The sequence below is a fragment of the Anolis carolinensis genome, chromosome 1 (assembly GCF_035594765.1).
Source record: "Anolis carolinensis isolate JA03-04 chromosome 1, rAnoCar3.1.pri, whole genome shotgun sequence".
In the NCBI taxonomy this organism is placed as follows: Eukaryota; Metazoa; Chordata; class Lepidosauria; order Squamata; family Dactyloidae; genus Anolis; species Anolis carolinensis.
This window is the reverse complement of record NC_085841.1, coordinates 43,291,654-43,363,742: the sequence shown is the minus strand read 5'-3', so window position 1 is coordinate 43,363,742 and position 72,089 is coordinate 43,291,654. Positions and strand designations below refer to the sequence as shown.

General features: G+C 40.5%; 3 protein-coding genes across 4 annotated transcripts; 1 reads left to right on the top strand and 2 right to left on the bottom strand.

Moving 5' to 3' along the window:
* Positions 1-13,446: 13,446 nt before the first annotated feature.
* On the bottom strand, positions 13,447-22,929 carry LOC134297015 (uncharacterized). The gene is made up of 2 exons (XM_062973441.1): positions 17,030-22,929; positions 13,447-13,818 (listed from the first exon to the last, which is right to left on the bottom strand). Exons 1-2 carry the CDS (start codon positions 18,644-18,646, stop codon positions 13,735-13,737), a joined length of 1,701 nt encoding a protein of 566 aa, XP_062829511.1. The 5' UTR covers positions 18,647-22,929; the 3' UTR covers positions 13,447-13,734.
* A 6,829-nt stretch (positions 22,930-29,758) lies between these two features.
* Positions 29,759-49,411, bottom strand: supt7l (SPT7 like, STAGA complex subunit gamma). 2 transcript variants are annotated; one of them, XM_062973427.1, is made up of 5 exons: positions 49,272-49,411; positions 45,498-46,143; positions 38,369-38,693; positions 35,356-35,593; positions 29,759-31,123 (listed from the first exon to the last, which is right to left on the bottom strand). In XM_062973427.1, exons 2-5 carry the CDS (start codon positions 45,908-45,910, stop codon positions 30,858-30,860), a joined length of 1,242 nt encoding a protein of 413 aa, XP_062829497.1. In that variant the 5' UTR covers positions 45,911-46,143; positions 49,272-49,411; the 3' UTR covers positions 29,759-30,857. The 2 variants fall into 2 exon arrangements, with proteins under 2 accessions (XP_062829497.1, XP_062829501.1); XM_062973431.1 differs by having other exon boundaries at positions 45,498-46,140; positions 49,272-49,410.
* Positions 49,371-70,769, top strand: slc4a1ap (solute carrier family 4 member 1 adaptor protein). The gene is made up of 14 exons (XM_003217398.4): positions 49,371-49,937; positions 53,833-54,022; positions 56,022-56,144; positions 58,280-58,340; positions 61,659-61,798; positions 62,249-62,409; positions 63,713-63,782; positions 64,591-64,780; positions 65,344-65,455; positions 66,006-66,240; positions 67,727-67,816; positions 68,491-68,546; positions 69,890-69,959; positions 70,473-70,769. The coding sequence occupies exons 1-14, from the start codon at positions 49,371-49,373 to the stop codon at positions 70,520-70,522; spliced, it is 2,115 nt and encodes a 704-aa protein (XP_003217446.1). The 3' UTR covers positions 70,523-70,769.
* The last annotated feature ends 1,320 nt before the right edge of the window (positions 70,770-72,089 follow it).

Here is a 72,089-nt window from a genome sequence, read left to right as displayed (position 1 = left end):
GTTGAAGGGAGATGTTGACAAGCTGGAAAACGTCCAGAGGAGGGCAACTAAAATGATCAAAGGTCTGGAGAACAAGCCCTATGAGGAGCGGCTTAAAGAGCTGGGCATGTTTAGCCTGCAGAAGAGAAGGCTGAGAGGAGACATGATAGCTATGTATAAATATGTGAGGGGAAGTCATAGGGAGGAGGGAGCAAGCTTGTTTTCTGCTGCCCTGCAGACTAGGACACGGAACAACGGCTTCAAACTACAGGAAAGGAGATTCCACCTGAACATCAGGAAGAACTTCCTCACTGTGAGAGCTGTTCGACAGTGGAACTCTCTCCCCGGGGCCGTGGTGGAGGCTCCTTCTTTGGAGGCTTTTAAGCAGAGGCTGGATGGCCATCTGTCGGGGGTGCTTTGAATGCGATTTCCTGCTTCTTAGCAGGGGGTTGGACTGGATGGCCCATGTGGTCTCTTCCAACTCTACTATTCTATGATTCTATGATTCTATGGAACATGACTGTAAATACAAATAAAGTTGTATTTGTTGCATGGTATTGTGCCTTGCCCAAGGATGGATTGGATTCTCGAAAGCAGGGTTCAAATCCCTGTTCACCCATGAAAATGTGCAGAATGATCCTTGGCAAGTCACACACTCTTAGCCTTAGAGGAAGGCACTGGCAAATTCCTCTGAAGTAATCCTGGTGAGAAAACCCCACAAGGTTGCTATAAGTTGAAAACAAAGGCACACTAACAACAGTTATTCATACAACTTCAAACAAAAAGAAGTTGTTGCTTTGTTTATTTTCACATTCATATGCCTCTACACTACAAAACCCATGCTTTTTGCATAGATTGCTTCATCCTTTATAAAACTCCTCTATCCTCCTATTGTAGCCAGGATATGAATAAAGGTAATCTTGCATGGTTGAGCTGATAGCTGCCTTTCAGTGATTCTCAGATTCCTTTCTGGATGTGTAACAGTCCATGACCAAGAACTGTGTTAATCAACCAGTTTTCACATCATGCGCTTCAAGATACAGGTCTTCCTGCTTCAGTGACTAATAAATAATCTCACTCTATACTTTGTTTGTAGAACTGTGTATCTCAACAAATTCCACTAGAGTGAAGACACAACACATTCACATAGAATGCTTTCAGGTGGAGGATTGTTCTCCTCAAATACACCCATTGCACAGGCATACTAATTCAATAAACCTGAAATCTAAAAGCTAATGGTCAAGGTGATAATCCTATATCTCTCCCACTTCCCACTCATCACCCATAGATAGCCCTCCCTAAATAACTGGGAGAATGGGGGAGCAGAGAAGCATCCCCATAGTCAGATGTAGACCAATGCCATCTTCTACCAAGGTCTCAGCAGAAAATCTTATTGGTCAACCTTTGACTATGAGGCATGTTTCTCAGATTCCTTGCCCTCTCCACCGGCCACAAAATGGACTATCACAGCAAAAGCATGAACCCTATGGTAGCTTTGGTCAATCCGGAGGACTAAACAAAAGATACACAGACATCACTAACAGGATGTAGGCTTGAGTCTGTGAAAAACGCAGTGCTGACTCCCAGTAGTCATAAAGTTGGAATGGATTACTATGGCCATCTAATCCTATTCTCTGTCATGCAGGACTACACAACTAAAGCACACCTAAAATATGGATATCCTCATTTTGCTTGTTAACTTCCTTCAAAGCAGTCAATTTCATTGTTAAACAGTTCTTACTGTAAAAAAAAATCTTCCTAATATATGTATATGTGTAGTTTCTTTTCTTGTAATTTGAATTTATTGGTTTATGTCTCTGGAGCAACAGAAAACAAATTTTCTCTATGCCATACCTTCACATATGTAAATGAGGACATTATCTCACCTCCCAGCCTTCCCTTTTTCAAGCTAAACACACAGAACTTCCTAAGTCAGTGGTAGCAAACCTATGGCATGCATGCCAGAAGGGTCATGCACTACCCTCTTTCCTGGAACCAGGAATCCCACCCCTTGCTTACACGCTCACCATCTCGCCCTCCCCCCCCCCCCCCCGCTCACCTGCTCACTTGCCCATCCATCACCTGCTCGCCCGCCCTCCTGCTTGCTCATCCACTTGCTCCCCCCCCCCTCCCCGGTCACTCACTTCCCCCACTCCCTTCTGGCTCAACCCCCCCCCCCCCATTACCCAACTCCCACCCCACATTTTGGGCAATACATCTCTCAAAGGTTCACAATTACTGTCCTAAGTCATTCCGCTTAGGAATTAGTTTTCAGACCTTCAATAATTGTGGTGTCTGGACATGTTCTAGCTTGTCAATATCTTTCTTGAACTGTGGTGTCCTGGCCTTTGTGTTGAGGTTGTTAGAAGACTACAAGCTTAATGTGGGTCAGCAATGTGATACAGTGGACAAAAAGGGAAAAGGCAGGAAGGAAGGAATCCTTCTTAGGAAGGAATCAGTTATACATGGATCCATATGCAGCAGCAGATTGTGTTTGCTAAGCTTCTACATTAAATATGGACTTTTCAAAATATTTCCTATCTATACACTTAGTGTGCCACATGGTACAAGTGGAACCTTGCATCTTGATAATGAAAGTGGATCTTCATCACAGGAGAAGGGGGAGGTAAAGGAATGTCCAAAACTTCTTCTCATGCCCACAGGCTTGATAAAATTTATAGGAGGCAATTGCACCTGCTAGTAACAAAACTTCAGTATTAGATCAGTGGCAAAGCCACCAAACAAAACTTTATGGTACCAAACAGTGATAGTTTACTAGTTTGTAGTTTGGTGAGGCACCAGCATTCTTTGGCAGAGAAGGCTAAAACTTTGTAAAACTACAACTCACATGCTTCTACAGCATTGAGCCATAGTTAAGGTGGTGTCAAACTGCATTAATTCTACAGTGTAGATTATCCCAACACTACTCTTTGCATGAAATCTGGTTATTCTTTGGCAAGAACAGGAATTGTGTTGACGCTGAACTGCAACATCCAACAGTCTACACAACAAGTAATACTCATCATGGCTGTTGAGAATTGTAGTGCAATAATTTCTGGACAGTAATTTCTGGAAGACTAGACAGTTTTCAGTCTTAGCCACTTTGAGTTTCCTTTGTGGAGAGAAAAGGTGGAATATAGATAATCATAATAATAGCAATAACAACAATAACAATAATATTCACAAGATGGGTTTTTTGTAATATTGTAGTGTCCAAGAGCAAGCTAAGAATGATATTGGTGTTAACCATTGGGTAGGCATCTCCCTTTAGGATTGCTTGTGAGGATCAACATGCACTTTTTACTCATGTGTTGCAGTGATGCTTAAAACTTGAAAAGATCCACAACCATTTCAAAATAATTCAAAATGATAGGAAGCTGTTTGAAGAAATTCCTTAAAATTCAGACTACATTCAATAGAGGACACAAAAGACTTGCACAATTTAAACAAATTGCAATGTGTTTAAGGGAACGAGGAAAAAATTAGGCTGGATCTACTCTACCATATAATCCAGTCTCAGAATGCAGATTAACTGATTTGAACTAGATTATATGAGTCTACACTGCCATAGAACCTAGTTCAATGTAGTTAATCTGCATTCAGAAACTAGATTATATGGCAGTGTGGATGGGGCTTTAGATTGGAATAGGTTGCAGCAGGGGCAATGAAATAGCTATACCCCTTCTTGCAGATTGTCTGAAAATAATTGTTTCTGTCACGAAAACATCTTAAATTTATAAATAACAGCAACAAAAAATGCAAGGGCAAATAATCCCATACTGTTTGCATTTTAGGCAATGAAAACACTGTATTTTAAAAAAAAATTGAACAAGTTACTTCTTCTACTGTATTTGAAGTTTCACATTTTATTGTCACGTTCAACTTTCCAGGTTCAGATTTGTTAAAAGTAATCTTGGTTAAGAAAACACATTCATCAGTTAGACACTAGAAAGAGCTGAAGGGACAAGGCCAATGTATGTGTCAGATTTTGATGCACTACCTAGTCACCTCAAGGTGATTTCATTGTAGGAGGTCTTCATTGTGAACATTTATCTCAAATGTAAGCTCCATGAGAGAAGATCTGGTTGTTGTTGAGTGATGGGTGAACTCCCTTTGGCTTGGTTTAGAATAAGCTCCATTAAGATCCAGATTTTTTTATTAAAAAAAAAAGAGGTACTTGTTTTTTTCCCCCATCATTCATAGAAACAATGCCAAATGCACATGTTTGAATGAATTGCCCTCTGGAAATTATAACATTCAACAGAAATGTTCTTCAAAAATTGCACACCAAGAAACAAGAGGGTGCTCTATATTGAAACAGAGGATAGAAAGAAAACATAGAAAATGGAAAACAAATAGAAATTTGCCACTTCATCACATAACTTAAATTCTACTGAGTTCTACACTTAAAATCTGGTATTCCACTGGGTTCACCACATTCATTTTGGTTAAAGTGCAGTTTTTGAGTCTTTTAAACATTGAGGGAAGCATTTTTTCCGAAGTATCAGGAAGTGGTGAGGAAATGGATTTTTCTCAAAACTCCTGATGTTTTGTCAAATTTCTAACAAAGTAACACTTATTGCTCTCAGGTTAGTATCACCCAATTTATTGGAGGAGAAATTGGGGGAGGAGTCAAAAATAAACCTTTTGGGGCAATTTCTGGCATTTCCTTTTGCTCCCCAAGCAGGAAGGTTTGGTTGTCAGCTACCTCATAACGCTTCTATTTTGCAAAAAAAAAAAAAAAAGTCTTTTAGGGTACCTTTATTCTTTCCTTCCATGATTTGCCAATGTCCTGTTGGGAGGGCCAGTGCTGTTGCCTTTCCAAATGGGATTCCCTCCCATCCCTTTTCTCTCTCTCCCTCCCTGATGTTAGGAATTGTGGGAGTTGAAGTACAATAGAGTCTCACTTATCCAACCTTCACTTATCTAACATTCTGTATTATCCAACGCAGTCTGACTTTTAGTAGTCAATGTTTTTGTAGTCAATGTTTTCCATATATTGTGATGTTTTGGTGCTAAATTCATAAATACAGTCATTACTACATAACATTACCGTGTATTGAACTGCTTTTTCTGTCAATTTGTTGTAAAACATGATGTTTTAGTGCTTAATTTGTAAAATCATAATCTAATTTGACATTTAATAGGCTTTTCCTTAATCCCTTCTTATTATCCAAAATTTTCACTTATCCAACGTTCTGCCAACCCGTTTGTGTTGGATAAAGAAAACTGTACTGTACCAAAAAGCATTTCCATGGTGGGTGGGGCCAAATGTCGGCAGTGTGGAAACCTTTTCATTGAAAAATACTCAAGACAACTGAGTGCACTAAACAGTGTGATCCTAAGGTAGGGAAAACTGCATTTTATTATGAAATGGAGTTAGACTGAACCCTCTTCTTCTGAACACTTCCCAGTATAATCTGATGAAGTCCATAGTCGACATGTCAAGCAGCCTTGTCACAAAGTTTTATACTGATCAGTGAGGTTTCCAACTAGCACAGTGGTTCTCAACCTGTGGACCCCAGATGTTTTGGCTTTCAACTCCCAGAAATCCTAACAGCTGGTAAACTGGCTGGGATTTTTGAAAGTTGTAAGCCAAAATACCTGGGAACCCACAGGTTGGGAACCACTGAACTAGCATGTCACTGAGATATTATTTGCAGAAAAAATGTATATTTCTATAAAGGAGATTTTTCCATACTAAATAGAGTTTCACAGCAATCGACACAAGTCTGAGATAATTTGATCCAGAGTAAAAAATTTCCATAAAGGAGTCTTAGCTGTTTTACATTCTGAGCCAGATAATAGCTTCTCAAAGAAAGGATAAGTATAATGAACTGGGCTGAAAGTTCCTAAAACAGGTAATTCTGCAAGCTGTCAATATCTTCTGGGCCTTGCTTGAAGAAGTCCCTTCTCTATCTCACCGTCATTAAAGGCAGATTTGTTGAACATGCAAGAGGCACCCTTCTTTAGTGGCTGAGCCCTATTCTTTGGAGCTCCTTGCTTGAGGGAAGATATGCCATAGATGTGGGCGAAACGTCAGGAGAGATTGCTTCTGGAACATGGCCATACAGCCCGAAAACACACAACAACCCTAATTAATCACTCTTTCAATTCCATCTAATAAATTAAATTTTAAACGTAATGTTCCAAGCACTGAGTTACAATAAATAGTTTGTTTAGTATTGCTATTTGTGTATAATATCTAGATGTGTCGATTTGGTAAACAATTGAGACTCAACCCCAGAATCTTCCCTGTACTAATGTGGGGCATCAACACAGAAAAGGAAAGCTCTGGAAGAAAAGAGTATCTTTCACAATTGTACTATCCACTCAAAAGGGATTAAGAAGCTACTGAGGTAATTGAATTGCTTTCTATCAGGATTATCCTAGAATCTCTTATTCTTTTCGTTATTAAGTACCAGAGCTGCTTGTTGTTAATGCTGTTGTTGTGTCCCTTCAAGTCATTTCTAATTTATGGCAACCCTAAGAGAAATGGATCATGAGATTTTCTTGGCAAAACTGAGTGTGTCATTTGGTCAAGGTAATTCAAGGAGATTCTAAGACTGAAGAAAGCTTCACATCTTGGTCTCCAGAAGAGTAGTTCAATGCTCAAAAAACTATACTAATCTGTCAGTCCTACCAAAACTACTACCCAGGTTTTCATATCAACCCTCATGCTGTAATGTGTTTATTTTAAAATAAAAACACAACACTCTTCATTTTGACAGTGAAGAAATGCCCTTGGGATACGACATTATCCTTCTTTGTACCCGCCTGAATTTTAAGATTAATGCCAGAAGCAAAACCATGGCACAGAAGAAATTAATTTCACAAATGACTCAACTTTCACAATATGCCAACGTTTATTGAAAATTCCATCCTGCAATCCTAGAAAACCTTTACAAATCAAAGATAAAATGCAAGAAGTGGGCAAAAATGGGCAAGATGCAACGTGCCAGCTGGAGCATGACTGAATTACAGATTTTGCAGGTAAGCAACGCATCAATATATTTTCTTCCCTAGCTTCCTTCCAGATCACAATAACAATGAGGAAGCAATTCAGGGGGCTTGTTTCCACAACCTTTCATAAGGAAAGTTAGTGTGAATGACAAACATTATTTCCACAGCTCCATTCCCTTATTGAATAACTGCCTAATACAGAGCAACAGCAGCAAATATATATATATATAATCCTGTTCCCTCTTCTTACTCCCTTGGGAAGCTGACTAACCTTAAGTTCAGATACACTGCCCGTTGTCCTGCTTATCCAACTGAGAAGACAATTTGTTTGTTCACACTGTAATGAAAGAAAGTTATGTCCTCAGGTGCAGGCAATGAAATTTCAAGGGCTGCCATCATGACCTCTCCTTGCCTAAAGGACCCACCAATAGGCTCCATGCTGTGTGCTCGGCTGGAGTTGTGGAAGCCAAATATGGAGAATGCTAGAGATGTCGAGAAACAATCATCTCTCTGCCTTCTTTACTGTGCCCCTAGCAAGGACTTCTGCATTTTCTTTTTGCATCACTATGCTGACATATTTCTCTTTGGCAGTCCTCTCCCATTTTGTCATCATTCAGCTTTTATTGTAGAATTATGGTTTGGACCCCCACTGTGTGGGCAGGATTTCCCAAGCCAGAAAGCAAGAAATAAAAGAGTTCTGTGGTGTTATAAAATACTCTTCAAAACAGATGGGAGTGTGACGTTATTCACCTTTCTATTTCTATCCTTATAGAACTGTTTTCAAAATGGAGACATGTCTATGATTAGTAATCAGGTCTGATTAACGATGCATCCCAAATGTACATGGAGCTGATACATATTTCTCCAGGACAGGTATGTCTATTGATGGATGCCTTAAGCAACGGAGACTACTGAAAAACAGGCCTTTTATACGAAATGTTCTTACTGGAGCAGTTCATTTGTCACGTGATATTATTGGCACCAAATAAAAAATCCCTTCACCCTAGACTAGTGGTGTTAAACTTCTGACCCTCTAGGTATTTTTTTTCTTCAGGTCCCAGAATTCCAGATTATTGGAAAAGTTGGCTAGGGTTGCTGAGTGTTGGAAGTCCAAACATCTGGATATTTGACATCTCTGCTCTATACTTTTGCCATTTTAAAAATCTATTTCATAATCCCCAATAGGTCACAATGGAAACTGGGACCAGTGTGGCCAAGCATCATCAGAATGTAGTTAAGGTAGCAAAAGTGGTTAATGAAGAAGATATTCTGCCTCCCTCCTCTTGTCGTCAAACACAGCATCCCCCCAACCCAATGATGTATAGTTCTCCAGGGGGCACATAGTTTTCCTTCCTTTGTCCACCAAACCTCTGACACACCAGCAAAGGACATGATTGGCAGGCACACTTACAGCCACAACTCTCCCTTAAAAGCCCATTTTCATTTTTATATCTTTTTATTTATTAAAGGTACACAGATATGCGCGGACCTGCACTCCAGCAGCGAACCTCTCACAGAGACCCTATCCTTTTTCAATCCTTTAATAAAATGTCTTTCCTTGCAACTCTTTGCCTGTCTTGAATATTTTACTCTCTTCTTTATTTTTATATTTATTAAGTATATATTAATACTATGATTTCTGCCTGAGTCAGCCACAGGGGTAATTGCCTCTTTGCTGAGCCTGCAGAGGAATTTACTCGACATCTGAGGTTGGGCAAAATCCCTAGACAAAGGTAACAATCAAGGTCTATTATGTACACATGTGGATCAGCAGGCAGTTTCTGCTTTCAATCTGATATTGTCAGCTGATACTAGTCCAGCTGATTGTTTGAGCCAGGCTGAGAGATGCGGAAACAGGGACTCAAAATATGTAGACTGATTTGAATTCCTTTATTTGACTTCCAAGACTTGATTACAGAAGATCATCACCTTTTGTCTCAAGAGCCCTCACCCCTGCTTTTCCCAGGAAACTTCCTCATCACCAAGGTCTAAAACAATTAAACCTATCAATCATTTACACTTCCTGATATGGACAATGGACTTTCCGGGGCTCACTTCCCTTAGAGAGAGCCCCCCCCACACACACACACACAACAGTTGATTGGCTCTCCCCAAGCCAGCCACTGTCATCTCCTCTGCTCTGGCAAGAGGCCACTATAGCTAGAAATGTAATCCAATAATATGAACTATAAAACAGTAATTAAACCAAAATATAATCCATGTGTTACCAACACACATACATTCATAGAAAGTAAAACTCATGTTCAGAGTTTGTGAGTCCAATGCCCACCAGAGTTCATGTTCCACATGGAGGACTGTATAAGTCACTAATTGTGAGTCCAAATTTGAACATCCAAGTAAGTGAATCCTTTTATGAAATCCAATGTTTTAAACAAGTCCAAGGTTAGTCACCATCCACAACCGGTTTCGACTGTGTAGTCTTCCTCAGGTGGTGGTTATGCAGGTATGGAGAACCTAAAGTAGTCAATTCCGTTGTTCAAGTATTTAATTTCAATGTGTCATTATCAATGATGGAGTGGACCTACAAGGAATACATACGAGTGGCTAGAAACACTTGTACAGGATAAAAATTACAAATTACAAAGTAGAGTAAAAGCATTGAAGACAGGAGCATGTATACTCACTAGGCTTGAGCAAATTTTTCGTTAGTTCGTTAAATTCGTTTAAAATTCATTTCATAATTACTTTTGAATTGATATTGAACCATCTGCTCACTGCCTTACAAATATTACGAATTTGAATAATAAAAGTACCTTTTTTTCGTTTGTTTCTGATGTCTTCGGATGTAGCTGTAGCCCCTCTGAGAGGAGAAGCCATGTTGGCATGCCTCTCAGCCAATCGGAGCGGAAGAGGGAGGGAGGGAGAGGCATGGCCATCGATCTGCTAGCATTTTAAAAATGCCATTGAGACGTGGCCCCGTAGAAGCCTTCCGCATTGCTCTCTTCCCTTCTCTCTCTCCCCTCCCTGCTTCTCTCTCTGAGAGAGAGAGAGAGAGAGAGAGAGAGAGAGAGAGAGAGAGAGAGAGAGAGAGAGAAGCAGGGAGGGAGGGAAGAGAAGAGAGAAGAGACATGCCTGCCTGCGCTTGGCCTTCTCTCCTCTGGAGCCGCGTGTTTGGTTTTGCTTCTTTCCAGACTTTCCAGCCACTGGCTTAAAGGGGAATACCAGAACCAGGCTTGCCTTCCTAAACGGAATCCTTAGAGCCAGAGGATATCCCTTTAAGAGATATCTCCACTGAGGAGATCTCCCGGAAAGGATTATGGCACCAGCTCAATTGCAACAGATTCAGTGCCATGTAATCATGTGAGCTGTAGTTTTACAAAGTCCCTAGCCTTCCCTGCAGAAGAGAGCCAGTACCATGCCAAACTACAACTCCCAGTTTTCTGTCAAATTGTTTTGGATTTCAACTCCTACAATTCCTAACTCCAGACATGGGCAAAGTTTGCCCTTGCCTGGTATAGAAGCATTCTATTCTTCTTCTCCAGACATGCCAACAGTATTAAGTGATAAAATCTTGGGCATTTTTTCCTTTTATGCTAAAAGTTCATAGGTTGTTCAGCAACAGCCTACTGGCTGGGTTGCTATGAGTTTTCCGGGCTCTATGGCCATGTGCCAGAAGCATTCTCTCCTGACGTTTCACATCTGTGGCAGACATACTCAGAGGTTTTGACATCTGTGCGAAGCTAGGCAAGTGGGGTTTATATATCTGTGGAAGGTCCAGGGTGGGAGAAAGAACTCTTGTCTGTGGGAGGCAAGTGTGAATGTTGCAATTGGTCACCTTGATTAGCATTGAATAGCCTTGCAGCTTCAAAGCCTGGCTGCTTCCTACCTGGGGGAATCCTTTGTTGGGAGGTATTAGCTGGCCCTGATTGTTTCCTGTCTGGAATTCCCATTTTCTGGGTGTTGTTCTTTTACTGTCCTGATTTTAGCTTTTCTGTAGCTAAAAATGCATATAAAATTGATTCTATAGGGAGGATAAATGATTGGATTTCAACTCCTACAGCTTAGCTTTCTCTGCCAATAATGGTACCATACCAAACTAAAGCTCCCAAGATTCTGTAGCAGTGAGCCATCTTGGATATTGTAAGGGATTTATTATTATTATTATTATTATTATTATTATTATTATTATTATTATTATTATCATTATCATTTTTATTAGACCTTGCTCCCAGGAAGGTGCCTTCGCTGTGGCTCCCAACTTATCTATCTACCTTTCCACATATTCTCCACATTGTGTGTATGTGTATGTATATTATATATACATGAGCCCTGATGGCAAAGTGTGTTAAAGCACTGAGCTGCTGAACTTGCAGACCGAAAGGTCCCAGGTTCAAATCCCGGGAGCAGAGTGAGTGCCCGCTGTTAGCTCCAGCTTCTGCCAACCTAGCAGCTTTAAACATGCCAATGTGAGTAGATCAATAGGTACCGCTCTGGCGGGAAGGTAATAGCACTCCATGTAGTCATGCCGGCCACATGACCTTGGAGGTGTCTATGGACAACACTGGCTCTTGGGCTTAGAAATGGAGATGAGCACCAACCCCCAGAGTCAGACATGACTGAACTTAACGTCAAGGGATACCTTTACCTTTACCTATACACACACACACACACACACACACACACACACACATGCAGGGACTATATACAGTATATATCACACACACACCAATTTAACAAAGTTTCAGCCACAAAAACAAAGTTTCTGAAGTAGAACAATGACTTTCACAGTAAAGACAACCCAATTTAACAGGAAATAAGACTTTCAAACCAGGAACAGATTTCTGCAATTATTAAAAAATGGTTTATTATAAAAGCTATGAAAATTCGCCAAAAATCAGAGGATAAGGGAAACGTTCCAAATTTTGGTGAGCTATCAGTGTTAAATGTGTTCTACCACTGTACCAAGTTTGAAGAAGATCACTCAAAAAATGAGGGCGGGAGAGTCCTGTAAAATCTCCCCTCGTGCTGTTTTTTTTGCCACTGCGCATGCGCGTCCGCCATTAACGAATTACTTTTGAAACTAACGAATTTTCGTTAATTTCGAATTTTTGGAGGGCAAAATTCGGAAATGACATCAGAAACGAAACGCTGGCGCCCCCTACTTTTGAAACGAGTTTAGAATCAATTTTTTCATGGATCGCTCAAGCCTAATACTCACATAAACTCTCCTACATAAACTCTCCTATAGAGGTGCCCTGCTACTGGTTTGATTCCTTAGGCAAGCACAGGAGAAGCAGGTAGAACTCACTGTATATAGGGAGAATTTTAAAGGGGCCCAGTATGGATATAGGTGTGGATATGTATCAGCCATTTGAAAGAAGTTTTACATAAAAAGAACCTATTTGAACTTCACCAAAGGTATACCCCAAGCTCACAGAAAACATTGAAATGAAATAGAATCATTGAGACCCTTAGGGTGAACTGTTTTAAGAGTGAATATCCAGAAGGCTTCCCGTTGTTGTAGTTTGGTGCATAAATCTGTGTTTGAGGAAGAAGTAACTACCTCTAGGACTAGAACCCTGAATGATTCAGGACTATGGTTCATGTCATTGAAATGTTTATACAGGCTGGAGTCAATGACCTGATTCCTAATCTTACTCTTGTGTTCTGTTACACGGAGTTTAATTTGTCTACTGGTCTGGCTGACATACATCAAGGAACAGGGACAAGTAATAAGGTAAATGACTCCTTTGGTGATGCATGTTGCAGGTGATGAACTATCTTAGTATGAGGATTCTGAAACAACTTAGTATGAGTAAATTGGGGACATATGGCACAATGCTGGCAAGGAAAATTTCTTACCAAATTAGGTCTAATTTTCATACTTTGAGTGTCATGGTCAATATTTGAGTGTACCAACATGTCTTTCAAGTTCTGTGTTCTTTTATGTGCCACAATGGGGGGCCCTTCACATCCCAGTATATCATGAACAAGAAGCCAGTATTTTTTCACTGTTTGAATAACCTGTCTGGAAAAATTGGTTAATGTCAAGGGCCAGACCAATCTATTGTCTGTGGACACAGATTTGTCTGCCAACAGGGTGGTGCTTGAGACTTTGGATGCCCTGATGATGGCATTATCAACAATGTGTCCTGGATAACCCTTGGATAAAAATTGCTTTTTAACCGATGTTAAATGTTGTTCAAAATCTTGTTGTGATGTGCAATTACGTTTAATTCTCAATATTTGAGAATAAGGTAGATTATTTTTAAGGATGGTGAATAGGAAGTTTGAATAACTTTCAACTGTAGAAAGCTTCATGTCATTGTACTGCATGCTATACTTGTACATTTTGGCATCAGCCATACTTACATTCTTTCTGGATGGATGTGGCTGGTGAGTGGGTTCTTCAATCGGGAACTTCAGGTTTTCGCATAAAAGCTTGCTGGGCACGGACTCTCCATATCCATGACCCTAGTCTAAATTTGACCTCACTCTCTGTCCTGCTCACTTCAAAGGATCAGTCTGAACGCAGATCAGAGATGGCTGCTCTCAAATCCAATCTTTATTGAAGAACACATGACTTTGGAAAAGTCAGGAATGACCCAATGTTTACATACAACTATTTTTATAACTTTTGATGCTACGTAACACCACACGTAAATATCATCATCAAGTCCCACCCCCAATATCACATTACTACCATTTTCACACACTAGACCAATTATAATTGTTTATACTTTCGGCCCCAAGTTCCCAGGCATATTCTATCTTCTTCTGCCAGGTGCTCCTGGGATTGTTTATGTTATGACTCCCAGTTACAGGGCTGAATTACCAAAGCCCTGTAACTGGGTTCCATGACATGGTGCCCTCCTTTTCTTCGTCCTCCTCTTCGGTTCTTCTTTCATCACAAGCCTGAAACAAAACAATAATTCTATGTGTCCATTTTGTCCAAAGTACCCATATATTTTTTCAGTAAGCTACGATGGAATACAGGGTGTATTTTCCCTAAACTTTTTGGCAATGCCAACTGGAAAGTCACCTCGTTGATAACACCCTGTATTCTAAATGGTCCAATATATTTAGGGCCCAATTTTTTCGAAGGTAGCCCCAGTTTGATGTTTTGGGTACTTAGCCACACTAAATCTCCTTTCTCCAATTTATCACCTTCCACCCTCTTTCTGTCTGCGAATACTTTATACTTTTTATGTGCTTCTTTTAAGGATGCAGTCACTTGACTCCAGCATTCCATCATTTGCGCTTTCCATTTCCCTGCCTCTGTTCCCTCATTCTCTGTCCATCTCGGCAGCTGGGGCAGAGGCTGTATTTCATACCCGTAAACTACTTCAAAGGGGGTTTTATTTGTTGCTGAATGTATAGTCGAATTAAAAGCTAGTTCTGCAAAAGCCAACCACCGAGACCAGTCATTTTGTCTCATGTTAGAGTACATTCGAAGGAACTGCCCAAGTGTCTGCTGAGTACGTTCTACCGCCCCATTTGTCATGGGGTGAAAAGCAGAACTTAAACTCCTTTCTGCTCCTAGCATTTCCAGGAATTTTTCCCAAAATTTTGCTGTGAATTGTACTCCTCTGTCACTGACCACTCTACTGGGACATCCATGCAGTTTGTAAATGTGGTTTATGTACAATTCAGCTAGTTTCTCGGCTGATGGTAGTTTCGTCAGTGCTATAAAGTGGGCCTGTTTAGAAAACAGGTCCAATACTGTCCAAATATAACGATGTCCTTTGCTAACCGGTAGTTCCCCCACAAAGTCCATAGCTACACATTCCCAAGGTCTGGTAGGTTCTGCTACTGTTTGTAATAATCCCATTGGCTTCCCTCCTCTCGATTTATTTCTGGCACAATCATCACATTGAACAACATAATCTTTTATGTCCTTCCTCATCCCTGGCCACCAGCAATGTTTTGCTATTGCTTTTGTTGTTTTTGTAATTCCTGTATGACCAGCGCTCTGGTTGTTGTGAAAACGATGCAAAATCTTGATCCTTAATGTTGCTGGGATATACAGTTTCTTGTTCACAAACCAAAATCCCCCCTTCTGCTCCCCCTGTTCTGCATTGGATGCGATCCACTGGTCTCCTTCATAAGACTGTTTCAGCTCGTTTCCCCAATTATCTTTTCCGTCGAGTTCAACCATAGCAGTGTTCTCCTTTTGGGTTTGTGCTCTTGTTCTGACAGCTAAACCCCATTGTTTGTCAGAGAATATTGTTCCCTCTTTTGCTGTGGGTATTCCTTCGTGTTGAGGCATGCGTGAAAGAGCATCTGCCAAGACATTCTGCTTCCCCTGAAAAAACTTTAATTGGAAATCGAACCTGCTGAAGTATTGTGCCCATCTAATCTGTTTGGGGGACAATTTTCGAGGGGACTTTAAATACTGGAGGTTCTTATGGTCAGACCAAATTTCAAATGGGATTCCGCTTCCTTCGAGAAAGTGTCGCCAGCATTCTAAGGCTTTTAATATGGCTAGTGCCTCTTTTTCCCATATCGGCCAACATTTTTCAGTTTCGCTGAACTTCCGGGACAAATATCCACAGGGTTTTAAGTTCCCATTTTGATCCTTTTGCAATAGTACTGCCCCATACGCACAGTCTGAGGCATCGCAATGGATTATGAAAGGGCTCCTGATATCGGGGTGTTTTAGAATGGGTCCTTCTGTGAAGCATTCTTTTAGGGTTTCAAATGCCTTTTGGCATTCTGGCGTCCAACTTAGTTTGGCGCCAGGAGCTTTTACTTTTGCTGTCTCTCCTTTCCCTTTTGTTTTTAAAAGTTCAGTAAGGGGTGCAGTTATTTGCGCGAAGCCTTTTATGAAGGATCTATAAAAATTTGCAAACCCCAGAAACGATTGCAATTGCCTCCTTGTTTGAGGCACTCCCCATTCTTTTACATCTGATACTTTAGCTGGATCCATAGCTAACCCTTCTGGAGATATCCGATACCCCAGAAAGTCAATTTGAGTTTTATTAAATTCACATTTGGACAGTTTTGCGTACAGCTTTGCTTCTCTTAGTCTCTGCAAAACTTCCCGGACCAATTTCACGTGCTTTTCCTTATCTTCAGTCACAATCAAGATATCATCAAGAAATATGAATACCCCTCTGTACAACAATGGGTGCAGTATTTCATTTATAAGCTGCATAAAGCACCCGCCTCCATTTTTTAAACCGAAAGGTAAAATTTTATATTCAAAATGGCCGAATGCGCAGGAAAATGCAGTTTTCCAAGTATCTTCCGGTTTGATCCTTAATTTATGATATGCTTCAATTAAATCAAGTTTAGTAAATATGCTCCCTTTTTTCAATACGGTAATTAAATCCTTTACTAAGGGCATAGGGTATTTATTGTCCTTAGTAATTGCATTTAAATTTCGATAATCAATGCACAATCTTAGGGAGTTGTCTTTCTTTCTCCTGAATAACACTGGGGCCCCGAGAGGAGAATTGGATGGCTTAATGAAGCCCCGCGCCAGGTTTTTATCAATGTATTTCCTCAATTCCTCCTTCTCCTGCACAGACATGGGATACACTTTTGGTTTTGGTAAGTTTGCTCCGGGGGTTATTTCAATTTCTACTTCTATATTCCTTTTGGGAGGTAATTTACTTGCCTCTTTCTGATTGAACACATCCACAAAGTCTCTGTATTCAGGTGGCAATAGCAGTGGGTCTATTTCACCTTCTTCATCTCCCTCGTCCTCCTCTTCTGCAATCTTGCTTATCTCCCATTGCGTCTGCTGTTCTTTAAATGCTAGGCTCTTTCCTCTCCAATCTACTTCGGGATTTGCCTGTTCGAGCCATGGTATCCCTAATATTACGTGGTATGTGGCAATAGGGGCTATCACAAAGGATATTCTTCCTTCCCATTTGCCTATTTTACATGGGACCTCCCGTATTTCCTTTGTAGATACTTCCCCAGTAGCCACTGATCCGTCTAGCTGCGAAAACGCAATTGGGGAGTCAAGCGCCATCTGCTGGCATTTCAACGCTCCTGCTAACTCTGGAGTTATAATATTCCTGGAACAACCACAATCCACAAATGCCTTGCAGGTGGCCCGATTCTCTAGCCCCGATAGGCAGATTGGCACTACTATCATGCGTTTGTCCCGACTCACCAATTTTTCTGGAGATTCTGGGGCTTGCACCTCCTCCTCCGCACGCCTCCCGGTTGCTGGCTTGGGCTTTGAGGGTTTTGGCGGCTCCCCCTTCCGTGCCCAGCATTCTGCTGCTCGATGGCCCGTCTTCCCACATACAAAGCATCCCGGTTTAGGTTTGTTGTCGTCTCCTCTGGAGGGAATCCCCGGCCTCCCTCCGGGTCTTTCCTGCTTCCTCGTTTCTCCTCGACCTCTCGCCACCGGTCTTTGCTGGCCGCCGCTGCTCCTGAAGCGCTTTACTTGGGCCAGGGTGGATTCAACGCGCCCCGCTAGTTGAATCCATCCCTGGAGCGTTTCGGGGTCATCTCTGTGCGCTGCCCAGCTGAAAATCTCGGGGCGTAGTCCCTCTTTAAATAATTCCACTTTGGTCACTTCAGACCACTCTGGTACCCTTTCCGCGAGGTGGAGGAATTCTTCTGCGTACTCGGGCACCGTTTTGTCCCTCTGCTTTATTCCTCTAAGCTGGTCTCGAGCTCTCAATTGCTCTAGCCGGTCTCTGAACCGGTTTTCCAGTGCGGCGAGGAAGCGGGGCACTGACCTCAGGCATGGGTCCTGTCTGGCATGTAGTTGCACATACCAGCTGGCCGCTCCTCTCTTTAGTGTGTTGCCGATGGCCCGAACCCTGCTTGCTTCGGAGGGGAATGTGTGTGCATTGTCTTCCATGTATCCCCTGATGCTAATTAGAAAAAAGTTCAGTTCGGCTGATTCCCCTCCGTATTCTAGCTTGAGATCTTCCCTTCTTGGCATCCATTCAGCGGCCCGTTGATGCTGTCTGGGAGGCATGGGGAAGGGTTGCATCGGGTTTCCTTGGATCACGCCGCGCCCCACTCCGGTGGTCATTCTGCGCGGCTCCCGAAATCCTGCCGCCGCTGTCGGCCCTTCCCCCCATCCGCATACTGGCCTCGCTGTAGCCCCCGCATCTCGCCTTTCCCCGTCGTACGGCACATCCTCCTCCTCTTCCTGGATCTCCTGCTCCTCTCCGCCTTCGTCAGCTAATCCACTGGACCCGATCCCTGGCCCCAGTGGTCTTTCTACTCCGACGCCCATTCGGGGGGTTGGGAGCTCTGTTGGGGTTGGCGGCCTCAGAGTTCCCAGAGCTTGCTGGCGCTCCACTTCGCGCGCCATTCTGTCCCGGAACTCCAGCTCTTGCCAATATTCCTCGTCTCCCTCGTCCCTTGCCGCCGCGGGACTCTGCGTTGAAGCTCGCTGTCCCCTCTGGCTCCAATCGCCTCCTTTGCTTGGCTCTCTCTCGGCGCCATATCGGATGTGCTCTTTTTGGAGATTCTCTTCCAATATTGGCACTATTCTCCCCACGGTATCCGACAGCCTGGATAAATGAGTTTCCAGGATGGATAACCGCTGGGCCACGGTCTCCGGCATGCTTCCTCCAGATCCCCAACTGGTTTCTGCCGCCGCCGGAACGCCTCTTCCCCCTCTGGGAATCCTCTGGGTCACGCCGTCTGGCTTGGGGTACCCCGTAGAGGAAGCTATGGCTTGCAATGTCTCTTCTGCCAACGGCAGAGCTCCCAGCGGAGGCCCCTTTGCTCCGTCATGGCTTTGATCTCCTTCCCTGCTCATTATCACTTCACTGCAAATTTGCAGGAGGGTGAGAACTGGATTCCTGACTTAATTGTCCTGCTCACTTCAAAGGATCAGTCTGAACGCAGATCAGAGATGGCTGCTCTCAAATCCAATCTTTATTGAAGAACACATGACTTTGGAAAAGTCAGGAATGACCCAATGTTTACATACAACTATTTTTATAACTTTTGATGCTACGTAACACCACACGTAAATATCATCATCAAGTCCCACCCCCAATATCACATTACTACCATTTTCACACACTAGACCAATTATAATTGTTTATACTTTCGGCCCCAAGTTCCCAGGCATATTCTATCTTCTTCTGCCAGGTGCTCCTGGGATTGTTTATGTTATGACTCCCAGTTACAGGGCTGAATTACCAAAGCCCTGTAACTGGGTTCCATGACACTCTCTTTGCCCTTGCTGAGACATACAACAAGTTATACAGAGTTAAAATAAAAGTTGAAGTAAGACAAGCATTGAGGAGAGAAATGGCAGGAGGAGGGAGGAACCAGGGCATTTTAAAAGCAGCTGGAAAATTGGGAATCAAAGGATTAAGTAAAACTTCCTGCAAAGCTGGGACAATTACAAGGTATTGTCATAAACAAAGCTGCTGCTTAAAAGCAAATTCCAAACAAACTCACTGAAATAAGTAAACTAGCCAATGTCAACAGTCCAGGGTCAGAAAAACCAATTACCAGAGTCCTTAAAAACAGCAGAATATCCAAAACTCTGGTCCTGGGTCAGAAACAGGAAGTTCAAACAAGCAATGATGCCAGAGCCAAAAGTCAGATTACCAGAAGTTGAATCCAGAAGTTCTTGCTGGGCAGAGAGAAGGAGGAGGAAGTAAGAGAGAAGAGGATTTTGTGACTTCATCCACTTTTCATTCTGTTGCCACTTACTACTGGAATACGGACTAATCCCCTCCAAAGAAATGCAGTTATTCACAAGGGACAAAAAGATTTGCCACTGATGTTAGAAAGTATTCAGTTAAATAAATTATCCATCAAGGATCACACACCCCTTTTCAATACTAGTTTGAATGAAACCTATTGCCTCCTCAACAAATTCCCCACACTATCTGCATGCCGACACATATGGTGTGTACTCCAGGAGCCCATAAGCATTATGCTAGAAGGTCATTCCAGAAAACTTTCATAAGCATTCCCCACTCCATTCCAATGCAGAAATCATTTGGGTTTTTGTGAACCACATAACTGGTGTCATGCAACCCCCTATGGAGTTTGAATTTGTGCATCTCAAAACACCAACCCTCTGTGCTTTTGAAAAGAGTTTGAATAGGAGATTGTATTAAGCCATAAGGACCTGCTGTTTAAAGAAGCAGTGTTTTCAAAATCCCATTAGGCATTTTTAAACTCACGGGCGCACACACCTAATACATTTCTTTGGTTTCCAGTTATAATGATATGAATTCAACCTAATGATTTTCAGTCTAAATTACCATTCTTTGTAGTAATCTAAAATGCTTATTCCAATCCATGGATTGAACTTGGAGCTTTGTGGTTAAATATAACCCCAAACAATGAAATACAGCATATAAAGTAGTTTATGCTCATATTCAAAGCTAAATTTCTCAATTATAAATTCACACTGAACTCCATGTATTTTGATTCCACTAAGTGCAAGCTCCAATCTAGTTATAAACCACAGCAAAAGTTAAAAAAAAACTTCACTCCAAAAGGTATAAAGACAAAGTGCACCAATTCTAACCCACCATATTCAAAAGAATAGCAATGTTTGTTTCAGCTTCATATATTGGGAGATTGTAAAATCAAAAGACTGAATAGACCCCTGATGTTACATTGCTTTTTTTTTCTTTTGGGCAGACTGTAGGCTCAGGCAGTAAGTTACATTAGAACTAATTTACATTAGACATGTACCAATGCATATATACACTCATATATATGTATAATATATTCATTTCACATTGCTTACTGATGTGCAATCATGCTCTGCAAATATACACTGCATGCAGAAACATAATAATGGCATCAGAATCTCCATTGCATCAAGAAGAGATTTTGTTATCTTGATCTGTGAGTCATGATTTCTAAGAAATATAGGACTTTTTAAAATAATGTAAATAAAAAATTTATGGAGGTACAGAACTCCTGACAAGAGGTTCAGTCACCAGACCACATAGTGGTGGGGTGTTACTGTCACATGACCAAAAGACATACAATACCTGGAGTGATCATCCAGTAAGCTCTTGGAAATATGTAATTGCACAAATGCTGCAGGATGGTAGTTTCATGTAGCCAATAATATGAAACTATTGTAGGGTATTCTGAGTCCTATTTCCAATTGTGGCAAGCTTTAAAAAGAAGTTTTGTGGTACTGAGTGGAGTTAGGCTAGGAAGGAGGAGGTTCTAAAAGGGGGGAAAATAGTTTCTCTTCCTGTTCTTACCTTCTTCAGAGTATTTCCTATTTAATACAATACTAAAGAGATTACCTTAAAAAAGGAAAATTGCAGTGTGTTTGGATTGATTCAGTCAAGGGCATCTTGGCCCTGAGTTTGGAAGACCAGAACTGGGTTTCTTGGCAGTTTTGCATGATGGGGTTGCCATATATTACAGCCAACTTCACAGCAAACAATAACAGGGTTGTCCACCGCTCTTCATAACATCTCCACCTGGTGTGGTACTCTATGGTCCTCCAGATATTGCTGAATTGAAATTCCTCATGACTGACCATACTGAATGTGCAATCCAATACCATCTGGAGGCTCACAGTATTCATGTTGTCCAAAATCTCAGGGTTTACCCAGCATGCCAAGCTCTGATCAATTCTAATAATGACACGCAAGGTGGAGGGAAGAGTCAGAGATCACTTTAAACTTCGGTTAACCAAAGCAGGATGTCAGGGAAATTTTTACCAAATCTGACATGCCTCACATTCTCAGAAATGGGCATTTTATAGACATTGGTAAACAACAGACATTGCTTTGATTCATACAAATTATGATCCGTAGTTTCACTGGTTCAAGGTATATTCATTGTTGTCATATTTACAGCTTGTGATTGCTATTCAGTATGGTGGAAAACTTAATAAAGTTTTTTTTATTGTAATGATCTTCAGTCTGTCTTCTGTTTCTGTGCCAACCCCTTTCTGCCAAAGGGGTGTTTCTGAAACGGCTGGGAAGGGGCAAGTTCCTTGATGGGGAAATAGATACAAGTCCTGGGGTGATTGGCTTGAATTTCTTTTGGGGAGAATTCATTGTGTCTCTATGGGATTGAAATTTTACTTGAGTGAATCCCCATTCCAAAGTTCTAAGGGTGAGGCTGAAGTGGAAATTCTGGCATTTTGAGCACATTGTGAGGAGGTGGGGGGAAAGGAGACATTGGCAATGCCGCTTTGTGGAGGGGGAGGGGTCCTGTTTCCGAAGCTAGCCAGGAAATTGGAGGTCACACCTGACTCTTTTTTTGGGTCTGTTTTGCATAATATTCACACACCCTTGTTCCACAAGTGATTGCTAATATGCAGTGTTCCATGGCTCCTGCCCATGCTGCTACTAGTTTTCTCATTGGATGGTAAGTTCATAATCACGTGGCAATGGGTCTACCAACATTAGGGAGCAACCACCAGTATGGCAGAGAAGATAACTGGGGACACTGTCCACACAGCTGAGAACTAGGTCTGTTTCATACAATACAAAAAACACAATTTAAACATTACCTTTGAACACTACACTTTAAAACATCAGCAGATCAAAACCAAATCACATTCTTCCTTAAACTAAGGCTTTCAAGAGCAGAGGCTTCCATTGCTCAAGACATATAAGAACTTAATGATTTGGAATGTCAAAGTGTGATCTTATGGTATGGTCATTCAACTTTGTTAGTAAGGCTGCTCATTGTGCCAGAAAAGCCTTCCCTTGGTGGAATCACTTGGCACCTGACCCTACTATTATTTTTCCAAAATATTTCACCTTTTTCCTATCAGTGGCAATTCATTGTCAAGTAGCTCTTAAAGAAAGTTCATCAATCTGACTAATAATAAAGCAGCTTTCTGACTCTATAGGGTGTTGCCATAGCAACAAATGACACCAGTGCTAATCTCCTATCTAACCTCCCTTAAAAACAAAAAAGTAATTAAAAAATAAAGACATGCATTGCACACATAGCCATAAAATACCCAACATTTGCTGCCATTTGTTCAAAAATGTGCGATCAGCTCCACACTGTGGCCAAAGAAGAAAACTCCACCTTAATACCAATACACAGAAGCGGAAAGTAGAACTTTCTCTACATTGTTAATAATTCCCCCCCCCCCCCCCCGAGCTCAGATCAACATTTATCTTCAGTGCACAAAGACCTGTCCAGGTAATAAGGCAATCAATGTACATTTGTTCCTCATTTATTGCAAGGAACTGGATCGGTGTTTCCCATGGTGGAATCACATTTGCACAGCAATGAAATCACATTTTTAAGCACTGGTAAAATGTCATTTTTGCCTCACACAGTATGCTGTGCCTCTGGAAATTGCCTGGTATAACATAGTGGTGCAGGATTCATAAGGCGTGATCTCTGCACCACTGCCAAGTGCATGTGTATGTGGAGTTCTGTTCTCATATGCACACACACACCCCGTCCCATCGCTCCATATTTTTCCCTCGGCAATGGTAAGCAGCAGGAACTGACCCAGAGCCTTATCCTAATTGTGATAAATTGCAGTGAGAACCATATTTGTTTTCTTTGTTTTTAACTATGTGTGCTTTGTCCTCCAAGACTGAAGCCTTTTTCTTGTGTGTATGGAAGGGGGGCACCTAATTATCTCAAGTAAATACATAATCCTCTGAAGCGAAATATATACCTTTGATGTTATTCACCTTCAAGTTGACCTTGACTTATGACCACCCTATCCTAAAGCACATCTACACTCACTCTATAATGCAACTTGGATCCAGTTTGGAAGGAATCAGTTTCACTCCATAGGTGATTAGACAGCCATGCCTGCAACTGGTTTAAAGCCTGTGATTACGCAGAGCACTAAACCCAGTACTTCAGCAGGGATTGATGTCTACAATACACTTTGCATTTTCTGAAGCCAATTTCACCCTGGACCTCAGGTATACTTGGATCTGCCGCAGTACAATTTATGGTTTAACTCAGACTTTCATGTGATTCTTTTAATGTGTTATATTCCTTGTAATGCATGCTGCAGTGTACATTGATAGTGTGCATTTTGTGCCTGTTGTGGTTTCAAGTTGTCTTGAACCCGCATTATATTATAATTACAGACTCAGCCCGAGTGTCTTCTATTTATTCAGAAAAGGTTGCTTTCCTCTAAAGTTGAAAGAGTGTGACTTGCCCAAGCTGAATGGGGGAATCAAACCTGGGACTTCCAGGAATAAGTAATACAGGTATACCTCAGCAAAGTAGATACATTTCTGGACATTACTTCTTTAATAGAAAAATTGTTACCAGAGGCAGAACTAACACGGGATGAATAGGGAGAAGTTACTAGGGTTGGGCTCAAATCCTGTTTCATCTGTTTCTTTCATGGTTTTGTACCGTTTTGTCCATTTGGATCGCACAGAATGGTACAACCCCATGGGAACAAAAGAAACAGTGGAACGAAAGGCAGAGGGGAATGGTAGCCTTTGGTCAGCTTATTTTTGTCTCTTGGCTGCGCTCGTAGGCTCATAGGCTCGGCTCGTAGGGCCTGCAGTCGAGCACTGAACACTCGATGCTCATAGGCCCAGCTCACAGGGCTTACGAGCATTGAGCCCTCGACACTCCCCTATAGGCCCTATGAGGCAGGCCTAGGAGAAATCAAGCGATCAATGCTTATAGGTCCTGGCTGCCAGGCCTACAGTCAAGCACTCGACAGTAGGCTCGGCAGCCAGGGCCTATGAGCCATCGAGTACTCGATGATTGAAGGCCCTGACTGCCAGGACTACCATCGAGTACTCAACGGTAAGCCCAGCAGCCAGGGCCTACAATTGAGTGCTCATAGGCCCAGCTCACAGGGCCTGGCGCTTTGCCGCCCAAGGCCTGAACATGTTTTGGTTTTTTCAGACCTTGGACGGAACAGCCCATTAATATAGGTTAAAGGGTAAAGTTTTTCCCCTGACATTAAGTCCAGTCATGTCTGACTCTGGGGGTTGGTGCTCATCTCCATTTCTAAGCTGAAGAGCCGGCGTTGTCCGTAGACACCTCCAAGGTCATGTGGCCAGCATGACTGCATGGAGTGCCGTTACCTTCCTGCTGGAGCAGTACCTATTGATCTACTCACATTGGAATATTTTCGTACTGCTAGGTTGGCAGAAGCTGGAGTTAATTTACGTAAGCAGTGGATGGAAATGGGACCATACAAATGGAACAAACAGAAACTGTAAGTCATTCTATACAGATGCACAAGCCTAGAAGTTATTATACTGGCAGGCTCAATATAATGGTTTCCTCAAAAGTTGGGGAAGCTATTTGGTGTTTGCCTGTTTTCACATTAAAAGATGTAAACGAATCTAACAATGTCACTGAGACTACTGGGGATTAAGAAAATTCAAATGCAAATTTTGTTTGACAGAGTGTATCCACAAAAGCACATATAGTGCTTCCCAAACTTAGATCCTCCAGTTGTCATAGATTTCAGTTCCCAGAAGCCCCAAACAGCTTGGCTAATAGTCGGAAATTCTGGGATTTGAAGTCCAAAACATTTGGAAGACCACAGTTTAGGAAACACTGTACTAGATGGAGTGTTGTGTGGTTTCTGGGCATTCTAGCAGCATTTTCTCCAGATGTTTCACCTCTATCTGTGGCTGGCATCTTCAGAGGATCCAAAGGATCCGTACAGCCCGGAAACCATGCAACAACCCAGTGGTTCTGGATGTGAAAACCTTCGACTGTACTATATTCTCCCAGTTACTCTCAAAGGTGCTGTGTGCATGTCTTCAAGTCGCCTGTTCACTTTTGGTGATCCCATGGCTATCATTGTTTTCTTAGGCAAGGAATACCCAGAGGTAGTTTTGCACATTCTGTCCTCTGAAATTTAGCTTACATTGCCTATCCAAGCTCTAAGCAGGGCTAGCCCTGCTCAACTTTCAAGCTCAGATGGGATCTGGACTTCTGGCTATTTATATACTGTTAAGTGTACTTCTGGATTTCTGTTTTGTTGCTTTCCTTAAAATCTGCACAGAGATTTAAAATTTTCCAGTATAGATAAAACCATTATGCCTTCATTCATCCATGTGTTTAGGTTTCTCTGCCGCACTTACTAGCTGTTCTTTCCAGCTAGCCAGACTAAATACTTCAGGTATACACTTAAATATAGCAAAACATTCAAACTCTATTGATTCTACAGTGTAGCAGAAGTATACGTGGGAGAAGCAATATTGATTTCCCTATTCTGGAGAACTGTTTATGCAGAAAGACTAGAAATGTGTTAGCCTAGCTAGCATGCACATTGTTTTTGAAGCATAGTAAAGTAGATTTCCACCTCCCTCTCTCCTAAGTGCTGCTTCTGACATTCACATGCTTCATCTTACTTTTGTATTTGTAGATAGAAGTTTTTTAAATGCCTTGTAATATTACATTTTTTTCCACTGAGTAAAAGGGACATTTTTCAAGCCTGATTTATCAACTCATGGGGGAATGGAGTTAAGGGCCAGACTTAAAAGTGCCTTCAAAACAGAGTTTACTGAAACAAAAGGAAAAGGACGCAGGAATACTTAAATGCAGTTCCACTGGTCAAAACTCAAAAACCCAAACCAGACCTGGTCCAAAAGGTAAACAGAAATGTAATCCAGATTAACTGGATGCAAAGAGCAACAAGTCAAACAAGCACTCTAAGGCAAAGCAAAAAGGCACAGTACACAAATGGTTAACTAAGGGATTTCCAAGAAGAGAGGTGTCATCAGCCGAAGTCCAAGGTCGAAGCAGGAGGAATCCAAAACAGCGTTGCTCCAGTGTCCGCAGAAGCAGCATCTTTAGCCAAACCGGTCCAGGTCCAAACTGCAGATCCGAGTCCAACGCCAAACATGAAACAAGCAGCAGCAAGACTACAAGAAACTTTCCCAATACACAACACCCAGCACACGAACACACATTAACACCTTGCCTTCTGCAAAGACTCCTCATTCCTGAACCCACTTTTATCTACAAATCACCATCAGAAGATGAATTGACCACTGCCCCATCACCATCCCCCGCAGCTGCTCCCAGCTCTTCATGTGAATTCCTTTGACTCTCCCTCCAATTCCTCCATCTCCTGTCAAGACTTAGATCCCCCCAAGAATCAGTTGGATCCCCTGATTGCCAGTCTTCACTTCCAGAGAACCCCATAAAGGTATCACTAGTTGTTGGTGCCTCACAAATAGCTGGCACTTCTCTTATCTTAGTCCAATCCATGATGTCTCCTTCTTCTCCTTCACTCATTGACCCATCATCCCCAGAGAATCCCTCAAACGACTCCTCATCTGTAGATGCTGTAAGTATGTCCCGGATCCTCTTTCTCTGCTGCTTATCATCAGATTCCTGCTCCCAAGTAACCCTTTTTCCCCTTCTGGCACCCATACTACTGTTTGTAACGTTACTCACAGGCTCTACTACAACATTAATAGTATACATAGGTAGAAAATCACAAAAGAGCGATATTTTTATAGGCCAACCAAAATGCAGAAAATATCATGCAAAATTTCAAGCTTCTACTGGATTCTTATTTTGCTTTAAGGCCAACACAGCTACCCCTGAATACATTTCCTAGGTGGGAAACTTTGCTAATTCAGTACTGGAAAATGTGGGTATTTCTAAAATGCAAAACAAATAAAAATGTCTCTGTAGCTCTTGTGTTAGACAAACATAGCTATAGCCCCAAAAGGTTGCGGAATGCGAGTTCTGCAGGGTTTGGAAACAGTGGTATCGCTAATAATAGCATAGACTATAGACCCTAATAGCCAAACGATTGAAACACAGGAAGAGCCCTCCAGGATTATCTAGCAATGCAACATGTTCTTTCTCACAATCGTAATTGGATTTTCTGGGAATCCTACAAGCAGGACTTTAAGGCAGTTATCCCCCTGGTTATGTTCTTCCCCAATTATGGTATGACACTACTAACAAGAAAGAGCAAAGAGAAAAAACAATTACAGGAGAAAATTAAGGAAGGAAGTGCAAAGGCAGGTTTATAGTTAACATTAAGAAAATAAAAATAATGTTTACATCAAAGTAAATGATGAAGACATTGAAACTGTTCAAAATTTTCCATATCTTAGATCAGACATTAATCAGAATAGAGACTGCAGTCAAGAAATAAGATTACTTGTTGGAAGAGCAGCTATGAGGAAAATAGGCAAAATATTGAATTTTAAAGATATACAGCATTATTGAATATTACAGTTAGGATTGCCCATGTTGTTATAGTTCCCATTTCTATGAATGGTTGTGAAAACTGAACAATGAGGAAAGCTGATAAGAAGAAAATTTACTCATCTGAAATGTGGTGCTGGAAAAGAGTCTGATGGATACCATGAACTGCTACAAAGACCAATAAATAGAGCCCAAAACAAGTCAAGCCTGTGCTCTTCTCTAGAAACCACGGTGACCAAACAGATGGATAGAATCGATCAAGGAAACCATGGCTCTGAGTCTGCAAAGCCTGAACAAGGCTGTTGAAGATAGGTTGAATTAGTTTTATAAGGTCTTTCATCTTCTCTGCCAAAGAGTGCTGGTGCTTCACCAAATTCCAGCATGGGACCACAACAGCTAATATGCTATTAAATTGCATCAATTCTACAGTCCATATGTGCCCTAAGACTAAGGTGGTTCAAAGCATAAATGAAAACAAAATGCAGGTAACTCATAAGGATTTATATCTTTATAAATCTAGTTGTTAGACACAACTAGAATAAAATCAGAGTTGAATTAATGGGATTTAAGTATGAGCTGATTCAGTGGGCCACTAAGACAGTCAATAACATTTCTTTTAAAAATTAAATAAATCATCCTATTAAAAATGAAAATAATTCCAAATAGCTATCAAAAGGATTTCAAACAGAACTGTAAGAACTATGACAGTCAGTGTGGTGTAGTAGTTTGAATGTTGGACTAGGACTCTTAGAGACTACAATCTGAATCCCTACTAAGTCATGGAAACCCACTGAGTGACTTTTTGGCATTTCAGATTCTATCAGCCTTTAGAGAATAGTAAAGCAAACCTGCATTCTCTGAAAAAATCTTGCCAAGAAAACCTTGTGATAGGTTCACCTTCGGGTTGCCAGAAGTCAGAAGCAACTTGAAGACACAATATGAGAAGGAAAGTACATTTGTACCGTCAGACTTGTAGACACTTGAATGAACACCGTAAGTTCATAAAGTACTCTTCTCCTTTCTTTTCCAGACAGAGAAACTTGTAAGATGCTCTCCTCCATGGTCTCATAGGGCTTTCTGATGCAGGAGAGAGAAAGAGAGAGCCCTGTTCACCTCATGCACTACTGAGTTGCTGCAGCAGCTGCTGAATTTCAACATCAATGGCAACAAAAGTGTATTATCCACAAAGGGTTGTGAGGCTGTCACTGCAGTGCTCAATTCAAAATTGCCCACCTCTGAGCTCAATGGCAGTAGATCTAAAATAGAAATAAAAGTGTTTGATCTCTTCATAGCTACAAAAGGCAATGCAATATCTCAAGCCAAAAAAAAATAGACACATTTGAAAAAGCAACACTGAGAGTCAACTGTCTCGGGAATACAGCTAAGCCGAGACATAAATTGTTTGGTGAAAAATATTAACAGAAGGAATGAGTATTTGGTAGCCTTCACAGACCCTAAACAAGGAAGACTCCATCGCATTCTAAGGTAGCATATTCCACTGTTGAACAGCTCTAAACATAAGGAAGTTATCACTAATGTTAAAGTGGAATCTCTTTTCCTGTTGTTTGAAGTAGTTGATCTGTGTTAGTCTCTGGAAGTGCTGAAAATAAGTCTACTCCCTCCTCAAAATGGCAACACACTCAAAATGCTGTGATGGCAAAATGGTAAATCACACTCTTTCAACCTCAGAGAAGGAAAACGCAAACGTCTCTGAACAAATCCTGCCAAAGAAACCCCATGGTAACTTTGCCTTAGGACCACCATAAGTCAGAAGGTATAAAGGTATCCAACAACAATTTATTATGCAATATTATGCAGATATGCAATATTGTTTATAGCTATAAACAGGTTTGTACAATTACTTTAACACTGTATAAATATGTGTAGTAGGGTGAGACCTCTTGCCCCATTTCCAAAACAAGATGATGCTGTGGTTTTAAAACGAAAGTGGAGGCATGATGGGCAATATTAAAGTCTCCATGGTGCTTCAGATCACATTAGGTTGCTTATTATCAAGCACACTGAATGATGTTTAAATGAGGATTTGTGTGCATACTTTTAAAATGTCTGTTCCACATTATTTCCAACAATGGAACTCAAAGACACATGAAAATATTACTGACTTTGAAAATGATTAAACATGTAGCATGTCTCCTTTCTGAAGAAAAAACAGTTTAAAGGAACCTCAACATTAACATAATAAACCAACAGCAAGCTGTTTCCAGGAAGAGCAGACAAAATTGGGACAGAATTAAAAGAAATAAAAGTAAATCATTCCTGAGTTCCTCCAGGGTTTTATTTTTCAAAGCTAGCTCTCAGCAATGGACAATCAATATCTTTAAATACTGTAAGCACAGACTAAATGGGTACAAGAAGCAAGGAGGCCATTCTGTTGAAACAGACATATATGCCAACAGTAGCATTATACAGTCAAAGAATAGGGAACATGGGTATCTTTAGATCCTGGACTACAACTCCCTTCAGGACCACCTACATCATCAAGAGTGAATGAAAATTGCAGCTCAGCAGCCCCTTTAAGGACATGTAGTCCCCACCCTTGATAGAGGCAAACAAAAATATGGTACCAGAAGCGTAATCTTTTGAAATATAAACATATGGCATTAGAATTACAAAAACTAATATATTCCACTTCATTTTTTGAAATTTATGTACTTTTTTACCACCACAGTTGGTTTTAATAAAGTTCTACCACCTTTTCTCAGCAAGTCACCTCAGTTTGATAGTAAAGGCTTTGAGCTATAAGGAAATCCAAAACATCTCTACTAAATAATAACTCTTCTTGTTGATCAGCAGCCTATGTTCTACCAGGTACTTTGAAAAATCATTTCCTTCTGTCATCACCCACAGATCCAAGTTCACATCTTCTTCATCTTCTTCTTGCTGCGTTGATTGAAAACTGGTGAAGATCCCATCAAGCTATCTGGGGAATGAGAACCATAGCTGCTTTCGGAGCCGTTTGGGCTCTGTGGCCTGCCTGCTTCGCTCATGCCTGACATGGGTTCCTCAAACACATCACTGCCCAAGACTCCGTGGTGACCATGGACGGTGCCTTCCTCACTCTCCTGTGGTTCCATTTTCACTGGGGCCAAATTCCAAAGAGGGGAGGTATTCACCTCACCACCTAAGAAGAAGAAGAAGAATGCATATATTACCCACCTCTCCTTGCAACTTGAGGTGGAGTACAATGTTGTTAAAACACTATTAAAATACAAGATACACAGTTAAAATGCAATTTTAAATTCAATAAAAATGCAGATTATAATTCTAGTGTCTTGGAGCAGCTGATGAAAAGGTCCTCTGGGTGACGGTTGCAAGTCGGGTTCTGGCTGGTTGGAATAGCCACCCCCAGAGGATCTCAGTGTTTGGGGCGGATTGTACAGGAGAAGGCAATCCCGTAGGAACCTGGACCCAAATCATGTAGGACTTTATAGGTCAAAATCAATACTTTGTACTTTGCCCAGAAACTAACTGGAAGCCAATGGAGTGACTTTAGTATACTTGTGATATGCTTGCTTCTGGGTGTTCCTGTAACTAGTCTGGCTGCCGTGTTTTGAACTACAGGATGTGCCTGAGTTACAAATATCCTGGTTACAGGTGACTCATAGTTAAGAACGGCGGTGAGACAATAGCAAGTGAATGAAATTGCCCCTAGGAAGGGAAATTCACTCCTGAAAGCATTATCATGGGGAAAAAGGTATCTCCACTGAAGTTTATCACCAGTTCTTGTTTCTACAACAAGTGAAATTTTTCAAAATACAATCACAGGGACGAAAAGTGAAGTGAATTCTTCTGAACTGAGGCACAGGCAGCAAAACAAATGCCATAGGGGTGTTAACCCTTCCCTATGTTTTTCAAAGATAGATAGATAGATAGATAGATAGATCTGGATGGAGTTGCACTTTTAAAATGTACCTGTTCCAACTTACAGACAAATTCAACCTAAGAACAAACCTACAGAGTGTTTGAACTTGGTACAGAGGTAGCCCAGTGTAAAGTGCGTTGAAAATGTCCAGCCTTGAGAAAAGAGCTGGTGGTAAAGTAGAAGAAAGTAAGGTTTGTCATAAAGAGCACAATAGGAAAAGGAGGAAGAAACAATGAAACTGTTGTACTGGCTAGTTTGGATAGCAAACAAGTTTAAAAAACAAACTGTGTAGGCAAAACTGTTAACATTCTGAACCATCTTTGATACAGCCTGACTCCATCTGGAAGCTTTGCAAAATTTTGATGAATCCCAAAGGAAGGCTGAGTGAAGCAAACACACCATGACGTGATGCACTTAGTGGATGGCTGACTGCAAACAGCATATACGGGAAACAGAACAAAACAACACAGGGCAACCACCTAGAAGCCGTTTTATATTCCTGAGACACTTCCCTTCTTTTTGTCTAGGTTTAACACACTGTATAAATGGACTGGAAGGGTGGTACACCCTTCAGCAACTTCACTGCCAGTTCCCCAAGGCCCCTCTGATGAAAAGAAAGATTATAAAGGAGAGGCAGAATGTCTTCTTCTTCATTAATAATCATTTCTCCCCTATTAGAGAATCACAAGGCATTTGATACACTGCCAACATGGTAACCTCTCATTCTTAAGCAGTGAAATATTCACATGAAGCTTTACCCATGAAACTGTCAAATCCCCAAATGGCTTAGGAATCACTTGCTGCATCATCTCTACCAGAACAAGAGGATTTAAAATTTCTGAGGCATTGTAGGAGAGCAGTGAGCCACAGCAGAACAAAAAGATTTGTATTTTCAAATGTGTGTTCTATAAAAAGTTAAAGAGCTTGCAATCTTAACTCCTTTGGAGATAGAGTCAGCTAAGGTTAATAGAAGAGACCTTGGTGTATGTGTTTGTGTGTGTTTTAAGTGCCTCTAAGTAGAACATTTATTACTGCAGGGAACTATGGCGTTCAGCAGACTGGAAAACAAAGCTAAACAGAAGAACAGATTAAGACATTCAAATGGGAGGGGGTAGACTTTCAAGAACCTTTTTCCTAGAAATGAGAGATCATGAAAATATGTTTGAAAGCTCCAGTGGCTATAATATCAGATGAAAAAATAGGTTGTTACATGAAGCACACTGTTGTGCCTCTTCAGGAAGAACTTCAGTGTGCTTTAGATAGCCAAACATATTAGGTTTGTGGATGCAATCAAAATACAGAGACTTTTGGCATCTGAATGGGTAACAAGTTTTATTTGGCCTACGCTTTTGCAGACTGAAGCCTATGTCATGAGATGAATGTATAAATATATGAGGGGAAGTCATAGGGAGGAGGGAGCAAGCTTGTTTTCTGCTGCCCTGGAGACTGGGACACAGAACAATGGCTTCAAACTACAGGAAAGGAGATTCCACCTGAACATTAGGAAGAACTTCCTCACTGTGAGAGCTGTTCAGCAGTGGAACTCTCTGCCCCGGAGTGTGGTGGAGGCTTTTAAGCAGAGGCTGGATGGCCATCTGTCAGGGGTGCTTTGAATGTGATTTTCCTGCTTCTTGGCAGGGGGTTGGACGCGATAGCCCATCAGGTTTCTTCCAATTCTATGATTCTATGATTCTATGAATGTGGATTGTAGTATTTGAAAGCTTTTCAAAACCTGCTAGTAATGACGTTGCCTCAAGGCTCCTTGTTTCTGCTGAAATTGAATAACATGGCTACCCACATGGAAAACCAAATACAGAGATCCCATTAAGGATCTTGAAATCCTGAAATAGGATACTGTGACTTTGTTCATGGGACCATCTCAATGAAAGATAATACCTGCCAATTTATATGAATCTAAACTAAAAGGCCTCACAAAGAATCTATTTCCCATTGAGATTTGTTCTTTAACTAATTATTAGAGGAGATATTTGAACTTGTCAGCTTTTCGTACCATGTAACTTTCCAAAGTTGATAAGCTTTTAAGTCTTCTGATACTGGAGTAGGAATTCATGCCACCTTCCAAAGTGTTGTCAGGCTAGAATTCCAGGAGCCTTAACCAACACAGTCAATGGTTAGGAATGCTAGAAACTGTAACACGTCTTCATTATCCCCACCCTTACCTTAAAGAGAAGCACAGAAATTAAAATCTAGGACTGGTTAATAAAGCACAGAAGAACAGGCTTTCTCAGCAACAGCCTTTGTGTATTTGAAGAGTGAGACCATGGGCTCACTCAATCTTCTCTTTGTCTGGCTAAACATATATTCAGTTCCTTCAACCTTTTCCCACAATAATTGTTTTCTACAGAACACCGTAACACTGAAATCCACATGAGAAATTAGTATTAGGCAGTTAACATAAAGTGTGAACTGTTTACAGTTACATCTAATGGAAACACGGTGCATTTATTTTGAGATATTGTTTACCAGAAACCAGTTATCTCACATATAAAAAAACAAACTACATCCCATGAAAATAAAATAGAATTAGGAACCGTGGACTATGAAAGGCTATAAAGAAATTCCCTTTTTTCCTACCTTAAATTTAAATACCATAGGAAACTCATTATATATGAAATGACTCCTTGAATTTAGAAACTTAAGGGCCTCTTACATATCCCCAGAAAATTCCTTGATCAAAGCAACCTAACTTTAGCTGTTTTTGTTAAAAACAGAAAAGTTTCCTCTGACTTGATTACTCAGACATGGGTTAGTTCACCTTTGGCCTATGAAACAAATATAATCCTTTAGCTTCACCATCATCTTGGGAAATTTCTGTGATTATTTATAATCAGTGATCAGACACAAAAATTGGGTTTAACTGTATTTAAACTTCTGTAGTGAGTTGAGCCTCATAAGCATAGATGCTGCTGCACTGAGGCTTAATCATGAGCAGACATGCAAAAGATTTAGCTATACTTCGTATGTTTGATGGTAAAGCAAGAATGTTAAAAAGAATTACATCTAATTCCACTCAATTCTTGGTCCTGCCTACTGATAGAATGTGGCACTAAAACTCTTCAAAACCCACATTTTCTTTCTCACCCCCCTTTAATACTACTATCATCCTAATTAAATAAATAAATTGTCAAAGGTTTAACATACCTTTTAACATAACATAAAATGTGAAGCATGGTGAAGCGTCTAAAGCAGTGGTTCTCAACCTATAGGTCCCCAGATGATTTTGCCTAAAACTCCCAGAAATCCCAGCAATTTTACCAGCTGTTAAGATTTTTGGGTGTTGAAGGCCAAAACATCTGGGGACCCACAGGTTGAAAACCACTGGTCTAAAGTGATGCCTATGGTCACTATTTAAAATTTAGAACAAGTGAACCACAAGTTCAAAATAGGAGTCAACAATATTTCTATCTGTCTGTAAGTAGCTTTCTCATCTGCTTGCATAAGTCAGGCTACTATGCAAGAGTAACATATACCTGATGTCTGTGGAGATGCCTCTGCTTCCAGGTTGGCTGAGAAACGCTCATTCTGCGCTCCAAGCACTCCAACAGGCAAAGACTGATCCCCAGAGGCTAAATCCCCTTCCAGCTCTTCACTCATGGGAAAGGTGATGTCACTGACTGGCTCCTCCTTGATCTTCACAGGTTTCATATCTTCAGCTGCCTTCTCAGGATTCACAAGCTTTTCATACTCTTCAGAGAGTTGCTTACTGATCTGCCGGTAACCCATTTGGAAAAGGAAAATATGGAGTGATTTTTAAAAGAAGTGCAAAATGTACAGAAGTGCATTGCCCCTACTGCCTTGATGGCTAGCTCATTGCAACCAAGACAACTTTTCTAAAATAGGTGATAATTGCACTGTAGAAAGAAGGCATAATCTTTCCACTGATAGAACCCAGCAGGTTACTTCACATAGTCTGAAATTAGCAGAATGTTCATCCTTTAAGAGCTGTGGCTTGGTGGAGTCCCCATGCAAAAAAACAAACAAACAAACAAAAAAACCTCCAAACTCTGCAGCATCCAAGTAAGTCTGCACAAAGGGAAAATGGCTTACACTGATGAAAATTGGATGCCTTCTCTCAACTGAAAAAAGCTGGAGTTAAAAGCAACTGAAGTCATTTTAATCTTAGAATTATATAAATAAAAATGTAATGTCTATTTGTGAGGGACCTCATAGCTCCCAAACTACTTCACCAATTGCTTCGAAATTTGAACACAACTTAGCATTAGAACTGGCAAGTGTTTTAAGGTATTCACATACCCATTATTACACGCCTATCACACCTCAGACAGGTAAAACCATGCTTAGATTCACAAACAGCGGCATCTGCTGGACAAACAAGCATCAGTTGCTGTATTATAAATAACTGTTTAAGAAAGGAGAAGGGCACGCAGAGACAGCGAGGGCTGAGGTGAAGCCAGAAGTGGAGGGGGAAAGGGGAGGGAGGAAGTCGGCGGAGGGGAAGAAAGGCTGTTCCCTCCGTCTCAGAGATGGGCCACAATAGGAATCTCCTCCCTGCAGTGAGGTCTGAGGCCTGAAGATGACTAAGTGACAGGAAAGGGAAGGGAAAGGAGGCATTTAGGAAGAGCCTCCTTTCGCTTCGGGGAGGGGGGAGTGACGCTTCTAAGGCAATGGCGGAGGTGGGAGAGGCTGCCAGGGAGGCCAGAGGCATGAGGGTGAGTGATTGAGAGGGAAGGGAAACATTTAGGAAGACCCTCCTTACACTTGAGGGGGGCATCTTTGGGACCCCACAAACCAACAGCAATAATAGGAAGGAATGGGCACTGTAAAACAACACGGGGGCGTGGCCCATGAGGAAATAATGCCCCCATCATTCTCCCAAAGAAGAGGGCAAAGAAAGAAGTTTGCAGATGATACCAAATTGGAAGAGATAGCTTATACTGCAGAGGACAGGATCAGAATTCAAAATGACCTTAACAGATTAGAAAGCTAGGCAAAAACTAACAAAATGAATTTCAACCAGGAGAAATGTAGGATACTACACTTAGGCAGAAAACAAAAGAAATGGACATACAGGATGGGTGATACCTGGCTCAACAACACTACATGAGAAAAAGATCTTGGAGTCTTAGTAGACAAGTTGTGATGTAACAGTTTAAAAAGCCAATGGGATTTTGGGCTGCATTAGAAGGAGTATAGTGTCTACATCAATGGAAGTCATGGTCCTCCTATATTCTGATTTGGCCACATCTCACCTGGAATACTGTGTCCAATTGTGGGTGCCACAATTTAAGAGAGATATTGACAAGGTGGAGGTGTCCAGAGGAGAGCAACTAAAAGGATCAAAGGTCTGGAGACTTTGCCCTATGAGGAGTGGCTTAAAGAGTTTAGCCTGCAGAAGAGAAGGATGAGAGGAGACATAATCACCATGTCATAAGGAAGAGGGAGCAGATTTGTTTTCTGCTGCCCTGGAGACTGGGACTTGGATCAATGGGTTTAAATGACAAAAAAGGAGATTCTTCCATTGGGAAGAACTTCCTGACCGTGAGAGCTATTTAGCAGTGGAACTCTCTGCCCTGGAGTGTGGTGGCAGCTCCCTCCTTGGAGACTTTTTAACAGCGGTTGGATGGCCATCTGTTAGGGGTACTTTGATTATGCTTTTCCTGCGTGACAGGGAGTTGGAGTAGATGGCCCATGTGATCTCTTCCAACTATATTATTATATGATTCTATGACTCTTCCCATGTGATTGTCTGGTTTCTAACAACAAGACAAATACTGTGGGAAGGTGTAGCATTGCAATGGCTGCCACACACCTGAAAACAGCTGTGCAAAGTCTTCAGCCTTCTCTGAAAAAGAATGCAAAGAGTGCCTCACCCAACTCCAAATCCCAGGGTGCCATAGCATTTAGCCCATGGTAGTTAAAATTCTGCATGCTGCAACCTGTCAAATATCCCCATCTGACATAAAGCAGTGGTTCTCAAACTGTGGGCTGCAGCCCAGCAGTGAGCTGCATAAATGAAAATCCAGTCCACAAAACTCCTTCCTCTTTATTTATTTATTTTATTTCCGCAGAGCTGACCATTGCATTGGATAGACCACATCAGCTCTAGATTATTAAATATAGTTTTCTGTGGGTGAGCAGATGGCGACCACTGGAGGAATATGTTCTGTATCAGAAACTAGAGTTGATGTGGTCTATCCATTCCAATGCAGTTTTCTGAATCAGCACCCCAAAAAACCAAACCAAATCTAAAGTTGACCAAAAACTGATTCGTAACCCTTTTAGTACTAATGTTGGAGAGTGGTCCCTGGTCAAAAAAAGATTGGGAACCACTGACATAAAGCAACAGGAATTCCCTAACTCCATGCATGTTTTCCCAATGGAGTGCAATTTTTGGAAATGTGCAAAATGCACATCCACAAGTGCAACTCAGCAATGAACTAGATGAAGAGAATTCATGCTTGAATTTCCATTTACTATGAAATGCCATGGGAATTACTTTGCTCACTTTGTTCTTTTGCTCACCTGTAGCACATGGCTGTGATAATCTTTAATCCGGTGTTGCCAGAAGCTCTGTAGAGAGAGCACACTACCAATGCCCACTTCATGGAAGACCTGTTCCATGACATCTGGGAAAGGGGTTTGCCCAAGCCGGCCTTCTCGGTCCACTGCAGAACGCAACAGCTTCGTAAACTTCAAGCAGTACTCATGAGCAATGTCTGTCAGAGTCTCTATGACGCTCTCGTTGGCACATTCAAAGCCTGCATGAGCCAAAATGGTAGCTATGGACTGGTAGAGAAGCTGGCGGCAGGAAGTCCAACTTAACTCCGTTACTGGTTCTCCTTTGCCTCTGAAAGCAGACACAGGACAGAAAGGCCTTGTTGAAAATAGCGAAACGATTGCTACTTTGAATGGGGATAAACATTTCAACCATATCTACGTAAACTTGAGACACAAGACAATTTTTTGTAATTTTCATGCACTGAGCATGAGGTTTGGTCTGACAAAAGCCAGTTTTTTTTTTTTGTAGGGGGGGGGGGTGGTAAAATAGAATTATATACCAAAGATCCAGATTTTCAGAGTGCAAAGTGAAGTATTTGCTTTGAGATATTGAACCAAAGTCCTAGAACTTTACCTCACAGAAAAACAATAGTGCTCATTACAAAAATACTTTCTGCCGCAGAATCCAAATATGAATTTTACATGTTTTTTAAAAAAACACTTGTGTACTTTCACCTAGTCAGTATTTAGACAGTGAAAAAATCAATAATAATAATAATAATAATTTCTATTATTATGTTTTTTGAAGGAGAGGAGGGAGGCGGACAGCCTTATTTCTTTAGAAAGGGAGTTCCAGAGGTGGGGGGCAGCCATGGAAAAGGCCCTCTCTCTCATTCCAACCAGCCATACTTGAGATGGGGGTGGGACCGAGAGCAGGGTCTCCTCCGCTGACCCCAGTGCCTGGGCTGGTTTGTAAGAGGAGATGCGATTGGTCAAGTAGCCGTTTAGGGCTTTAAAGGTAATGACCAGCACTTTGTATTTAGCCCGGAAGAAGACCAGAAGCCAGTGGAACTGCCATAACATGGAAGTGATTTTTCCCCGTTCCTGTTAGCAATCTGGCTGCCAATCTATGAACCAGTTGAAGCTTCTGAACTATCTTCAAAAGTAGCACCACATAGAGAGCATTGCAGTAGTCCAAGCAGAATGTGACTAAGGCGTGGACTACCATGGCCAGATCTGGCTTCTCAAGGTACAGGCGCAGCTATTGCACAAGTTTTAATTGTGCAAAGGCGCTCCTGGCCACTGCCAAACCTGGGGTTCCAAGGTCAGCGATGAGTCCAGGAGCACCCTCAGACTGCACACAATGTGTCTTCAGGGGGAATGTGACCCCATCCAATATAGGTTATAATCCCATACCCTGATCTGCATTCCAACTGACCAGGAGTACCTCTGTTTTGTCTGGATTTAATTTCAATTAGCCCTCATCCAATCCATCACTGATGACAGGCACTAGTTTAGGGGCAGGATGACATCCTTGGTATTAGGTGGAAAGGAGTCATAGAGTTGGGTGTCGTCCGCATAAAAACCAAACACCAAAACTCCAGATGATCTCTCCCAGCGGTTTCATGTGAATATTGAACAGCATAGGGGGCAGAATTGAACCCTGACCCCACAGGCCACCGGCCAGGGAGTCGAACAGGAGTCCCCCAGCTCCACCTTCTGGGTCTGACCCTCCAGGAAAGATCAGAGCCACTATAGAACAGTACCCCCAAGTCCCATCCCAGAGAGACAGCCCAGAATGATACCATGGTCCAATCAAATGTTTTACACTGTGGCAGCAAACTCTAGAGTCAGACACCATGTAAATAAATTTGAATAAATAATAATTTCCTGCTTACCTGAGGTAGGGTGGAAACAATTATTTATTTAAATTTTAAAATCTGTACTCTAAACAGTTTGGACAACTTCCCAAAGACTCAGAGAAGCATATAACAACAGATGAAAGTATTTGACCAGTCAGAATAATTGTTCAAGCTGCGCTAAAGCAAGCATTCATCAGAGTAACAAGGCTGCCAGATTATCAGAAAGGTTTCCACAGCTGTTATTAAAATTACTGTATTGAAACAATGAAATGAAATTCTAATATAATGCTCAGAGCAATATTTCTATTTTAAAGTGCCTGCAGATAATGCAGATGGTCAGCAAAAAGAAAAACTCCAGCGCAGCTGACATTAAGTATCCTTTTATTTTCATGCAGTGTTATCTATAGACTAATAATGTAACATTCTGACAGCTGAAGTCCTCAATTCAAATCTCTGCTTTTTGATTAGCAGAAACTAGAGCTTACGGATATCAACAGCAATGAAAAAGCATGTCATATAATGTAAAAATGTGCTTTATATCAGCTCTGATCACTGATCTACCAATCTCAGTATTGTCTACATAAGCCTTTTCCAAGCTACTCCTTCTCCCACAAATGTATAGAAGACAATTCTCATCACCCATTGATAATGGCTATGCTGGTTGAGGATTATGGAAATTGCTACACAATGCATGTTGAGGTTGCTGGAAGAGGAACGATTGGTCCTGTTTATAGTGATAACCATAGATTCTCCAGGATTTCCGATACCAGTCTTCCTAAATTACCAGAGATGGAACTTGAATTTTTCTTGCATGCCAAGCACATGTGCTAAACATATTTTAAACATATTTTAAAAGGCCATCCACACACACAAAACACACACCCAGAAATGGATATCTGAACATTTTCTCTTTTTAGCACTCCATTCTACCCCATAAGAGTCTATTGGTGAAAGAAAATTGGCCTACTGAAGTTGCTCATCCATGGGCAGACCATACCTCTGAATAGAGCCCAATGGCAAACCTTTCAGTCTAGAAAGATAGACCACAGTATGTATGTGTTTGTTGGTTTGTCTGTACCCCAAAGGCTCCTACATGACCTGATGGATCTGGACCAAACTTGGCACACATCGCCTTTATTATCCAATTTCAAATCATTGCAGGGTTTCAACTACACAATATATCCTGTTTTGGGGTGAGGGTTCCCACAAGTTTTTTTTAAAATGGCAAGATATAGGTAGAAAGGGTTTAACTACTGGCTACGCAGTCAGATGCAACCAGCAGAGAGTAGAGTATAAACAGAATTACAGAAGAGTCTCACTTATCCAACATAAACAGGCTAGCAGAACGTTGGATAAGCGAATATGCTGGATAATAAGGAGAGATTAAGGAAAAGCCTATTAAAAATCAAATTAGGTTATGATTTTACAAATTAAGCACCAAAACATGTTATACAACAAATTTGACAGAAAAAGTAGTTCAATACGCAGTAATGCTATGTAGTAATTACTGTATTTATGAATTTAGCACCAAAATATCACAATGTATTCCAAGAAAAAGCCCAACATGAGGTCGAGCATAAGGGAAAACAAAGAGAAGGGGAAAGAGAATGAAATAAAGAGAGAGAGGGAAGGGGGAAAGAAAATAAGAATGTAAAGTGGGGAAGGGGGAAATAATAGGGGAAACAAAGAAAATCAGGGAAGGTTTATGAGAGGAAAGAATGAAGGAAAATGCTATAGGAAAGAGGGAAGGGAAAATGTAGGAGAAGAAAAGCATGAAAGATGTATGAAGGATAGGAAGGAAAGGAGGGGAAAAAAAGAAAGAAAAGAAAGGCCCCTTCTACACTGCCATATAAATCCAGATTATCTGCTTTGAACTGAATTACCTGGCAGTGTAGACTCAGATAATCCAGTTAAAAGCAGATAATGCGAATTACCTGCTTTGATAATCTGTATCATATGGCAGTGTAGAAGGGGGTAAAAGGGAGCGAGAGAGACCAGAGAGGAAAGAAAGGGAAAGGGGGGGGGGCAAAAGGAGGGAGGGGAGAAAGAAAAGGAAAGGAAGACTAAGGAAGGTAGAAAACAGGAAGGCAAGGTGTATGAGGAAAAGCAGAGGACATATGAAAGAAGCAAATAGAGAGGGGCAAGGTATATGATGGGAAAGGAGAAAAGAAAGCAACGGCCACAAAGAAAATGCAAACCTGGGCAATGAGTATATACACTATAAAATAATAAAACAAAAGCCTTTGGGGTTAACAGAGTTTTACTTTTCATGTCTTGTGCTATTTTCCATTTTGATCCCTGAAAATGACCGCAAAAAATATCACTGAAAGCAATGCAAGGTTTTCCCATTTTAAGTACCATAAGTAAATCATGTGGCCCATTTCCTGTTTAACAAGCATTTGAAGGCGAAGGTCTATTTGATATGTACAGAAACAGTTTAGTGGTACAGAAACAGTTGAGTCTCATTCGAATAAAATGATAGGTTGAAATAACAGGCCTTTCCAAAGATAAACTGCATGGGAAGAGTAGTTTCAGCAAAGCAAAGACTGCTTTCTCACGATTGCTTCAATTTTATGAAACATTACACGGCTGAGCTATCGTTCCCAAGAAATGCAGTGCAATCAAATTGCACTATCTGTCAGAAATTTGTTTCCAAACAAAATGAAAGGCATTGGCAGTGAATTCTTTAAAAGACTGGATTAGTTATTATTTATAATATTGATAGATTTAAAAATAGAGAAATATTTTCATTCACAACTTTTTTTGTGTGTCAGGAGCGACTTGAGAAACTGCAAGCTGCTTCTGGTGTGAAAGAATGGTCCGTCTACAAGGACGTTGCCCAGGGGACGCTCATGTCTCTGCATGGAGTTGGAGCTGATAAAGGGAGCTCATCTGCACTCTCCCCGGGTTGGATTCGAACTGGCAACTTTCATGTCAGCAACCCAACCTTCAAGTCAGCAGTCCTGCTGGTACAAGGGTTTAACCCACTGTGCCACCAGGGGATCCTTCATCCGCAACTGAGCAGATTAAAAGGTCTTATATTTTTGAATTGATCAATATCATGTGTCATTAATGCAGCCTCCTAATAATAATGTTTTTCACCCCTGTATTTTTCTTTCCTTGACTTGCTTATGGAAAAAACAGCAATTGTTAGCTGGACCTCAGCTATTAGCAGTAGTGTCAGCCTGACAATCACCCCACAACAAGTTGCTGACAATGACTGGAACAAGCATTGCAATTACCAGCAATGCCTGCCAGCAGTGACACCTGACAAAGGGCCATTAAATCTCCCTTTGAGCAATAGACAGGATAGCCGAAGTTAAATAACAGGCACGATAAAGAAGAGTAATCTAGCAGCTACTGAATGGCAGGCTGTGATCAAATAGCCTCTGACTGGAGTGTCGAATATGGAACCACTTCCCTTTGTCTGAGACCCTAGGGAACTATGCAGGCAAAGAACTCCCTGTTTGGGTTTGAAATGTGGTAGTGCCAGCAATCTCACACAACCTAATTAGTAAAGTGGCTTGAGCTCTGGAGACCAGAACTGGAATTCTTGCTCAGCCATGGAAACCCAGTGTGTGACCTTGGGCAAGTCATACTGTTACAGCCTCAGCTGAAGACAACCTTCTGTTGAATACATCTTGCCAAGAAAACCCTCAGATAGGGTCAATAGTCAGAAATGACTCAAATGCACACAACAACAAAGCATGAGTAGTATAAGAAAGATAGGGAACTACCTTGCTTTTTCTTTTCTTTTAAGACTACCAAACTTGAAAATGCCCCGATATACTGCCAACTCTACAATCTTCTATACACATAATAAAAGTGAAAATGTGTATGTATGTGGTTGGGGTGTCTGTTCACACAGACAAGCCCCTGCCTCCAGAAAGAGATATAGCTCTCACTACACAGGAAACACCAATGGCCCTGCCTCCAAAAACACTGCAGGTTATAGCAATGAACGTATCCAAGAGCCCTGCCAATGTCCTCCACAAACACCATACTGCCCACCACCCAAGTGAAGGCTTTCATACGAGGATAATTTCCTCCTAGATTTTCTGTTTTTCCTCCACCACAGACATCCCAGTGTTTCTTACTCTCTCCATTGGTGTGGAATTTGCTATGGCACACAGCAAGCAGAAGAACTGATCAACAACTGAACATACTGGAGGGGGTTGGGGAGAATTCAGCATGATTTATAAGAGTTCCAGATACTGGGATGTGTAGTTCACCTGCAATTTAAGGGCACTCCGAAATCCACCAATGATGGACTTGGAACTAACTTGGCACACAGAACCCCCATGACCAACGAAAAATACTGGAGGTCTTTGGAGCCATTTATGGGAGTTGTAGTTCACCTAGATCCAGAGTACACTATGAACTCAAACAATCATGGATCTGGACCAAACTTGGCATGCATACCCAATATGCCCGAATTTGAATACTGGCGGATTTTGAGGGGAATTGGCCTGGACATATTGAAGTTGTAGGTACTGGGGTGTATAGTTCATCTGCAATCAGTGAAAACTCTTGAGCTCCACCAACAATGGACCTGGAACTAACTTAGCACACATAGCCCCCATGACCAGCAAAACATACTGATTCACCTTGATTTGGGGGAGTTGTAGTTCACCTACATCCAGAGCGCACTGTGAACCCAAACAGCTATGGATCTGGACCAAACTTAGCACATATACATGATATGCCAAAATTTGATTACTGGAGGGGTTTGGGGGGAAATGACCTTCCTTTCTGGGAGCTGTAGTTCACCCACAATGAGAGAAACTGTGACCTCCACCGATGATGGAACTGGCACCCAAAACCCCCATGACTAACTCAACCTACTGGAGCGGTTTGAGGAGACTGATGCAACATATTGGGAGCTGAAATTTACCCTACAGCCAGAGAGCACAGTGCACTCCACCGATGATGCATACAGAACAAACTTGTCCAACAAAACAAACTTTAAGTACTGATGGAGTTTCTCGGGGTGAACCTGGCATGATGTGAGTTGTAGTTCACCCACAATCTTATGCATTTTGTAAAATTTAAAAAATGATTTTTTCCAAATAACCTGGGCAATGCTGGGTACCTGGGCTAGTTCTATAATAAAAGGATGTTTTGTCTCCAAGTTTTCTTTCTTGATGGGAGACTGCACTAAATAACCTTTGAGGAATTCCAAGTCTACAATTCTATTAATTAAAGTAACAGAACAGATGACAGGAGTAGGCAATAAAAATTACTTTTGTGTGGTTCGGAGAGGGGGGGTTAACTATTAATTTCAGACGCACCTGTAAAAGTCACTTTCTGGATCACTGTGCCTCAACTGAAATGGCATCCGGGGTGTTTTGCTATCGAGCGGAAGCAAGTCGTCAGGAGGAGGTGGGGAGCCAGGGCAGTTCGGCAAAGGCTCGCTTTCTTCTATCTTTATGCCCTCCATTTGCTGTTGGTTCTGAGCCTGAGCTGTGGCAATGAGGCTACGCAGCCTTCGATTGTGCTGGATCAGCTGGATAGTGTGAGTGGTGAGGCTACAAGGCTCCGAGGGAACGTCCAGCATCGTAGTGGGCCTGGGCTTGTTAGCCGAAGGCTGATGCAGAGGAGGATCCTGGACCTCCACAGTTCGAAATTCCCTCTGAAGCAAGTCAAAGGAGCTGCGGTTGGCCTGGCTGGAAGAGATTGGGATCTCACCCCAATAACGCAGCATCTTGTTGTCAGGTGCCTTAACGATTTCTACTGAAACAATTTAGATTATAAAGAAATTTTCCTGGAAGCCTTTGCAGTTTCGTTAAACAATGAAATGAAGTTTTTGATTTAATTGGAAAGATATGGGACAGGAAGAGATTTCAGTTATACTGTCCACAGTTATCATTCACAGGAGGAAGCCCAATTCAGTAAATCTCTTCATCAGACATGTGGGCAGATATGCTCTCATAGCTTCTGAAAAAAAGAGAAAGCACTGACAAATTATGACATTTTACAAAGGATCCCCATACATTCAAATTAGGTCAGGAGACAGATCTCATTATGTACTAACATTTATATTCTCAAAGGAAAATCAGCTATGGATTCTTTATCTCAATAGCAATAGTGTTATTAGGTGTATCACTGCTTCCTAAACTGTGGGTCCTGACGCCAAATAGGGTCCCCTTGCATCATTGTTGGGGTCTTGAAAATTCTGGCAACAGTAAAAGGTTTCTGGATGCCATCCACTGACGCAAATCTGTTAGGAACAATGTGCAGTGTTTACAATAGAATCTGCAGCTGTACTCCGCAAAAAGGAAAATCAGGCTGTTTAGCAAGCCTTGCAAATGCTGGATTATTATCAGTAAAAGCTTACTTTTTATACCTATTTTATATACCTGGGGTCACATAAAAATTTCTCAGTTGAAAAGGAGTCATGAGAGAAAAAAGTGTAAGAAGCACTGAGGTATACTACATATAGTCTTGACTAACCAAGTCTGCATCTGTCCTCCCCATGCCATTTTAAGACCAGTACAGAATTAATATTTTCATAATATCCATCAGTGTCTTTTCCCTTTTCCTCTTTATCAGACATATACACGTTAACATCCAATGGGAAGATCTTTTGAAGCAAGGAAGGCTGGCTTTGTTGCTTTCAGGCTGATCATAAAACTGATTTTGGTTTTAAATCCAAAATACTTCTTTATAGAATTGACATTCTGTACCAGGAACGGGCAAACTTGGACCCTCCAGGTGTTTAGGACTTCAGCTCCCACAATTCCTAACAGCCTACCAGCTGTTAGGAATTGTGGGAGTTGACGTTCAAAACACCTGGAGGGCCAAAGTTCGCCCATGCTTGTTCCATTATCATCTTATGAGGAGCATATGAAGGTAGCTATGCTTTCCGGGGGGGGGGGGGGGGGCTTACAATCATGAACAGACAGTATACAGGGTGTCCCAAAAGCCTTCATACATAGGAAAAATTAACAAAGTCATATATCTTTAATACTTTTATATTTTTATGTAGTTCCATTTTGTAAAATGTTGTAATTAATATTTTGTAAATAAAGCTACATTTAGCTACAATTTCCCATTATGGTTACTTTTCTGACATTCTGTTTATAAAAAAAGTCCATTTATAAGGTTAAAAGATAAGTTTGTCCTACAAAAAAAGAACTTCTTGCTTATTTAGAAAGGCAATGTGCACCTGCAATGTATATTAGAAATACAGTAGAGTCTCACTTATCCAACATAAACGGCATAAACGGCAGAACACTGGATAAGGGAATATGTTGGATAATAAGGAAGGATTAAGGAAAAGCCTATTAAACATCAAATTAGGTTATGATTTTACAAATTAAGCACCAAAACATCATGTTATACAACAAATTTGACAGAAAAAGTAGTTCAATACGCAGTAATGCTATGTAGTAATTACTGTACAGTATTTACGAATTTAGCACCAAAATATCATGATGTATTGAAAACATTGACTGCAAAAATGTGTTGGATAATCCAGAACATTGGATAAGTGAGACTCTACTGTACTTCCTTTGAACCAGTGGTAAAGGCACAAGATCCTGGAAGCTAAGTAGTCAGCTCTGGCTAGTACTTGAATGGGAGACTGCCAGTGACTCCCAGATGCTGCAAGCTCTTTCAGAGGAAGGAACTGGCAAAACCACTGACCACATAGGCACGTTCTACACAGCTGAATAAAATTCCACATTATCTTTGAACTGGAATATATGGCAGTGTGGACTCTGATAACCCAGTTCAAAGCAAATACTGTGGGATTTTCTGCCTTGATATTCTGGGTTATTTGGCTGTGTGGAAGGGCCCATAATCAACTCACATATTTTAGTGAACCTTCATTGGCTCCTATAAATTAATGCTGTCTTATGTTCAGGTTTTATGTTAGATATAATTTTTGACAGGTTACATTTTATATAATCTATAGATGTCAAGTTATAAGTTTGTTTTATATGTTGGCTCGTTTTTGTTTGTTGGAATCCACCCTGAGTCCCCTTGGGGAGATAGGGCAGAATATAAATAAAGTCTTATTATTATTATTATTACTATATAACACCACCTCTGAGGGTTCTTCCACACAGTCATATAACCCAGAATATCAAGGCAGAAAATCCCACAATATCTGCTTTAAGCTAGGTTATCTGAATCCACACTGCCCTATATTTCAGTTCAAAGCATAAAATGTGGGATTTCATTCAGATGTATGGAAGGGGCCTCAGTCTTCCATGCCTAAGAAAACCAAGTGAGATCCATGTGTCATATAAATTGTTATGCAATTTGAAGACAGGTGCATTCAAAGTGCCGCTCCAATTTAAAGATTAAAATAATACAGCAGTGGTTCTCAACCTGTGGGGCCCCAGATGTTTTGGCCTTCAACTCCCAGAAATCCTAACCGCTGGTAACCTGGCTGGGATTTCTGGGAGTTGCAGGCCAAAACACCTAAGGACCCACAGGTTGAGAACTACTGTAATACAGGATGCAGCTTTGGGTGTACCAACCCAAAGAGGCTCCCTGAAGGGAGTTCTACACTGTAGAACTGATGCAGTTTTGACACAGTCTTAACTGTAATCGGCTCGGTGCTATGGAATCCTGGGAGCTGTAGTTTGGCAGAGAAGGCTGCAAAGCAGGCCTGAGCAAACTTGGGCCCTCCAGGTGTTTTGGACTTCAACTCCCACAATTCCTAACAGCCGGCTGTTAGGAATTGTGGGAGTTGAAGTCCAAAACACCTGGTGGGCCCAAGTTTGCTCAGACCTGCTATAAAGACTTTGTAGAAATACAACTCCCATGATTCCATTGCACTGAGCCCTTGTCAGTTAAAGAGGCACCGAGGTGCATGAATTCTACAGCGAGTCCTCCTTTCCATGAAGAGAGATTCAAGACAAAATTATTCCCGCTCCCTTTTTGCTAGTCTCCATGAAGCCCCTCTTGGAGAACTTCGAACTGTGTGCTTGTCAAGGACCTTCCGTAGAAGCCCCAATTTCTCCCCTCCGCCTTTTGTCGGAACTACAACTCTCAACACCCCCCCCCCCCAAAAAAAAAAAACGCGGTCTCCCTCCTTGCCCTTCTCGCCTCACCTGCGGCCCGTCCTTTCGTAGAGGCCAACGTTTCGCCCGGAACCAAAAGTGCCGGGGAAGGGTTTCCGCGGGGGCTCCTTGCAGAGCGGACACGCCAAGATGGCGGACGCTGCTGAGGAGACCCGAGAGATGGAAGGTTTCAAGAAGCCGGCCCTCCCGCCTCCTGGTCCGGTGGTGCGAGGGAAAGAGGGCGAGGCGGCTCCGGCGGCTCCTCCTAAGCTGCCCCGAGGCCCCGCTCCAGGCCCTCCGCCGCCGGTCCTGCCGGACTACCAGGAACCGCCCTGGGGAGGCCTGCCAGGCCCGGAAGGCGCCTCCTCGAGCTACAGCCTGGAGGTGCTGAAAGGCGGCGCGGTGCTGGACAAGCTGGGCCTGGGCGAGCGGAGCTGGCTAATGGTAGGCCGCGCTCCGGGCTGCGACGTCTCGCTGGCCCACCCCTGCGTCTCGCGGCACCACGCCGTGCTCCAGCACCGCCCGCCTCCCAACTCCGGGCAGGGAGAGGCCGCGGTGGAGGAGAAAGGCCCCGAGCCGGGCCTCTACGTCTTCGACCTGGGCAGCGCCCACGGCACCTTCCTCAACAAGGCGCGCCTCCCGCCCAGGACCTACTGCCGGGTCCGCGTCGGACACGTCTTGCGCTTCGGAGGTAGCAGCCGCCTCTTCGTCTTGCAGGTCAGCGAATCAGGTCGAGACTAGAGGGGGTAGATTGAGGGCCTTTCCACACAGCTATATGACCCAGAATATCAAGGCAGAAAATCCCACAGTGCCATATATTCTAGTTCAAAGTAGATTATTTATTTATTTATTTATCGTGTCAGAGGCGAACCAAGGGTACAGTTGTAATGTATTTAAAAACACAAACAAAGTTGGGTTGCTGTGAGTTTTCCAGGTTGTATGGCCATGTTCCAGAAGCATTCTCTCCAGACGAGGAGGGAGCAAGCTTGTTTTCTGCTGCCCTGCAGACTAGGACACGGAACAATGGCTTCAAACTACAGGAAAGGAGATTCCACCTGAACATCAGGAAGAACTTCCTCGCTGTGAGGGCTGTTCGACAGTGGAACTCTCTCCCCCGGGCTGTGGTGGAGGCTCCTTCTTTGGAGGCTTTTAAGCAGAGGCTGGATGGCCATCTGTCGGGGGTGCTTTGAATGCGATTTCCTGCTTCTTAGCAGGGGGTCGGACTGGATGGCCCATGAGGTCTCTTCCAACTCTACTATTCTATGATTCTATGATTGTATGTTTCACCCACATCTATGGCAAGCATCCTCAGAGGTTGTGAGGTATGTTGAAGCGATTCTCCTACGCCATCAACTCCGCTGCACTCAAGTCTCATCCCGGTCTAAGAACAGTCAAATTTCATGCAGAGAGTAGATGGTTAAGGTGCATTTATATTGCACAATTAATGCAGGTTGGACACGACATTAACCACCATGGCTTAGTGCTATGGAATCATAAGAGTTGGACAAAGGCAGGATCTACACTGCCAGTTTCAGAATGCGATTGAATTGCTTTGAACTGGGTTATAAGAGTCTACAGTTGCCATATAATCTAGTGCAATGCAATTAATCTGCATTCTGAAACTGGGTTATTTGGCAGTGTAGATCCAGCCAAAACCTCAGTCTTCTCTGTCAAAGAGTCCTGGTGCCTCACCTAACCCAACATTCCATAGTATTGAGTCATAGCAGCTAAAGAGATGTCAAACAGCATTAATTGACAGCATTAATTGACTGCATTAATTTCCGGGCCCTTGAAGACGGCCCGGAAACTCCAACTAGTTCAACGTTCGGCAGCCTTGCTTCTAACTGGAGCAAATTATAGGGAGCGGTCAACCCTCCTGCTTAAGGAGCTCCACTGGCTGCCGTTCACCTTCCGGACCCAATTCAAGGTGCACGTGATCACCTACAAAGCCCTGAACGGTTTGGGACCCTCCTACCTTAGTGATCGCCTCTCCCCCTACGAACCTGCATGATCTCTTCGTTCGTCGGGGGAGGCCCTCCTCTCGCTCCCACCTCCGTCACAAGCACGGTTGGTGGGGACGAGAGAGAGGGCCTTCTCCGTGGTGGCCCCCCGGCTCTGGAACTCGCTCCCCAGGGAAATCAGGCAAGCCCCCACCCTGGTAGCATTCAGAAAGAGCTTGAAAACCTGGCTCTTTACTCAAGCCTTTAGATAAAGATTGCTCATCCAGAAGCAATCTGTATCTGTGACCATTCACCGGTTTGCACCTTTTACCTTTGTCAACTCGATATAGACACAGGGTCTATTCCCATCCCAATTTGCGCTTCCAGAATTTGCAGCACTTTATCAGTCACCTTGTGTCTACAATATTTATATGGTGCACTTTACCCAGTCTACTTTTACAATCTCTCAGTTTTAATCCATGTTTTTATTAGTTCTTGTTTTTTATTGGCTAATGTTTTATTTTTATTTTTTATTTTTTTTATTGTGCAAGTTGTTGTCTATTGCTGTGTTTTATACTGCTACTGTTTTTATTCGGGCTTGGCCCCATGTAAGCCGCCCTGAGTCCCCTTCGGGGAGATGGAGGCGGGGTATAAAATAAAGTTATTATTATTATTATTATTATTATTATTATTATTATTATTAATTCTGCTGTGTAGTTTTACATGGTTTTTAGCCTTCTCTGTCAAAGACAGTTGGTGCCAAACTACAACTTTAAGTGGCTTAAACTTCATTAGCGTGTAGATGCACTCTATGGGCCCTTCCAGACAGGCCCTATATCCCAGGATCTGATCCCAGGTTTTCTGTTTATCCCAGATTAACTGGCAGTGTGGACACATATATCCTCGTTTAAAGCAGAAACCCTGGGATCAGGTCCTGGGATATAGGACCTGTCTGGAAGGGCCCTAAGGCTCTTGGGATGGGATTCCAGGGACTCTTTCTAGTCCAAAGACTAACACACACTTGCAGCTCATGGGTCATATTATGCAGCTATTGTTGCTGCCTACCAGTGGGGAAACAGCTACTTGGGTCTGTGTGTGTGTGTGTATGTGTTTTCAAATTGCTTGTTAGCTGATGGCAAGTATTTCATAGGGTTTTCTTAGTCAAGGAAACTCAAGAGCTAATTTTGCTAGCTCCTTTCTCTGAAATATAGCTTTCAAAACCTGGTATTTGATGGCAGTCTCGATCCAAGTAGTAACCAGGACCGAGCCTATTTAGATCCCAACTTCAGGTGGGATCTGGTGCTTTTGGGGTATGTAAAAAGGAAAGGCTGTATTGCATCCAGACACATCTTGGATTATCTCCTCTCTGGACAGAAGCCAGTCACATAATCACTGTGTGAATTGCCTCCCTCCTCCATCCCCTCCCAGTAGTAGCACTTCCAAGCCCTTGGTTTTCTAATGGGCCAGGCAAGCCTTCAGAAATATACTGGTGAAACTTTTGCTTGATGCAGGAGTGTATTAAGCAAACCAATAAATATTGAAGTCACTCCACTGGCTGTCAATTTGTGTCTAGGCTAGTACAAGGAGTTGGTTATTACTTTTAAAACATACAGGATTTGGGTCCAGGTTACCTACAGTATTGTCTTCTCCTATATAATCCACCTCTGGGAGACATCTCCTTCAATTAGCCAAAAGTAGTTACCCAAAGGATTTTTCTTCAGCCTACCCCATTCCCCCCAGTGTGAAATAACATGCCAGAAGACATATGTCAGTTCAACACTATCTTAGTTTAAATCAGTAATACACACTATCTTCTACTAGGCCTATCCAGATTATTTTTAAATTGTATTTTGTATTGATGGATTTTCATTTTATTTTCTTTGTGCTTTTTTGTATTGTGTTGTATCATGCTCACTGTTAGCTGCCTTGAATTCCAATGTCAGGAGAAAGACAAAATAAAAATAAAGTAAATAAACAAATACTTGAAAGGTATGTACTGTAGGGGAGCATACAGATACAGTAGAGTCTCACTTATCCAAGCTAAACGGGCCGGCAGAAGCTTGGATAAGCGAATATCTTGGATTATAAGGACTGATCAACGAAAAGCCTATTAAACATCAAATTAGGTTATGATTTTACAAATTAAGCACCAAAACGTCATGTTATACAACAAATTTGACAGAAAAAGTAGTTCAATACGCAGTAATGTTATGTTGTAATTACTGTATTTACGAATTTAGCACCAAAATATCACGATATATTGGAAACATTGACTACAAAAATGGCTTGGATTATCCAGAGGCTTGGATAAGCGAGGCTTGGATAAGTGAGACTCTACTGTAGTTGGAAAATGTTTCAGAAAGGTTAGTAGCTGAATGTGATTCTTTTGTACTGCAAAGCTCCTGAAACAGTCCTCAGTGCTCTTGTATGTCAGACATGCACCTAACCTTTCATACATTTTAAAGTCATGTGCTTTCAGCCTCTGTTTAGCTGTTATCTATGTATATTCTGAAAAGAGCAAAAGTAATGTTCATGGGGTATAAAGCATCTAGTTTAAAAGAATGAAAAATTTTATCAGCCAGTATTCATATGTCGTAAATAGCTATACGTAGTTCTGAAGCAATGTCAATAATTTTCCCAAGCATGCAATTTAAAAAATATATATTCTACAGGGCCCAGAGGAGGATCAAGAACCAGAATCAGAATTGAGTGTAACCCAGTTGAAAGAATTGCGTAAGCAGCAGCAGGCCAAGTTAGAGAAAACAATGCTGGGTGATGATTCTGATGAAGATCAAGACGAAAAAGAAGAACGAAGAAATAAAACCAGTCAGAATACTGATTTGAGTTGTTCCTGGGGAATTGGTAAGATATATTTCTATGTACCATGGAAGTATGAATTCACTGCATTTTTTCTGCTTTAGTATCTTCTGCTTCAGTAGAATTAGACATCATTTCTAATGTTTCTTTGACAGTGGGCTATTAAAAGTCTGTTCCAAGCTTAGTACATACTTCTTCCCATTAATATTGGTGTGGGGTCTATCTACCATACTCCTAGATCACATTCCGATTAGAGCTTGTTCTGCTTTTTAAAAGAACAATTTTTGGACAAATTTGTACTAGAAATCTACGCAGGAAGTCTATAAATTATGTCTGGGCATGGTTTCTATGCCAGGGGAATGGACTAGGATAAGAATGCAAAAAGGTGCTTTGCACTGAGCTAGAATATAGTTCAGGATTCCCTACACCAGTGGTTCTCAATTTGGGATCTCCAGATGTTTTTTGGCCTTCAACTCCCAAAAATCCTAGCAGCTGGTAAACTGAGAACCACTGCCCTACACTAACAAAAAACAGCTCTCTGAAATGTCATGCTTCCTGACATCTTTTGTATGCACCACAGGTATTGAGTTACGATATTTAAGAAGTTGCAACAGAGAATGGCCAGCTCAGTTCCTGCATGATAATGACTTAACTCAGCTGTGTATTAAATAGCTCAGTGTGGTACCTGCCTGCGTTATTATCATGATGCACCATGTATAGATGATGACGATGACAATAATTTTCAGTCTAACACTTTAAATATCTCAAAGTTGAACACTGCCCTATAATATTTCTTAAATTCCTAAATTTAATGAATGAATGGCTAATAAATTCCTTTTCAACAAATTTGTCATCTTAATTCTGTGCTATAAAAACATACAAATAAATTTTGATTGAAAGAGGATTAATGATTTCAAACACTTAGTATCTGGTTTGTAACTTAAAATTGATACATAATAATTAGTTACATAGTTTAATGTCATATTTTGAGAGCACTGTAATGGTGTAACTAATAGCATATGCCCTTTACACAGTAAGACATTTGCCACATCATTTCTCAAATAGCTCATCATTTTTTATTCTTCTGGCATTCTTTGAAGATAAAATAGATAAATCTTGCATTTGTTTTAAATGTTTTGGTTTCCTGGAAGAACTGAGACTTAGAGCTATTATACTGTTGTCCTAAAATGTATTGAGATCTCTAAGAATCTTTCCACACAACCATATAACCCAGAATATCAAGGCAGATAATCCACAATATGTGTTTTGGTTTATCTGAGTTCACACTGCCATATAATCCAATTCAATGTAGATTTTATATAGCTGTGTGGTGGGGGCTTAAGCCTCTTACACTGCCATATAAAATCCTGGTTATCTGCTTTTAACTGAATTATATGACAGTGTAGACTCATATAATCTGGTTTAAATCAGATAATGTGGATTACCTGCTTTGATAAATCTGGATTATATGGCAGCGTAGAAGAGGCCTTAGATTACTGGGATCAAGGTGGTGTAGTAGCTTGAGTCATGGATATCACTTTAAATACCAGGCTTCAAATGCTGGCTCAGCCATGGAAACATACTGGGTGACTTTGGCCAAGCCACACTCTGGGCCCTTCCACACAGTCATATAGCCCAGAATATCAAGGCAGAGAATCACACAATATCTGCTTTGAACTGAGTTTATCTGAGTCCACATTTGCATATATCCCAGTTCAAAATAGAAAATGTGGACTTTTATTCAGCTGTGTGGAAGGGGCCTCTCAGTCTCACAGTCACCACAAATTGAAAATGACTTGACTCTGCACAACAACATATACTCATCTAGCCATCTTTCATCTTTAGAACTCTATAGGGCTAGATCCTACCTTCAATCTGTAACTGTACAATATTGGCAAACCTGAAAGGGGCCATCTCCTTAGCTTTCATTTTAAGCTTACATCTTGCAGAAATATTGCCTTTCTTATATATAATAAATGAATCTGTACCATACTGTCTTGTACATCCATTCATATTCCCAGTTTTTACTTTCTTCGTTTTTCAGGGGAAGATGCAGAGGAGGAGGAAGGTGAAGAAAACCCAATTGCCATTGAGTTTCAGGAGGATCGAGAAGCGTTTTATTTGAAAGATCCAAAGAAGGCATTGCAGGGCTTTTTTGACAGAGAAGGTTTGTGTGTGGTCTGTGATACTTTTTCATGTTTGGTAATGTCCAGCAGCATTATTATTCATTTCATTTATTTTATACTGCTTTTAACATTTTGATAATTCTTAGCAAACACTATTAAAACTGCAACATATAGAAGAGCTGCAAAATATACTTAGTACCCATACTTCAGAAGAAGAAAGTCTAAAAAAGACAGATTTTTGTCTTAATTCTTAGTTTGCTTGCCTATATTCAGCCAAGTATACACTGTGGATAATTTCCCTGGAAATAATAAAAAGTTGGATGTCACCCATGTACTGAAGACCATATTCCAGTCTTCAAAAGACCAGTCCCATGCATATGGTATAGATATTTAACAAATTGAGAAGCAAGACAGAACCATATTCTCAGAACCTTAAAATCATCCTGATGTAAACAAATGCATGACATGAATAGTGCTCTGTATATACCTTCCTTCCATATCTATACCTTAATAAATATTTTTGTTTCTTTAATATTCCATTGTAACCATTTTGCATTTTTTGTTCAATATTCATTCCAAATCTTTGCTATTTTCTGCTAGCACTATTACATAATTTGCACATGTTAAATTGTAGATATTCCTTCCAGCTTTCTGTATGACATGTTTTGCGTATAAATTGTACAGATACAATGCAGCTATTTTCTGACCTGCTTACCTTTCCGAAACCATTTTGTTTCTCCATATTCTGACAGGGTGACTATCAGTACAATCAAATCTTGTGATGTTTCCATTTATTTTAGTGCAATCCATCATTTGTCGTGATCTACACAATCACAGGGTTTGCTACAAATTATAATGCACTTGCTGGTTTTATTCTGAAGTTATTTGGTGTGCTCTGTTAGCCACTATGTGTTTACAGTGTGATTTCTAGTTCCTCTTTCTTTTATGAACCCAAATTGATTGTCTAGCATCTCTCACTCCATTTCTCACATGGAAAGTCTTTAATGTAAAATCTTGAGCTTCACTTCACTTGCATTGGAGATAAATGCAGTTGTTTAATTCCTGATATCTCCTTTCTTATGGATCAGAATGCTTATTGAGAATTTCCGCTATGTTGAACATTTTTTTGTTTTGCATATTATTGTTAGAATTTAAATCGGTTCTGTGTCTTGTGTAGATATCCCATCTGTTCTGATAAATTCTCTTTTCCCAATGCTTCAAGAGCAACTCTACTTTATTAAATAATTCTTCCTAGAAGGAATTTATAATGCTTCTGTTGTAGATATCTTTGGCGTAATGATTTAATCCTTTAAAAATTATCCTAAATAGATAATGTGTTGTTCTGTGGCTCATGTAGCACCCTTATTCACAGTTCAAATTGCCCTTGTATTTCTTGAGTATTGTGGAAGAGGTATCTTGTTCTACCATTTTTGTTGTCAGGTTCTATTTCTTTGGATAGATTATTATAATATTTCTAACTGCTCTTATGTGCAAGTCACTAAGCAGTTGTATTCAGGAGTTTAACAATTTTACTTCCAGATTTTGTCTGTTGTTTAACCATTTAAATGATTTCAGTTGTGCTGAAATTGTTCACAGTATCCTGCATCTCCTAAATGAGTAATGTGTAACAACCACCGTAATTTTTCTTGGGTGTTGCTGAAGAAGCTAATTTCCAAAATTTAAATTAGATTTTAAACTAAGGCTCCTTTTTTTAGATTAAGCTTCACTTTCATTAAAAATCCTTAAAATATTTGAAATATTTCTAAAGCTTTGATCCAACAAATATGCTTCCCCTGAAAGTATAATTTCCCTCAATATGAATATAGAGAGCTTTATAAAACAATTTCAAAATGAGGTCTAGACTTGTCTATGAATTGATGGATGAATTCAAGATTTTGTTCCAAAGTAGTAATTCATTGAAATTATATGAATATTTAACGTTGCTTAACCATTAAATACTTACATATTTTGAGACATTTATGTCAGCCTTCTGGAAAATATGCACTTCAATCTCAATTCATATAATTAAATTCCTAAGGACTTTACAATAGAGTAAATATATATGGTGGAGTGATTTGCCCAGTGTATTTGGTGTCTCTTATTGTTGTAGAGAGAAAAAGAATCCAGTTGGTAACATGGACTTGTAATCAGGTACTCACTCTGTTTTTCTTTTCAGGAGAAGAACTAGAATACGAATTTGAAGCCCAAGGAACTGGCACCTGGCTTTGTAGGATAAAGTATGTAGGCACATATACTGTAAAATTATTTTGTATACAATTGTTTTTCTTTCAGGGCACATCTGCACTGACCACATATGTCAGTTTCAAATTGGTATTGAAGAAAATAGTTTCACTGTGCAGATGTTTACATGGGAAATCATGGATCCAGTTTGAGGCCCGCTTGATGGTTTCATAAACCACAGAGCACTAATGTGCGTTAAGGGCTTCCTTCATGCGCTTTTGTGGGAGTTTGTTGTCTGGCAGCCACAGTTTGAAGATAGCTTTGAATTGCTAAATTCAAATGATTAGTGTGAATGGGCCCTCGGTTAGTGAGGATGTGGAAAGCATACATCTGGAATTTGATTTGTGCACAGGATCTGAAACATACAGAGATTGAGCGATCTTATCATTAATTGTCTATGGCACGCTGCTCTCATGAGAACAGAATTGCTCTCATTTGTAAATGAAGTATATCTATAATAGGACAAATATTTTTGAAAGCACGTGGCCTTTCAGATGTTGTTGAACTGCATAGCTGATCATGGGAAATACTTGTAATATTTGGGAAATGTATGAGTGTCACATGGTTTCTTCATTCAAAAATCATACTTTTTCTAAGAGTTGAAAATTCAGCTGCGCTTGTGCAAAAATACTAGCTCTATTTTATTTCTTTTAATCATGTTAGAGAAAGATATAATAATAATAATAATAATAACTATTATTATTATTATTATTATTATTATTATTATTATTATTATTATTATTATTTCTTACCCACCTCTCCTCATGGCTCGAGATGGGTTTCAAAACAATGAAAATACATAAACACAGCAAAAACACTACAACACACACACACACACTAAAATGTACCTCCATAAAAGTTACATACCAAAACGTATCTCTATAAAATGCATATTAAAACAGACAAAACAAAGATTAAACAAAAGGCAAACAAACAAACCACCAAAAACATCAATAGAGGGCTGGCTGGAGATGTTCTGATCTCTTTTGTGGCAGCCATAGCAAACTTCTCAGCCCTACCAGATCTTGTGGACCTGTTGAAGTAGGGGGGAGGGGCTCCCAGCAGGTAGTGCAGGAGACACAACAGTGCTGTGTCCCCCTGAGTACCTCCTCTTAACTCTGTGGCCTCAGAGGATGCAAAATAGTCAGCAGTATGCAGAGAGTGACTGAAATATCTGCCCATTTTAATGTCATTCTGTTTCAACACTATTTCAGCATTACAATCATACGCAACAAAAACTACCCATATTTACTCAAGTCTAATGCCCCATCAAATCTAATGTGCACCTCAATTTTCAAAACCCTGAAACCAAAAAAGGTATTTGCTAATGAATGTAATGTGCAGTGGCAAAAACTGCATTGTTCGTAATATGACCATTACAATTGCTGCCTGCCTAAAATTCCTTCTTTAAAAACAAAAGTGTTGGAGCACTAAAGCTTTCAGCAATGGAAAAGAAAACTTTGGGGTGCATCTATGCTGTAGAATGAATCCACTTTAACTTTAGTTCAATGCTAAGGAGTCACAGGGCTTGTAGTTTTACAAAGTCTTGGGTCTTCTCCGCCAAAGAATTCTTGTGCTACACCAAACTACAAATCCCAGGATTGCATAGCATTGAGCTCTGGCCATAAAATTAGAGATAACATCCCTCAAGAGGAGCTCCTGTAGCAGCTCCCTTATTGCTTTGACTCAGCATTAAGATTACCGTATTATGTGAATCTCATGCACACCCTAATTTTGGCAAGGTGAATTAGCCAAAAAATGTGAATGTTCTATTTAAGTAAATACAGTATTTGAAATCTTCATATCCATAATAGTAAACATGTAGAGGTGGCATGTTAGGCCTTTATCTCCTATCACTCTCTGTATAGGGAAGGTCAGTTTAAAAGAAATAATCACCATCTGTAGCCACTTGTTGCGTAACGTGGAACTCTTAATGATCAAGGCTTGTGGACACCCCTTGCATGTTTATTGTTGCAAGATAATATAACTTTTGAATTGGGTTACATTATCTGCACTATTATTGTACTAAACATTCATCTTTAGCCTCTAAAATGTAGGATTGTGGTCCTGATAACTACCATATTGTTATTCAAAAATATAGTTCTATTGGTTTAAAGCTTCTTAGGATTGATATTCTTTGGACCACTGCATATTGTCAAAATCCAATATTATCACATCTTGATTTTGAAGTCAGTATTAGTACCAAATATACCATATTTCACTGAATCTAAGGCACCATCAAATCTAAGGCATACTCCATTCTTGAAGCTTTAATTTTAGGTGGAAACATTCTTAGAACACCTTTTTGAATTTCCTCTGTATGCACAATACCTTTTGTTGTTGTTGCGTTAATACGGCTTTATAATCCAATCTGTCTTGTGAGATGAGTCATTTCTTTTTGGTTAGAGTTATGTGCCTCCGGTAGCACAGTGTGTTAAAGCGCTGAGCTGCTGAACTTGCGGACCGAAAGGTGCCAAGTTCAGATCCCAAGAGCGGAATGAGCGCCTGCTGTTAGCCCCAGCTCCTGTCAACCTAGCAGTTCGAAAACATGCCAATGTGAGTAGATCAATAGGTACCGCTCTGGCGGGAAGGTAACAGCGCTCCATGCAGTCATGCCAGCCACGTGACCTTGGAGGTGTCTACGGACAACCTCTTCGACAAGCTCTTCGGCTTAGAAATGGAGATGAGCATCAACCCCCAGAGTCGGTCACGACTAGACGTAATGTCAGGGGAAACCTTTACCTAACCATAAGTCAATCCAGGTTTTGAGGTACAATTTTTAAGTAGAATATCTAGATTTATAAATAAGTATACACAGCACAGTACTTTCAGAGTAAGGAGCAAAATAAAAGGGGGGAAATGAAAGAACATAGTTGTTTGTTATGAGATGAATCTTCATACTAATCCCATAAGGATGATTTCCATAGCTGCTCTGGCTGCATTTAAAAGTCCTTTTTACCGCCTCTTTCTCAGTTAGAAAAATGAGCCATCACAGTAAATTGGGAACTGTGTAATGAATTGTATGGCAATATATATCCAGTGATATTCGGCCACATGAGGTCACTGGAAGCATTCCCACTCTAAGTAGGCAAACACGCTTTATCTGAAAAGCCAAAAACTGCTGCTAGACAAAAGCACTTCTTAAACATGGTCAACGGAAAAACTCCTACAGATTTCACAGAATTTATTTTGAGCTGCTTGTAGACAGTCTGAGATTATGACAAAGAAAAACTGACCATACATATGTTAACACAAAGCAGAAGTTTGGATCATTATTGACATTGTTTTGTATTGTAATCTTCTGAATCAAATAGACTCCCTATAGATGATGCTTCAGGGAAGCAGCTTGTAGCAGAAGCTATTCATTCAGGGAAGAAGAAAGAAACGCTGATTCAGTGTGCATTGGAAGCCTGCAGGATATTGGATGCCAGAGGGGTGCTGCGGCAGGAAGCAGGTACATTACATGAATTTATAAAATTAAATGCAAGAGCTATGTGCTTTTTTAAAACACAAAATGAATGTATTAATTAAAATAGTTATATCCTGTCCTCTGTTTAAAGACTTCAGGGCAACATACAGTAAAACTTACCTAACTAATTTAAAGCAGTATAAACATTAAATATTCTTTTACAAGCGAAAAGCTTACTAAACGGTTTATCAATTTAAAATAAATGACTTGTCTCATTTTTCCTACAAGAAGCTCAGTGGCATTCATGAGAACATCTGAATTTGTTGTTACAATAGCTCTTTGCAGACTTTCAATCTCTCTCTATTTTGGACTTGTTTTTGAAGTGTGTGTGTGTGTGATGTGAAGTTAGTTGTTTATCACTAAACCAGGGATGCAGATTTATTGCTGGCTTCATTACTACTTTGCTCTAGAATCCTTTGCCTACATTTCTTTCAGTTTCCCGTAAAAGAAAAGCAAAGAATTGGGAAGAAGAAGACTTTTATGACAGTGACGATGACACATTCCTTGATCGAACAGGCGTTATTGAGCAAAAGCGACTGAACAGAATGAAAAAAGCTGGAAAAGTAGATGAGAAACCAGAAACCTACGATTCACTGGTAAGCAACTACAGGCAGTGATCCATAAGGCTTGGCTGACCTTGATAATAAAAATCTCACTCTAGAAAAAAGCATAAAGTAGTAGCATGTTTTGTTGCTCCCTGAACTACAGATTCAGACAGATTGGACTTTCTTTTTTTTTTTTTTTTTTTGTATTTTCTGGATCAGGACTTCTTAAACTGTGGGTCCCGACCCCAAATATGGTCCCCTTAGCTCAATGTTGGAGTCATAAAAATTTGGCAACAGTAAAAGTTTTCAGAGTGCCACCCATGTACACAAATCTGTTTGTAACAATATTCAGTGTTTACAACGGATTCTGTAGAAAATACTGTCGTTCAGTAAAAGAAAAATACCTGCTCGGCAAGCCTTGCAAATGCTGATTTATTTTCAGTAAATGTTTCATTTTTCTACCTATCTTATAAATCTATATACTGGAGTCATATAAAAATGTATTGGGTTGAAAGGACGCAAGTGGAAAAATACGTTTGTCAAAATAAAGTATGATTACCCTTTATAACATTCTGTTCCTGTGGGAGCTATTAGTTCTTCTCTTTCATGCAGCAAGTAATCTATTTTGTGATATATTTCAAAAGAATAGCCATGTTAGTCTGTTGTGGCAAAAATAATGGAATATAAATGTTAAGCATATCTATATATATAAAAGGGTGATGGCATCAGGGCAGCGGACAAAACAACAAAACTGCAGGCCCCCCAACCTCGAAATTTGACAACACAACCCATCATTCACGGCTCTAGGTTGATACAACAAAAAGGAAAAGAAAAATAAAGTCCTAATTACAGGGAGAGGAATAATAGTTTTTATCCACTTGCTGCCAGTTTGAAGGCTAAGCTCCACCCACTTGGTCTCCTAGCAACCTACTCAGCCCAGGGGACAGGCACAGTTAGGCCTCACTTAGGCTTCTTCCACAGATTATCAGATTTTAACTGGATTATATGGCAATGTAGACTCAAGGCCCTTCCACACAGCTATATAACCTATTTAGAATTTTATATTATCTGCTTTGAACTGGATTATCTTGACTCCACACTGCCATATAATCCACTTCAGTGTGCATACTAAACGTAAAGACAACCATACAACAGACATTCAATACCACTACTAGCTCAACAATTTCTCACCAACACCACCAGACAACGCCACAGCAACGCGTGGCCGGGCACAGCTAGTTGCATATATAAAACTAATAAATTAGTTTTTGCACCTGAAGTCTAAAAAACGGTTGTTATTATCTTCAGGGTTTTGCAAAGCTGTCACCTATCCTCCTAACTGTTTCTCCTGTAGGTTGCAAAATTAAGTGAAACTGAAAGAGAACTCTCTGAGATTACTGAGAAGCTGAAATCTTCAAAAACAGGTAACATCTCATTTTCTATGAAAACTGAGGAAGGTTAGATGGGAGCAAGGCATATTGTTTGTATGTGCATATAGTAAAGTTTTCCGGTCAGTTAAAATAGAAATCTAGATCATATGAGAGTTATTTTAGATTTGCAAACAATACAGTATACATAAGATTACTTCTTATTGAATGTAGGGCTTTTTGATTATTTTCAAGTTACTTAGATCACAAATGGACAGTGCACAGCCTGCAGGATGCATGAGACTTCAAACACCACTTTTTGTGTCCTCATAGGTCCCCACCATTTTCCCAGGGTTTTCCCACCCACCTACTCATTTCTCTTGAAAATTTTGGCAAAGATTTTCCTTTTTGTAAGTCTGTGTAGATGACGCCAGGTTGCTATTTTGAGTATTTGTAGTATGGAATGCTGGCTTTAGTGGCATAGTTTCATGTGTCTACCCTAGTGAACAGACAAATCTGAAACTTAGGTTGTTATTTTCTCTCTTGTTTTGTTTATACCCAATTTTTCTCTCTTAATAGGTAATATCTCTGTTAAGAGAATAGTTGTTCATAACTACAAGTTCCTAGCATTTTGGAGTTTTAGTGAATATTGAAAGGTTTTTTCACAACATACTAAACAAGGTTTTTTGTTACTTGAATAATTATTAGAAATAATTATAAAACTGGGTTAGTATAATCAGTAATATGTTTTTGGTAAATCTGATTATGTCCATTAGTGATTCCTTTCCTTTGAATAAAAACTTGAATAACCTTGTATCTAAATGGTAGAATGGCATGACTATTTTACAAATATTACTTCCTGCAGCACAATCCCAGCTGGCAGCTCAGGATTCCTTGGATGAATTCATGAAAGAAATAAAATCTGGCTGTGCTTTAGACAGCGTGATGCGTAGAAAGCTTCACTTGCGAACCTTTGAACTAAGGAAGGAACAGCAGCGTTTGAAAGGACTGATTAAGATAGTTACGCCTGCTTCAATGCCGGAACTCAGATCACAGTGAGTTGTTGTTGTCTTTATTTATAGCCTGCCTTTCCCCCAGAATTGGGACACATGGTGGTTTACAAATTAAATTAATCACTATATAATTTTTAATAAACCAATAATTTAAAAATTGAACAATTAGCCTTTAGTATTAATTTTACAGTACTGTAATTACTAAACCTTGTCCATTTTGCGCTGTAACAGTTTGCTGTTTTCACTGCCAAAATATGTGGGATAATGTCTAAATATGATAACAGTCTGGCTGCAGCATTGGAACATCCCAAAGAACTGATTGGGGGGCGGGGGTCACTTAAAATGTAATGCTGGCTAATATATATCATAGTTTGTGATTCTATTAACATAATGCTGATCTCTATGTATTTGAGAATTCATGCTTGGGAGGGGAAACATGCACAGTGCTGCGATTTGTCTCTGATGGGTTATGGTGTGTTTGCCCAGCTTTAAGAGGCACAACATATTTATAATGACCCAGTAAGCAGTTAGGTTCTAACTCTTCACAGTTTTATAAAAAACACTCCTTTTTGTATACTGATTTCTGTTTTTTAAATCCCATTTAGCCTTGAGAATGAAAACCTAGAAACACAAAACAAGCCTAAAAAGCTAACTTTACCCCTGTTTGGGGCCATGAAAGGGGGAAGCAAGTTCAGACTGAAAACTGGAACTGTAGGGGTAAGTTAAAGGGTGGCCATGTCTTTGGGGTTGTATTGTAGAAACCGTTTTAGATCTACTTTACTTTTTAGAAGTTATATCTATTGTAATGGGTATTCAAAGATAGCAAGACCACATTACTCTTACCTTCTTCCATTGTCGGAGCAATCCAGCCTTTAATTTGTTTTGAGATATGTTTCTACAAGTTTGTAGATTTCCAAAAAGTACATATTACATTGGGTTGTTGTGTGTTTTCCAGGCTGTATGGCCATGTTCCAGAAGCATTCTTCCTGATGTTTCACCCACATCTATGGCAGGCATCCTCAGAAGTTGTGAGGTATATATAACCTCTAAGGATGCCTGCCATAGATGTGGGCAAAACATCAAAAGAGAATGCTTCTGGAACATGGCTAAACAGCCCGGAAAACACACAACAACCCTGTGGTTCCGGCCATGAAAGCCTTCGACAACGCTTATTACATTGTTAGAAAAGTATATCACATCATTCTTATTACTCTAAATTGTCAGTGTCACCATATGATTTTTGTTATAATTTCTTTTTGACACACAGAAGTTGCCTGTGAAACGTCCTGATGTCCCTGTAAATCTATTAAAGATGAAAGATGAAGGATCAGAAGAAGAGGAGGAGGAGGAGGAGGAGGAGGAAGAAGAAAAAATGGACATGAATTCAAATCAAGGGACACAAACTCCAATAACAGAAATTACTACACAAGAAATTGTTAAACAGGACAAAGTTCTTCCCAGTTCTTCTCACTGCAGTCAAGACATGGAATCCATTAGTGATGGTTATTTAACTCACATTTTCAATTCACTTGCATTTTAACTGAGATTGTAAAAAGTTGGCGGGAGGTTAATGTACTCTTTTTTTTTTACATGTTGTCTAGCTAAAAGCTTAGTTTTGATCATTTGATTAACAACTTATGAAAATCCCAACCAAGATTTTTACAGAGTACTGTAACATAAAAATGATGGGACTTAATATAGAGATAGACAGAGGAAGACTTTTATTTCTTTTTATTGTTGCTGCTGCTTCTTCACTGTACCCCACTTTTTCTCTCGGAAAAAGAGACTTAAAGCAGCACCGTCTAATTTTAGCGACAAATTTCAGTGAAACGGTCTAGTTTTGAGACAAATTTATACCAACTCAGAGGGAAGATAGAATACGTATATGCTCAATATCCTATACATTCTTTTTCTCTGACCAAGTCTAGATTTTTACCTCCAAGTCCAACCTCTTTTCTCCTGTATATTACTGTTAGCTCTTTATGGCCTAAGGCAAATGCACAGGAGGGAGAGTATGGACATGACATTGCACTTACCACCTTTCAGGCAGCTTCTAAATATCTGATGTCACCAGAGGCTGCTCTGGTTTGTCTCAAATAACTGGTGTTAGACTATATGAGCTATGGTGAGCACATTTGGCAGCACTATTTATTTTAAAATGTTTTAAGTTCAGGCAGGATTTTTTAGTCATCAAAAGTAAGTTCCCAGTAGTAGTTGTTGTTTGGATATTTGACTAAAACACTGATAATATGGTAGTAATCTCACCTCATCAACCCATAAGTAATGCAGGTTGAAATTTTCTTACCAACATAAAATAATGACTATTCTATATGTTGCCACCTTTGTTTTGCCCCACTTTGAGCTGATAGGAGAGGTGGGTAAAATACATATATTGTTTGTATATTGTACTGGTAGTGGTAGTTTAGCCTAACTCTTGGACACATCCCCAGATATTATTATTATTATTATTATTATTATTATTATTATTATTATTATTATTATTCGCCTCTCTTTGCAGCTCAAGGTAGGGTACCACATGGTTAAAACATAGAGATAAAACACAACACTATAAAATATCCATTAAATGCAGGTTAAATGCAAGTTAAAATTCACAAATTAAAATTGACTGGGTAGACCTGCTGAAAAATATAGGTCTTCAGTTGTGTCTTAAATTCGGACAGCTAATTTAGGCCTCTTCCTCCACACCTCAGCGTACCACCTGCCTTAGCTATGTACTTATCAAATTAAAGCTTCCTGGACATTTCTCATCCCATATGACTTTTTGAAAGTATTGTTGCTGTTATTATGTAAAAGGTGTTGTTAAAGAGATTTGCTTTTATTGAATTAAACAGAAAATAGAATTATGTTGTTCAGAAAGAAAAAGGCAGTTAATGATTAAAAGGCAGTAATTTCTTTACTTTTACTAGTCCTGTGCTCATTAAAAGATCTGATTTGTTAAATCTCTTGGGTCCTGCTTTACTTTTACAGGAATGAAGTCTCAGTCTGAGCCTTTGAGTAAAGATGCAATAACGCCAGAGGGCAAATCTCCAGTGGATAAACTGCAGAAGAAGCCGCACGGTGAGCAGTGTCATAGAACAGCTTCCCAGCTGAGCTTCCCTGGCTTGTTTAATGTACTAGGATGGTATACTGTGCAAGATTTTAAAAAGTGGCTGTCCTCATAATAGCTAATCTAATTCTGCTGAATTGCATGATGGGTAAAAACAAAAAAAAAAACCACTGTTGGATTCATACATGTTACAAATTTTCAAAGAAAAAAGAACCATTATGTTATTTTAACTTTATGTTTTAAAAAGGTGAGATTATATTAATGACAGTGTTAAAATATGAATCATTTTCATTGCAAAAAAAAAAAGAATAGATGGTTAATTGCTTCTGCACAATGCTGACCAGTCACTTAAACAATACTTTCCTAGATAGACAAAAGTTATGTTTTTAAAAAAATAAATAAATATTCCACTGCTTCCTTTTCTTCCTGATGATATATAACCTGAGATAGCATAATACCTAAGGTAGGGATAAAGATAGACTCCCAGTTCTATTTCATATTGGCCACAATGTTCTGAGATGGATACTCTTAAGATTCAGAGACAGAAGAGCTACAGTATTTGCATTAGCAGCCTCTTAGCTGGTGCCCTTCTCACATATGGAATCTATTTGCTTGAACTAGCTGCACTACTTTTCCTAAAGAAATGAGCATTAATAACACATTTTTTCCACTGTTTTTTTCCTAGTGTTTCAGAAGCCTATAGAAAAGCCCCAAAGTAAGAAAGCTAACAGTACAAGTAAGGTGAGTTGAGAGAGCTAAATATTTTATTGGATAGAAGCTCTCAATAGCATATAAATTCTTTTGGGTTTTCTTTATTTTTAACTCAGTTATAGAGAATTGTTTAATACTGGTGATGTGGTAGCTTTTCCTTTCCAGTGCTATACAGGCCAATAGATAAAGTACTATTTGGAAATTAGTCCCTTTGTGGAAGTACATCTCTTGTTTTCATGTTTTGCCTTTGTGCAGTTTATAAAACTACTGTGAAACAAACAAACCCTATTTTCTGAAAATACAATTTGTTTTTCATTGGGTAGAATAAGTCATTCTAAGTCAAAATCAAAGCTTTAATAGAACTTTAATTTTACAATGTGTCATCCAGATGATCCTTTAGTGACTCACAATATAATATCGTAGAATCATAGAATAGTAGAGTTGGAAGAGACCTCATGGGCCATCCAGTCCAACCCCCTGCTAAGAAGCAGGAAATCGCATTCAAAGCACCCCCGACAGATGGCCATCCAGCCTCTGCTTAAAAGCCTCCAAAGAAGGAGCCTCCACCACAGCCCGGGGGAGAGAGTTCCATTGTCGAACAGCTCTCACAGTGAGGAAGTTCTTCCTGATGTTCAGGTGGAATCTCCTTTCCTGTAGTTTGAAGCCATTGTTCCGTGTCCTAGTCTGCAGGGCAACAGAAAACAAGCTTGCTCCCTCCTCCCTGTGACTTCCCCTCACATATTTGTACATGGCTATCATGTCTCCTCTCAGCCTTCTCTTCTGCAGGCTAAACATGCCCAGCTCTCTAAGCTGCTCCTCATAGGGCTTGTTCTCCAGACCTTTGATCATTTTAGTTGCCCTCCTCTGGACGCTTTCCAGCTTGTCAACATCCCCCATAAATTGTGGTGCCCAGAATTGGACACAGTATTCCAGATGTGGTCTGACCAAGGCAGAATAGAGGGGGAGCATGACTTCCCTGGATCTAGACGCTATACCCCTATTGATGCAGGCCAGAATCTCGTTGGCTTTTTTAGCTGCCGCATCACATTGTTGGCTCAAGAATAGAGATTTGAGACGTTGGCTTAGAATAGAGATTTGAGACGTTGTATTGATAATTCATGGCTTTAGATCAGGCTTGCTTCCCCTCTCTGCCTCCCTGGCGTTTTATTTGTAACGAACCATAGTTTGATATTAAATCCAAACTGGAAAGGTTGCTTAAATAATACTTTTCTTTAAAACTATAGTCTTAAAAAGCTATGGTTTGGCAATGTGTTTGAACCAAGAGAGTAGCTTCAGATTCTCCGGTTTGTCATTTTCCCTTAGTCTCATTCATTCCCTATTGTTAAAAGAACAATGTATATTTTGTCCTGCAGGTTGGAAACAGTGTGTCCTCAAAATACCCAGAAGATGATCCAGACTACTGTGTATGGATGCCACCAGAAGGTAATTCATTGAAAGAAGGGGTAAAGTTGAGTTATCAAATTTGACCCGTGTTTACGACTTTTGAGACTAAGAAGTTCTGGATCACTTGAATTAAAGGAAATATAGAGATGGCTGCCTAAAACATTCTGTAGCCACAGATTCTGTGTTCAAGGATTCAATGGCGCTTTGAAGGCAACCATAAGCCTGATGTTGCCCTCAATGAAAATGTGCTTGATACCCCTGCTGTAAAGCCTTCACTTAACTTCACCATAAAGTTTAACACAGAAAGTCTTAAGTCAGCTTTCTCAAACATATAAGGCTTTGTTTAGGCCTACAGCCCTCAATAACCTTAGCCAGCATGGCCATGGCCAGGGAAAGTAAAATTTGGAGTTCAAAGCAACTGAGGGATACTTCTTTGTGATCTAAGTAATTATTGGGGTTTTTTCGAATGACTTCTGTTTCACTGGATAAGTCTCACTCCTTCCTATAAATAGAATTTTAAAATGCATACATTTTTCTTCTTTTGTTAATCAGATCAAAGTGGTGATGGCAGAACTCATCTGAATGCAAAATATGGCTATTAAACTTCAGTTGGTGGACTTGGGAAGCAGGAAACTCTGGAGCAGCAATTATATCAGCTGTTCAAACATCATGCAACACACTATCTGTTTACTCTTTTTAAATCTTGTCCGTGAACAATTATCTGCCACTAGACATGAATTTGTGTATATTGTGTATCAAAATGTATATAGATGTGGAAAAATGTGTATTTACAAATTAGGTTTATGTACAGCAAGATGTGCTTTTATATAATAAAAACTAAAAAGACAATGCTTTTGTTTTCATTAATGATATTAGGGGTTGTGGGAGAGTAGACTATTTCATGTTTCTACACTGATGTTGATTGTCATACAAGACAATTTTACAAGTTCGCTTACAGTACATGTCTATCTTCATTGAAACATCTTCTAGATTCCCTCAAAATCACAATGGCAGGCAATATCCTGCAGGTGGCGCTTATGAAATCCAGACAACATTATGGCCTTTTCATCCATTCTACCAGTAAGTGAAAATCCTTGTGGACCCATGCCTTGGTCAGTTTTGTCTTATCAATTTTGTATCCATGTGAAGAAAAACATACTGTCACCCATACTAACTCCAATGTAATTAGTTATTTTGGGTGTTCAGGTAAACAGGTCTTTATATATTTTTAAGTGATAACTACTTTGAGAAAAGGAGCCCTGGTGGCGAAGTGCGTTAAAGCACTGAGCTGGAGACCAAAAGGTCCCAGGTTCAAACCCCGGGAGCGGTGTGAGCGGCCACTGTTAGCTCCAGCTCTTGCCAACCTAGCAGTTCGAAAACATGCCAATTTGAGTAGATCAATAGGTACCGCTCCGGTGGGAAGGTAACGACGCTCCATGCAGTCATGCCAGCCACATGACCTTGGAGGTGTCTACGGACAACACCAGCTCTTTGGCTTAGAAATGGAGATGAGCACCAACCCCCAGAGTCAGACATGACTGGACTTAACGTCAGGGGAAACCTTTACCTTACTTTGAGAAAAGGCTGAAATTGTGTGTGTCTTCAAGTCACCTGTTGACTTATGGCAACTCCACTAATTGAGTAGTGTTTTCTTAGGCAAGGAGTACTTCAGGGGACTTTTCCAGTTTCTTCATCTGAAATATAGCACCTGGTATTTACTGGTGGTCTCCCATTGAAGTACAAACTAGAGCTGACCCTGATTAGCTTCCAAGATAAGATGGAATCTGGTTCCTTTAAGTATAAATCATTGGCTGTTTTTAACTTGTCAGCTCAGATTTGATCTTTTAAAGTTGTGGCCAAACACAACTGTGCATATGTTTGTAATAAATGCTGCTAATTATTAACACAAATCTAAAATAGGAAACATGTGGCTAAATTTAAAAGTTTCCCATGAATAGCAGAGTTGCCATCTTAAATCAATGCATCTCAGGCATGTGACAGATCAGAGAGCATAAGATGTTCCCGAGATGTGGGTCATTATTAAGGATGCATTGCTTTCTGTTCCCCACAATGGAATATTTTTGCAAAATAGTTCTAGTTGACTAAAATAAAAGGAAGCTTTCCCAAACTGACATCTATTCATTACCACTTAATCCAAAATTTATCTCT

Bases quoted from the DNA above. Each gene is read 5' to 3' on its own strand.
- LOC134297015 (XM_062973441.1), bottom strand. From the start codon at position 18,646: ATGAGCAGGGAAGGAGATCAAAGCCATGACGGAGCAAAGGGGCCTCCG. The intron at 13,819-17,029 runs GTGAGTCGGGAC...GTTTTGTTTCAG, and splicing joins CAGAATCTCCAGAAAAATTG to GCTTGTGATGAAAGAAGAAC.
- supt7l (XM_062973427.1), bottom strand. From the start codon at position 45,910: ATGCTGCGTTATTGGGGTGAGATCCCAATCTCTTCCAGCCAGGCCAAC. The intron at 38,694-45,497 runs GTGCGTCTGAAA...GTCTGCTTTCAG, and splicing joins CCAGAAAGTGACTTTTACAG to AGGCAAAGGAGAACCAGTAA. The intron at 31,124-35,355 runs GTATATGTTACT...TCTTCTTCTTAG, and splicing joins GGCATCTCCACAGACATCAG to GTGGTGAGGTGAATACCTCC.
- slc4a1ap (XM_003217398.4), top strand. From the start codon at position 49,371: ATGGCGGACGCTGCTGAGGAGACCCGAGAGATGGAAGGTTTCAAGAAG. The intron at 58,341-61,658 runs GTATGTAGGCAC...TGAATCAAATAG, and splicing joins ACCTGGCTTTGTAGGATAAA to ACTCCCTATAGATGATGCTT. The intron at 61,799-62,248 runs GTACATTACATG...CATTTCTTTCAG, and splicing joins GGTGCTGCGGCAGGAAGCAG to TTTCCCGTAAAAGAAAAGCA.